The sequence below is a fragment of the Tyto alba genome, unplaced genomic scaffold (genome assembly GCF_018691265.1).
Source record: "Tyto alba isolate M040663 unplaced genomic scaffold, T.alba_DEE_v4.0 Super-Scaffold_2, whole genome shotgun sequence".
In the NCBI taxonomy this organism is placed as follows: domain Eukaryota; kingdom Metazoa; phylum Chordata; class Aves; order Strigiformes; family Tytonidae; genus Tyto; species Tyto alba.
Genome location: NW_024881282.1, coordinates 51459125 through 51530724, shown reverse-complemented (window position 1 = coordinate 51530724; position 71600 = coordinate 51459125). Strand labels below are relative to the sequence as shown.

Sequence of the window (71600 nt, the reverse complement as noted above, 5' to 3'; positions counted from 1 at the left end):
TTAAGGAGCTCCAAGAAGTCCAGCACAGCCGTGGGGGTAACTAGCACATGCAGGATGCACATGCAGCCTAGCTAGCAGTGTGTCAGAAAAGAGCAGGATTATTTTTAGAACCATAGACAGCTGTGTCACATCCAGGAAGTGCAGGGAGGAGATCTCTGGTTGAAGCACAGCATAAGAATGTAATTTTTAATGACCTTGGCACAGAAAACAGTTGTATGTTTTACTTTCTTACAAAGCAGAGGCTGAGAAGCAAACTTGTTTAAAGGAGCTGTGTTCTGATCCGGCAAAGCACATGGAGCAATCATGGCTACTGGGACCACAGAACAGAGTTGGCTGTGATTAAAATGAAAAAAAAGTGAGACAGGGGATTAAAAGACAACTGAGAGGAGTATATAGCACATATACGTCTAGGCAGGATTTTAAATATAAGGTCTAAGTTTAGATGCTTATGTCCACTATTAGGCATCTGAATATCAGGGCCAGATTTGTCAGTGTGAACTTCTTCCCTTTCAATTGTACTTAATGGAGAACGGCATGTGCTCAACATTTCCAGAAATGAAGCTGCATAGAAATTGAGTACTTGTTCTGCTTCTTTACTCTGTCTGTAATGTTTTTAATCCTCCCTACTCTTTGGGGAAAAAGAAACCATTTGCACGCATTTATTTTCTGTTGCATAACTAACTGGAGTGACTGAATAGATTTTGTTTTACATACACTGGAGTTGCCTATTAAAAACTTTGATTAAGATCTTGTAGTTTACCTGCATATGTGCATGTTGATTCCACTCAGGTTTCTGTCTCTGAGATGAATGGAAAAGGCCACTCCTGTTATACAGCATCAACTGTTGTGAAATAAAGTGCTTCTCTTCAAGTAGTGAAGAGGCAACGTTAAGGTCTTCTGGGATCCAAAGTGGTTCAGTTGTTAAATACATTTCTTGTGGTGGTTAGTCAAAAACTGGTTTCCTATCTATTAATCCAGTTGAGAGCAAAAACCGACAGTGGTGGTCATACAGCCTTCAGGCAATTATGATACGTTTCTGAAAATACACTGTCTTGGTTTTCTGAGTGGTAAGATGATTGTTCTGATGAGGATAAACAATGTACCAATGTTTCTTAGCTAATATCATTCCCCAGAAACCCACTTCTACAGCTTTTCTTCAGGTGCAGTTTGCATAAGACTTTGGTCTATAGGTAGAAAAAAAGAGGGACAGAGATGTAGTAGATTTATTTCCCAAGCAAAGCCCAAGCGAAACTTTCCCACAAAGGCTATTTTGATTCATGGATGATTCATTGCCTTTATCACAGGTGGACATGTAAACCTTAATTCTGTAACCCTAAACCTACGGTCTCAGTGAGGTCCAGCTGACAGCAGAGTGGATGGACACATTGGAGGTTGGCACTGAGCTACTTGTTTTTATAGAACTAGATACAAGATTACAGAACCAGCTGCACTTGGGTGTCATTCAAGCCTTATCTTGGATGCCAATGAGAGAAATTAAAATAGCAGTAGTTTGAAAATCAGAAACTCTGGGATACCGGCAGATTGAGTGGAAAACGTGCTCTTAGCACACATCATAGGGGAGAGAGTCAGTGGAACAGCACGTTTACCGCTTAAAGGCACGTGTCCTGCCCCTCCCCACGAACACAGCCCGGGCGCTTGCCCCTGCCCCTTGATCTGCCCGAACTGGGAGATTCGCCTGCCCCGCGGGCGGGCCGGGCAGCCGCGGCCAGCGCAGACGGCGGGGCGGGCGGGGGTCGGTGCTGGGGCGGGGGAGGAGGGTGACACCGCCCGGCCGGAGACGGGACTGACGGCAGCGGGACGGGGCGGGAGGCACCTCGTCTGCTGGCCCAGATGCACCCTCCGCATGCCCAGCCTCAGCAGGAGAAGGTTTCACACATAAATGAAATGCTGAGAAAGCCCTGTTTTCCTGTACAGCTACCAGTGTCTCAGCCAGAAGCCCTCAAAGAGTTTATCGAATCCTCCACAACATATTTAAGTGCTTATAAGTGGTCTTGAAGTTTCTGGGAGACTGGCTGGCTCTGAGACTCAGTGGCTTGTTGCCTGCCTCCACAGCCTCCCATGGGCTGGCAGCTCTCTATTCTCCCTGTCCCCTGTGTAAAGGGAAGATCTTTGGGAGGTCTGTATGTTGGTCCTGTTTTTCAGGGTGCTCTATTTAGCTGAACCAGTCCGTGCTACATCAGCTGTTTTTCCTTCCAGGAAGACAGCTTTACTCATTTGAGAGCCTATAATAATTCACAGGGTGTCAGACAAAACAGAAATTGTTGGGATATTGTTTTTAAAGACTGGTTAATTTTCTAATCACTTACTTTCCCCTAAGCAAGCCAGTGTTTAAATATCTTGTAGTGAAGTGTTCTCAGTGTTTTCATTGAGTGTAAAAGTAAGATAAGCAGTCCCCTGATCTCTGGAGTTTCCTTTAAAAAAATCCATGTAAATCAGTGCATACAAAGATACCTAAAGAAATTATTATAATTATTTTAGGATGTGACATCCTTATTAACTAATGGGTTTTAGCATTTTGGGACTAGGAATGACTGAAATGAAACAAACTTCTGGAAAGACTTTTCTGCAAAAGTGGCTCAACAGGATTGGGTTGTAGCAGAAGAAGCAGCCAGAGACATTGGGCTCCAAAGAGGCACTGCTTGCATTGAAAACTGGAACCAAAACCTAGAAAAAATGGAGAGCTGATATGCATAGATAAAGCCATAAAGTTTCCTTAGTTTTACTGCAGTCATCTTTTTGATCTTGCTTAAAATAATTGTATGGCTGCAGGGACCAAAAGGACTCTTACTCCGTGTGCATGTGCTGACAGTGATGTGAGACAGTACTGCTCCCCAGCTATTTGCGGCTTCTCCTCTTCCAGAGATGACTGTCCTCTCCCATCTGTGTCACCAAAGAGGAATGTGTGCCCATGCTGTCGTCTCCTTTGGATGCAATCATTTGAGTAACAGTTTAACGCCCCAGACTCTGAACTGAACCCACTGAGAGGCAGGTAGCGATCCCTCTCACTTACTCTGTTGCAAAGGCAGTAACTTTTGCTAATGAAGTACTGTCAACAGCAGAGGGAAGTGGTATCTCGAGCTGGAGCAACTTCATTTGCTAGAGCTGCTTGATCTCAGCTGTGATAACAAACGCAAATCGTGCCTGCTCGTAGGCAAAGAAATGTCAAGATCATAATTTTGGAACTGTGTGGGGAAGAAGCTTTGAAACTGATGAAAGAGTGTCTCACTTCTCAGCCTTTTATCAAAAAGTTGCCACAGTAAAATGTGTGTATTTGCTATCACAAAAGAAATTCCTTTAGTATCTTCGCAAGTGGAATGCAAAATACACAGCTCTCTCCAGATGTCCAAGATGTACATTTCCAAAGAACCTTTCACAGAAGAGAACAGGTTCAGCTTGAAGGCAGAGCAAATAAGCTATAAAACAGAGTGGCCTGCAAACTACCATCGGAAGAGTCTTCATGGGTACAATCAACCTAAGTCATCTTGCAAAGAAAGCTTTCAGCGCCTTTGCAACACAGGAAAAGCTGGCTAGGGCTAAAGTAATTATCAGTGGTAACATGTACTCATTACCTCTCCCCAAGTAACACCTGAGGGAAACTTCTGGGAATTTGGACCCAGTTCTATCACAGGAGATACTGCAGGGGCTTATCAACCCAGGACATTCAAGGTGTGGTTAGGTGATAAGGGAGAGACCTCTGAATGGCTCCCCGCCTTCAGAATTTCCCATTTCCACCTCCAATTCTCTGCTTCCAGCTGTGTGTTCCTGCTGCTTTCCTTGTGATGTCTCATATGCTTATTGACTTCATGATAAAGCAAGCTGACATACTAGCAGCAAATAAAAGTAAATATCCTGCTGTTGAATCAGCTAAATCTGTGGTCAAATGAGCGGAAGCCAGCTCTAAGGAATTCTTGTCTGGGAATGCACAGTTCCTGGAAAGGCCATTGTTTCAGTAGGGCATTAGATGGGCTCAGGACATTCTTTCAGTGAGATATTTGATGGGCTCAGCTGCATCACCTAACTGTGCAAGGTGGCTGAGTCAATCCGACACCACACTGCTTCCAAAAGAGGTCACACGGGCAGAGCTTGCGGCCAGCAGCGAGGAGACAAGGAGGAGAACGGGACACCTCCTTCACAGTGGTATGCTCCGAAATCAGCTAAGCGTTCCGTAAGCTTCACTTTCAGTGGTGCTGCTGCCTAAACTAGCTGAAGCAGATCCCACCTTTTCCCCTGCCTACCTGTCTGCTACTATTCCAGTGATGTCCTGGCCCAGCCACTGTGTAGCTACTTAGACCACCCCAGGGAACTGATCTGCAGAAAAAAAATGCATTATTGCTCAGGTGTGACATATCACTTTATGCCACAGAAGCACAAATATCTGTGCCAGTATAACAGAAGTGGCAACAAGAGGACAGAAGAGGTGGATGGGAACAAACAGATCTCTGTGAAGTAGCATGCCAACCAAAGAAATGCATGCTGAATCTTCACTATCTCACCATTAAGCACGGCCATTTTAGAGTGGCTATGCAGCTGAATAAGCCCACAACTGATAGGTTTCTTCAAGCAAAGCAGGTATAGTAGATAATGTGTCTGATTAGGGATCAGGAAGAGGGTAAGACAGGCCCAAGTCACTGATTCTCTGCAGCTTTACCTACATTCCATCCAATTAAGAAAGAGGAAATTAGATATTGTGGCATCTCCTGCAATGAATGAGCTAAAGATCAGGATAGGCAATTATTTGCCAAAAGGGATAAGACTGTGTTCTACCAGACCTTCAGTAGATACTGGGGAAAACGAGTGTTCTCATGAATCTTCTTGAAACTCGGTATTTTGGCACAGAAAGCCAGAAGACCTGTGCTGTCAAACAGCATACTGCAGTACATGTCTGGATATGTTTGTGTGAGGCTTGTTTTGCTTGTGTGGGAAAACTGCGGACTGTCTCCTGACAGCCAAGTCATGATGCAGCAGTATCTTACAGAGCCACAATGGTGGATTTGGGATTTTCCCCTTATGAGTAACACTACCGTGGTGTATTTCCCTTAAGGTGTTCTACCGTGCTGTGTCTCCTCTGGCCTTGGCTCATATCTGAACAACATGGTGTTAAGGTGGGTCAGAAGTCAAAGCCCAGTGCCTACATATCTCTCCAGGTACACAAAGAACAGCAGAAGACACTGACAAGAAAAATGCCCAGACTTAAAGCTACCCCAGCTAAAAACATTATTGCTAAATGATAGGGGTGATCTAAACTCAGATGGACCCTGTGAAACCAGCTGAATGAAAGAATGCCAAAATGTTCATGCATTTGCTTTTTCTGGAGACAAAAGGTAACAGAGATATTAATACTTCAATGGAACCAAACAAAGCACAGAACAGTATTTTGCCTGGCTTCTTCATCTGCAGAGTTTAGTCCATGCCCTGCTTTTCCAGTGGCATCGATGAGTTTGTGCAATTTTCTCCGTTTATTTCCATGAGCCTTCCTTTGCATGCCTCAGATGGAAAAAAAAAAAAAAAAAAAAAAAAAAAGCTTTTCTCCACCAGATGGCACAATGACCAGCAAACCTGCACTGACAAACCTCCTTACAAAGCCAGCGTGGTCTGAGGCTGGAGACTTGTAAACAGAGGTAATGTCTGTCAGCTCAGCTAATGGAGCCAGGGAGGTGGCAGAAAAACAAGCTTCATGGCACACACAGCCTTCAAAATTCATACACCGTCTGGATTAATACTTCCTCTCTCTCTCTCTCTCTCCAAACCTTGCCTTCCTGATAAAGACTGTGGATGTTATCCTCATCTGTACTGCCCACCAGTACTTAGAAGGAGGTTTCAATTTGTAGGGCAGCTGGGGGATTTCCCTTGCTTTTCCTGTTTCATATTTAGTAAAAGAAAAAAAAAAAACAACAAACTATTCTGGTAACAAAACCAAGTCAGAGACAAGAACTCCCTGTCTTGTTCAAGTTTTTCTAGTGCAGCTGGATCCATGAGAGTCCTCCTCAGGCTAAGACATGCCACTTACTGGAAACCAGTACCAGGTGGCTTTCAGGTAGAAGCGATGAAGAACTAAAACTCTACAATAAAAGAAGAAAGGCAGGCTATGAAATATATGGGTATTCGAACTCTTTAAAAAATGAGTAAACCTTCTTGCTATATGCTTTTTTATTGTTCCAATTCTACAAACATCTTCACATTACTAAAAATTAGGACACGTTAAAAGTATTTGCAGAATAGTTTGCAAGCTCTCTGTATGAAACTATTTTTTACACGTCTAGTGAGTATATATATACAGTAAATATCCTGTGGAAATATTAACAAAATTTGAAAAGCAGCAATGACGTGGAAGGGAGGAGACAGAACAAGCAGGTATTGGGAGAAAAACACCGTAAGGGCCAAAGTAGAGGAATTCAGTAGCAAATGTAAAAAAGCAGCTGAAGAGAGTGCTGGTCATCCCAACCAGTGTCAGGTACCTGAACTCCAGAATGTCAAAATCCCACTTTCTTAGTATTTCTCACTGCAGCTTTGAAAGTGGAAAACATGTATGAGGGTTTTTCCCTTGATTCAGAGGGAAAACATGTATGAGAGGTTTTTTCTTGATTTCTGTGACTGTCATGTTCCGGGGCCTCGGCACCCAGCTTGGCGCATGTAGATGAATCATTGAGGATGTTGCAGCAGAACTGCTGCTGCCTGTCTGGGTCACAGAACTCCTCCCAGGAACACCCAGCTGTCATCTTAGCCAGCTCAGTTCCCTAAAGTTGTCTGGGACTTTGGAAGGGCCTATGGCCTATGTTTTACCCCTTGCACATGGTCTTACAGATGTCCCACAGAAGGGTTTTATCTATGGTAGATTGCCATTAAAGGACAAACAATTTTTCCAGAGATCTTTAGATCTCTAAGATCTTAGAGAAATTTTCCTGCTACAGCACAGAATTATTTCCTGCTTTGGTTTCCCTTGACAGTAGTAGTCCATTAATTCTGGGAGATGAGGTTTAGTCCCTGCTTTTCCAGCCCTTTCTTACTAGACATTTGACAAGGAAAAAAAATGAACTGTGAGTAGCTGCAGAGTGGGAAATTGATACAACTGATGGAGCCAAAATACTGAGGCTAATACCTGAGATCAAAGGACAAACCTTGAGGATCAATGGAAGGAACAGGTCAAAGAGGATCATTAAGCTCATCAGTGAATAAACAGCTTTTATCACATCCTTAACATTGATTACATCATATTGATAAGGTACGTTGATAATCCTGTCAGGTTATTGCCAGTGGAGAGCAAGATGTCTAGTTATGTTCTTTGTGGAGATGAGAGTAAAGAAGTGCTATACATGTGGACTGTAGGAAACCAATCACACCATCAGCCATAAATACAAATGAAGGATGCAAGTTCTGAGGTATTTCAGAAATCTAAATGCTCCAACTCCAACTACTGCTAGAAGAAGAAATCTGGGAAAAGATCACTCAAGATGAAAGTATAATGTGTGGCCCACTGCAGCTATATCATAACTAGGCTTTCTGCACATTAGGGCAGGTAAAGAAGAACCTCTGTATATGTCATGTGTACATCTCCCTTCCTTCGCATCTTTTTCAAATCAGAACACTAATATACCATTGGAAACAGAGTAAAGACTTTTAAAAAACAACTTTACTGCATATTTGTTATGCTATGCAAACTTGAAAGATCACAAGGTCACATGCTTCAAGATGACTTCTCCTCCAGTATAGCCTGTTTTCTGTGTAAAGCTCAATATGCTTGAGATGTAAAGCACTGTCTCACAGACTACTTTGCCAGCTAGGTGAAAGGGAAACTTCGTACAAGTTTGTTGCTGTCTGGAATCCATCGGTCAATTTATTTTCTATTCTGCCAGCTTGTCAGTCTTGTACATATACGCACTGGCTCTTGATCTGGAAGACCTGCTTCTTCTGTTTCTTTCCCATTAAAGTCTTTCAGTCAGACCAACCACAGCCACCATTTTGAACTGGAAAGGGCAAGAGGACTGAATAACCACTGTCTGGACATAAAGTTATACAGTGATTTGGATTTGCTTGTTTGCAAGGAAAGCAATGCTGTAGGAGCCCATGGATTCAGTGCTCTTCTTGGTTTGGGTCTCAGGTGGAGTTTGGGTTGATTTGCTGGCTGTGATTCATGATGCTCCAGGCTCTCTGTGAACGTTGGGAGTTCACACGTTTCACCAGATGGACAAAACGTCAGTTTTGTATATTGCTCAGAAAAGCCCATATCACTATAGCCACAGAAAGATGAGAGAACTAGCACAGATACAGCTCCCCTCCTGGTAAAACTACGCCAGTTCCTTCCCATACGTTGTGCTGATGTTACTATTCCCTCAGTCCACAGAGAGAACCTTTCTGTTTTGGTGGTATGAATGTGTTCCTTACTTAGATGCTGTTGTTTCATGTTTGTGTTTAAACAATTCACAGGCAGGCAAGTGGACACTTCTTGCTTAGCAACAAGTAGTTGCATGCCAACTGTTAGGTGGTGAGGCAACATACGACAAGGATCCACCTGAATCAAGAGAGGGCACATAGATAAACACAGATTGGGTAGCCAGGAAAGCAAAGTGGCTCTTCAGAAGGATGATTTAGCAAGGTACCTCAGTATATTTCAGAAGGTATATGGATCCATGCCTGATTTGGGTGAAATTTAATCTGAAGGAAACTCCTCAGCAAATCCACTTCCAAAATGGGCTTTGGAATGAATATACATCCAAGATCGATAACATAGCCCTGTTTGTGACAGCAAGGAACTCTTGGAAGGAAACTACTCAAATTAACCTTCAAGGTTTCAAGTCAAGGCTACCCCAGACACTAGTAATGACTCTAGTAAGTGCTCCAAACTACTTGTCTAGCTATTAGCATTGTTGCTTTACTGTACACACTACCAGCTGTACGTTGCAAGCTGTACTGACAAAGCTAAGCTCGCAAAAGTAGAGCACCACTTGATAGCGCCAGAAAGGTGATTTTGTAATTCATCAGCAAAATCAATCATATTAGCAAAAGGAGAGTGCTGAGGCTTTTCTCAGGAATGGATAGCTCATTCTGCATCAAGTAAAATCATACACCAGTCAGTAAGGCTGCATCGACCAAAGATTACATTGTGAAGCAGACCACAAGAAGGTCTGCGAGGGAGGATGTTATAGAGACTTTGTGGTCCAAAAGTAAGAATATATTCCTTCTGTGACAGGCAGCTAGGAAGCAAGCGTGGAAGCATGTGGGGGAGATGTGGACAAATGGGTTAGTAAGACTGGGACAATTCTAGGACATACACAGTCAGCTGCATACACAGGGTCTGAGTTGTGTAATAAAACACGCCGCTGGGTTTTGTTGTTAGTGACAAACAGTTCAAGTAACAGACTGACAGTTAAAATAATTTTTTTGGCTTCCCATCCTCTAACCCAAACTGCAGCCTGAACTGAATAGTACTTCATGCCTGACCTCATCCCCAGCTGTAGTTCTGTCCATACACAGCACCCCAAACAGACCGGATTTGGATTCCATGCTACATTTGCTCTCAGCCTCTCCTAGATCTAGGTTGTCCCTGAATACATTTCACTGTTTGCTCAAGAGCTTCTGAAAGACATCTCAGCCTTCCAGGTGAGTTCTGTTAGCCTGTGCACACCCCACACCCCCATTCCAGGCTACTCCCTTGAACAGAGACATATTTTGTGCTAGACTGAATAGTACATTTGCATAACAATGAGCATTGAATTAAATGAACAGTTCTAAACTGAACTGGGGTCATCCTAGTTTGCTTAAACAAGATAGATGACCATTGTTAAACTGAGGCTTTCTCTGATTTAATTACATGCAATCAAGTACACCTACAAAAGAAGAGATCACTGGATTATTTAATTTTCACATCTACAGATTAGTAAAGCAGGAAATGGTCACAATCTAGCCACATACTTCACCCCTGCATAACAAGAGTAGGAAAAAAGCGTATTTATTCACTCAGTGATGCTCCTAACCAAAACGACTGAGAGTAAGAAGAGCCTTTTCCTGAGATTTTTCCCGTTCAGTTCTTTAGAATTGCTCCATGAGCTTCTTTCAAAAGCGAAAACTAAACAGAAAACTAGAGGGGGAAAAAGCCACAGAAACCTTTCATTCCATGTTAGAGTACTTCTAAGCAGCAGTTCAAGATAATTGGTTTACATTTTTGCCAGTTGGCCTCCCTTCAGAAGGCATACACTATTGTTTTGTTTAATTTTGCTTGTGGCTGATTGAGCTGCTACCAATTAGGAAGCAGATTTGGGCAGACACACTACCAATGTCTCCCAGATGCACAAATGAATGCCAACAAAACAAAAGCAGGATAACTTCTGTCTTCTGATGTGGGATGGTTCCAGCTCCAGGTGGTGTTGAAGCAGCTTGTATTTGATGCTCGCAGGAGCAGGGCACACCTGAACTGCCTGCCTGTGGGAGGGAGGTGAGAGCTGCTAGAAAAACATTTTGTTTGAGACCAGCCTTGCCAGTCCACCCGAAGTAATTTTTACATTTTTCAAAATAAAAAAGTTTGAATCTGGAGTTATGGGAATGTAGGAAACTGCCGATCTCATATCCAAAGCACCCATCAAATACTGCAGGTAGTCGAGCCCAGGGTGCGCACACAGGCGAAGCAGCAGAACGCTGCCGTGCCACCCAGTCCGCAGGGCAGCTGGGGTTGCTGGGAAGGGCAGTGCAGCCCTGGGCAGCTCAAAGACACAGCTCCTGTGCACCAGAAAAACACAAGTTTAACAGCAAAGTACAGCCTAGCGTTGCCTGTTAAATAGCTGCGACAGCATCGGATGTGGCCTTTACGTTCCCAGTGCTGCTACAAGCCTTGCTCTGGATTCCTGCTTGTCACTGGTATCTGTTCAAAACCACCCCCAGGGAGGCTGCGTCCTCTTTTCATTTGGTAGAATTTGGGTTTCTTTTATAGTAAAAGGTTTCCAGTCGTGGAACTCACAGATCTCTCCACTGAGATTGGTCTTTCCTTCTGAAGTATAGGTTCTCTGAACTGAAAATGCTACTACTGGTTTGAGGCTTTCCTATCAATGTGCTTTTTCTTACACAACAAAAGAGGAATGTCAAGGAAACAACAGAATTCTTTCTCTTGTATTTGTACAGAATTGTACTGACTGGCATGTGGGGTCAGGGCTGGAGCGGGCAGGCCTGGCAGAAAGCCCCGTTAACCCACACATGCCCCAGCTGCATTTTGGCATCCTTTTTCCTCTGTCCTTTTATCTTGCGGCGCCTGACAATCTGCAGCACATGGCTGATCACAGCTTTGTGTCACATTAATAGAGATGCAGTCTAAGGCTTCAGAAGGGGATACATCAGTACAATGTAAGGCCCAAGAGGTTTTGATTTTTATTTTTTTTTCCCCCTGTCTGGGAGCAGTTGATAGCACATGAAGTTAACCTATCTGATAGCCAAGAAGCAGCAAACGGGTTGGAGGTGAGACCTGTCAAACCCTGGCCACCTACACCTCTGATCAGCATCTAGGAACTTTGGGCCATTTCATGTATGTGCTGGATGCTGACTAGGCAGTGGCCAGGAGAGGGTAAGTAAGACATGCTGGGGGAAAAAAAGAAAAATTACTGTGAGCAACAAAAACCTGAAACTGATGTCTTTAACGGTCCACCCATTTCACTTGAGTTGGGTACCCCTGCAGCACAGTGACCCATCTTTCCTCTGGCATATGTGCCTATAAGTAGACTAGATCCATCTCTGAAACTAATTTAGCTTGCAAGCATTAAACAATGAAATGTCCACAATTAGAATCTAAGTTTATATTAAAAGGGGTCTCATACCACATTAGTTAGCCACGATGTAAAGCAGTATCTCCAGTTAAAGCAGTTGGGCTACTTCTGCTCCTGATATTTTCTGTAACATAAATAAAATACACAGGTGGGATCTTGCTGTAGCGATGTCTGCTTTTCTTTTTATGACCTTGAAACACTGGGGAAGTCACTCTTGTAACTATACAAGCTTATTACTCGCCCTTCGAGTAGAACTTTTTAATTATACTTGTCCTGAATGATCAAGCGTAAGAAAATAATTATGCATGTTGATGACATAGCATGTGCTGTATTAGTGACAAACTGGTGACAAACAGGACAGAAGTGGTACAGCTCTGCACGTCAGAAAATATTCCCCTATCTCCTTGAACAAGCACAGACAGCGTATTTTCCTACTCACAGCCTCCCCTTACTTGAGATTAGTCTGTCTAAGAGATAAGATTGTCCTTGAAGACTGGTAAAAATTCTACACAGAAACAGTTTTTTTTTTTTCCTTAGCAGTTAATGAATCTGTAAGGGAAGTTATTATTTAAAAAAAATCCCAATTTAATCTCAAAATCACTGGTCACAAGACGCTTATTGGTTGAGAAGTGGAAAAAGAAAGTCATAGTTACCAGTTTGATAAGTCTTGGAGTGTAGAAAATTTACTGCTTATTTCAAAAAGCACCTTAATTTCCACACAGCCTTAGCAAGATTACACTGTGCTTAAGATGAGGCTCAATAATGTGATATAGTTTTGGGAAAACTATATAAACACTCTGGTTTTGTTTTGCTTCCGTTCAGTAAAATGCATTTTGTGTAGGAACTAAATAGTTTTCACACCACATCAGGACAAGATTGAGCATCGATAGTACTGCTATTCAGCGTTACATCAACTGAATGTAGCTCTTTGGTTCTATCTTCTTGCATTTTTGTATAGACATAATTTTCTCCATATGATGAAGCCAGCTCGCTGAGGATCTCAGGAACTGGGGTGCTGCTTGGAAATGAGCAGATATCTGACTTTGCCTGTGGCAGGACATTCCACTTAAACCAGATTTCGGTTTGCCTTGAAACTCCGGAGCTAACAGGAGGTGAGCATGCTTTGCAAAATTCTGGCAGCTTCTCAGCTGTCCGTCACTAGACCTTGAGCTTTATGCTCTAGAGGGATAACAAGCTCGTCTTGAACATCATCACACAAATATCTAGATTTAAACTATTGCTGGAATTTTTACAAGGTGCCATGGTTGCTGAGTATCTGTATTTGACCAATGAACAAGTCCAGGCAGTTATCCACTGCTTGTTTGGACAAGTTAGTTGTCATGGAAAATTAGCATTATGCTCACTCTGCTCTAGCGTATCTTTAAACACTATCTGCAGCACTCACGTTCCCTAACAAATCTTTTCACTATTCAAATATAATTTTAAAATGTTGCTATGGGCAAAGAAAAAACCTGAGAATTAGAAAAGGGATTCAGACTAAAAACCAGCCAGGTCTAATCGAATGTAGCAATTAATAAGTACCTATCAAAATAACATACTTCAAAAACATACTTCCAAATACCCTACACTTAAAAGATTCTCAAAATTATAGAGTGGGAGATGACAGGAATATAGGAGAGTATGACAGCATCCAATTCTCTTTGGATGTAAAGTTTCTCCTAGTTTGCTCTCCCTAAATATCAGTGAAAAAAATAACTTAAAAGGCACAAATGAGCATTCTAAATCAAACTACTATCCGAAGATGTCATTACCTATTAGACAGGCAAGCAATACTTTTATTATTGTGTCCCTGAATTTACACGGACTATAAGCAAGTCTCTGCTGTTAACCCTGGAATAAATCGGCATGTTTTCTATCACTAACATCTGCTGCAGCTGGTTTTACAGAAGTACAACGCTGCCATCAGAAGTCTTAAAGCTGTTTATCCCCAAAGAAGAAGGTCTGATGTTTCCAAACCGGAGCTCCCAAAGCCGGGGTCCCGCTGGCTGCCACTCGTAGGGACTGCATGGCTTTGGCCTGTGCCTCGAAACTGCCAGATGTGCCTGAGGGGAACTCAGAGAGGTGTTCAACATCAGCACAAGGTTTGTTTAAGTTTTTAGTAAAGTGAGGATCTGTAGGGAACAGTCGCACTCTTGTAGGCTTGCTGTTAGCAATGAGCCTTGTTCTTCCAGCTGTACCTCCCCAATGCTTCACGTCCACAAGTCACAACATGTTTTGTTTACCACAACCCGATTTTTTTTTTTTTTTGGTGTGGCGTAAACACTGATGGGAGGGGATAAAAGCTACGATGGACAAGAAGAGGAGGGACACCAGCAAGGAAAGAAGCCACCAGCAAAGCACTGGCCGAGCGCCCTGCTTCCCTGCTGGTCTCCACAGCGCCTGCTGCTGCCAGGCCTTCGTCCTCTTTGACCCTCACCCCGGGCACCGCTTTTCTGTCCCTTCCGACGCCGCAGGGCCAGGCTGTCTCTTCATTAAACGCCCCGGGGTCGGGAGGTGATGGCAGGGCAGCGGTGGACAGGGCCCCGCCGCCGCCGCCGCTTGTGCGAGCAGCATCTCCTGGGGCCCGCGCGCGGCGCGGCCGTTGCCCCGCGCCCGTTAGGGGGCGCTGGGGAGAGCACCGGGCGCGCGCGGCGCGGCGCTAAAATGGCGGCGCGGGGCACAGGCGGCCCTGCGGCGTGGTAGGGGGGGCTCTCCCCCCCCCCCCCCGCCTGCCCCCCGGTCCTCCGCGGGCCGGGCAGCGGAGCGGGCGCGGCTGGTGGTGCGTGGGGATCCCGGGTCGCTTCGTGGGGCGGGGGGGGGAAGGGCAGCGGCTGTGAGGGGTCGCTCGGGGCTCGCTTCTCGCGTGTGGCGGCCTGGGCGCTGGGGGAGGGCGGGCGGGCGGGCGAGAGAATCGCGGCGGGGCCATCGCTCGGGGCGCGGCGCTGAGGCCGGCGCGGGAGGGAGGGGTGGGGGGGGGCGGTGTGGAGACGGGGCTGTTTCTCGCCGCCGCCCCCCCCGCCTTTCCCCGCTTCAGGCGGCCGCGGTGAGTCAGCGCCGGCCCCCCCGCCGTGACTCGGCAGCGCCGCCGCTCCGGGTCATGCTCAGGCATGTCGGGCCGCAGCCGGCCGGGGAGCTAAGTCCCGACTTGCCTCCTCTTGGCAGCGCTATATATAAGGGTCGGGTCGGCTCGGCCCGGCTACCCGCCGCCGGATCCCGGCCTCTGGGTTGGACCAGGGCACCGAGGTAAGTGGGGGACCGCGGCTGCATCCCCGGGGTGACTCTGGGCGTGAGGGCGGGGGAGCCCGGGTTGTGTGGTTGTGTTCCACGTTTTGAGGTTGTTCTCCTTTTAATTGGCAGGCAAATGTGCAATACCAAGATGTCCTCCCTTACGGATGCATCTTCTGTCACCGCTTCAGAGCAAGAGGCGCTGGTCAGTAGCTCTGCGGGGACTTGTGTGTTTTTCATGGTTTTTTTTTTTTTTTTTTTGCAGAGTTTTTATCTGCTAATTCAGAAGGGCTGCTTTGCTCAGCTGAGCGATGGTTAAAAAAAAGCCAGGAAATCCGGTGAAGATGGTCTCTCTTTGATACTGTAATTGCAAAGCAAATCTTTCGTGGTTGAGAGCTGAGGGTGATGGTTTAGATCTAGACTCTGTTTCCAGGGGACCTGTGATGGTCAGGTTGTTTTCTTTTAATGAGAAGGATCTTACAGTCTGATTTGATCATGGTAAGCATTTCATGGTGGAAGTTGGTAACAGTTCATAACTGAAGAGTTGTGGAAGATCTCTGTTGTGCAAAACATACACTGTTTATGAAATAATCGTGTTGTTACAACTGAAGGTTTTCAGATTTGGCATTTTCACTTTCTCCTCTATTGGAATTCATAAGCAAGTTGGAGTAAGAGTCTTCATTTGTGTTTATGGCTTTGCATATCCAGGCTTTTCCGTGATCCAGTGACAGTTCTGCTATCCTGGCTTTCTGTCTAAGTTTTCCTGAGGATGGAAGCTTGTGTGTTCTACCAGAGATGAGAGTTAAAAATGGCATGTGTACGACTGTTGAAATGGATTGCTTTTTCTAGAAGGGTAAAGCTTAAAAGTGTAGACTGATAGCAGAACTTCAAAAAAGCAAGTAATAGAACAGCAGACAGGTCAAAGTTTTTTGTTTTTTTTTTTTTTTGTTTTTTTTTTTTTTTTGTTTTGTTTTTTTTTTGTTGTTCATTTGTTTTTCATTTAAGTCATCACAATTTGGTACTACCTTCTTCTGTCAGGTCTGCGTGGCAGAAGAACTTCATATTTGCATGAGTCGGGGAAGAGGGAGCCCATGGGTCTAGTTGTGGATCCAGAAACCTGTGCTTTGCCTTCTTATGCTGTCATTAGTAGTTTAATAGGTTACTGTTTGCTTCCTTTATGAAACTCCTATATGCCGAACCCTCTGAATAATTCAGCACTTAGGAAAGCAGGAATAGACATCGAACGTTGTCCACAAGCTCATTTATTCTTTTCATTAGGTGTGATTCTTACAACTAATCTCTTGTTAGTGCACTAAATCTTAACGTTGGTGTTAGCAGGTATTAGAAATAGAAAGTAGGGAGGTTCCCTTCCCACCTCCCCTTAAGCATTTAGTCGTTGTCTTAATGATATTTTATTCACACTTCACTATAAAACGTTTATTTTCTATAATAATTTTGTCTTATTTTAGGGAATGTATTTGGATAGCTGAATATTAGACTGTTCTTAAAATGATTATTCTTTTGTTAAAGTGGCAATACTAGAAGATGCTGCACTGGGAACCATCAGTGGCTCCACAGGCATTTTCTTTGCAGTTGTGGCAGCCCCTGCAGCTTGTTCTCTCCTGCACTGGTACTCTGGTACTGCCACAGCTGTTTGTGTAACAGCACAGTGAATGGGATCAAGACACTGCTCTGGCCAGAATTTTTTTTTAAAAAAAAAAAAACAAAACAAAAACAAAAAACTCCAAGAAACTTCCAAACCAAAAATGGGGGGGGGGAAAAGTAATTTTTTTTTTTTTAATGTTTCCTTTCTCAACCTCAGAAATTGTCATAGACTGCCTGCAGATACAACTCTGCTGGCACAGTGCGTGGGTAAGGGGCTGTTGCAGAGGTAGAAGTGATAGAAATATGATGGAAATCACGGGGTGTGCTTATCCCAGGTGAGAAAAGTCTTCAGAGGAAAAGCAGCCCAGCTGGCAAATGCAAAACCGCAGCCCCCGAAACTGTCACAGGAAGACAGTGGGAAAGAGGTGGACCAGTGTATTGCTTTGTAACTTGCAGTCTGCACCTGGCAGTCAGGAAGGTCCCTTTGCCTTCCTCCCTCCCCTTTGGGAGTCACTGCAGTGACTAAAGGAGTGAAGCCCAACTCCCCATCACCCAGCCCTGTGCTTGGAACTACCAGATGAGTCCTGTAGCTCAAATCAAGGAATCTGTATGTACCAGTGAAAGACTGGGGTTTGAGCTGAGATGTACAGTGTGTAAGTTTAGTATGATTGGGTTTGTGTTGCTTTCTTTTAAGTTTAACTCTGCAAATTAAAAAACTTGGATGTAGGTTTTAATGTAGCTGTGTGTTTGTGTATCAGGTTAATACAGAAAGAGGAAGCCAACCTGCATAAATTGTGTTCTGTGATGCATGCTGTTTTTCTTCCCCACACAGGTTAAACCAAAGCCACTGTTGTTGAAGTTGTTAAAGCTAGCTGGTGCAGAAAAGGACACTTTTACTATGAAGGAGGTGAGAACCTTTAATCACTAAAGGTAGATTACAGTGAGTACAGATAAATTGTTCTTTTGTTTTGAGTGAATGTGGGCCAATGTAGTTCACAGTTTATCTAGAAGATATTGAGGCAAGGGATTGTTTTTATTCTGTGGACTTGTTAGGTGGTGTTTAGCAAGTCTCTCAAAATCTGAACAGAAGCAGAACAGCAGAGTATTTAGGGAATGATAGGCAAAAATCACAGCTCAGAGGGAGTTTTAGGCAATCAAAGCAAGAAGAGCAAATCTCAATTAATGTGTTTTGTCTTAAACTTGAAACAACAGAACCTGGTATTTAATGTCTGTGTATGTCATTTATTTTACAGGTAATATTCTATCTTGGACAATATATTATGTCTAAACAATTATATGATGAAAAACAACAACATATTGTACACTGTGCAAATGATCTCCTGGGGGATTTATTTGGAGTAACAAGCTTTTCAGTAAAAGAACACAGGTAAAATGGGATTCTTTTCTGAGAGTCTGGTTGTGAAATAATGGAGAACCTGATGCGTATGGCCTTTTTTAACTCTTTGCATCTTCAAAGATGGTAAGCTCTCTTTTATAATTAAATGTAGCTAACTTGCAACATCTCTTTCTTTATCCCCATCTAAGGAGACTGTATTCAATGATTTCCAGAAATCTGATAGCAATCAATCAACAAGGTAAGCTAGTTTGGGAATACGTTTTGTTTGGGGAAATAGTAGGAAAAATATAACTTACATTCATGCATCCTGGGTGTAGTGATCAGATAACATCAATCTCTCCATAATTAGCTATTCGGCTTTGCACACACTACTGTCCAGAGCGATCACAAAGAGTGAATCAAAGCAAACACTGTTCCTTCTGGGGGAGAAAAAAAAAAAATCTGAACAGCATTTGGATAATGTTGTTGGACTAGAACCAGAATGAGCACAATCGGAGCTGAGCACAAAGAGGACTAAATTGAAAAATTAGTCGTTTGCTTGTTTTTCTTACAAATAAAGCATTGGACAACATAAAAAGTTTTAATGTGAAAAATTAGTTTCTTGGACTTGTGCCAGCAATGAAGTCAGGGCAAATGTTTTTCATTATTTCTGTTAGTGTTCTGGTTTATTTTTCAAAACTTAATGTGGAGTACCTTTAGAACTGGTCACCCTCAGCTACACTGATTCCTGTTTTAAAAGGTCTGTATACCTAAGAAAGGAACTTTGTGGTAACTTTGTGGATGGCCACTCCATAAATGGAGAATTGTTACATACTGTTATCTTTCCTGCAGTATAAAAATGCTCAATATAGCTGTAATTTTTGATTAATACAAGGAGGGAACCAGAAGTTAAACAATGGAAGCCGTTGTGTAAATTGGCTTCTAAATCCATATTAAGATGCCGTTTGCTTCTGATTCTTCCTAAAGGCAAGTGTTCAGTTCCTGAAGATGGTAAACATGCTCTATTGCCCTTTATTCTTAGGCTTGCAAACTTAAATTACTTCTCAGATGCTTCTATTAAGAGATAATTTATTAATTCAGGGTCTTTCTGGTAGTAAGCATATATAATGAACAGCAGTTATTTTGTTTTGTATATTTAATGTCTTATTCAGAGTTCCCATAAGATGATGGCTAATAAAATATACTTCTTCCTCTCCAAAGTGTAAAATATTTCCTGCCTATATTCTTTCATATCTGCCAAATCCTAGCTAATGAACAGCCTTCATTTGAAGGCATTTTAATAAAATTTTCGGCTACTTTGCTGTTGAGATTTCTTCTTCACCCCACTTTCCCACTTCAATAATGTTACAGGGAAAGTGCTGCACACACCTGAAAAACAACAGAATGGGGTTGTTTTTTCCATTGTTGCAAAATGTCTGGATTGTAAATACTGTGTGCAGTTACTTCTCTCCCTTGCTTTTATTCTAATGTTTTTGAGCCTGAAATGGACTTTTTCTGCTGTGCTCTATTACTGTTGGTTTCAGACTCTGCGCTTGCTGACACACCTGAGGATGATTCCAGATTTCAGCTTGAAGAAAATGTTCTAAAGGTGACTTTTTTTTTTTTTTGGATCTATTTAGTTTTGCATGGTACTGTCAATGGTTTAGATGCAATTAGTTGCTTCTAACCTTTCACTTCATAGTCACGCGCAGGCTTACTCAGTATTTCTGTTAACCAGGAATCTATGCAAGAGTTAGAAGAGAAGCAGACTTCAAACATGACTTCCCAAGCAACTACATCTTCTAGGAGGAGAACACACAGTGAGTCTGGTATGTGCAGATTTATGATGCAGAGCTTTCAGTAGCATGGCCACTTAGGAAAAAAAGTACATTCTATTGCCTTGCTGACCTTGAAAAATACTGACAAATACTATTCATGTTTCTCTGCTTATCTAAAACAAAATGTTCAGTCTGGTAGAAATACACAAGTCCTTGCATTGCTCCAGTGTCATGTTACAGTTTGGATCTCTAGAACTGTTAGTAAGATGATGGAATAACTTGTTCCACAGATCTGTTAAACTTGTTCCCATCAGCAGGACTTAATCGTTGCGTTACCTTAATGATGAGAACACTTTTGTTTGTAATAGACTGATGTAGTCAAGTTAATTCCAGTTCCCTCTGTAGGCCACAAAATTTTACATTTTGTTTGCTCTCTAAAGCCAGTTTTCATTGGATTTCAACTAGTGGCAGACATCAAAGGTCTGGTAGTAGCATGGGATGATTTTGGATGTGTTTTGGTACTTGACCATTCATTAAGGATCTTCTTAAAACATCTGGTGACTTAAGCATTGTATTTGTCTCCTCTCTCTCTTTACTGTGGTTATTCAGTAATCACTGGCAAATACATTTTCAAAATGTGGAATGTTTCTTCCAATAATTAGCAAATAACAAGCTGGTCAGTGTAAACCTGAATAAGTCTCTCAATGGAGGTGTTCTCTGCAGTTCAACTTAAATACTGTTCTGTGGAATTTCTTACGTTAGTTTGTTCCATCACTTAATTTGTTACCTGGCGAGTTGGTGGTTGTAATTACCTGGGCAGCGATAACCTTCTGTTACTGCATAGAACTTCCTTTTCTTCGCTTGCTTGGGAACATTTTTCAGCTCCTCAGCTTTTGTGTGGTATTTTTTTGCGTTCATCATAGGCCACTGTTATTGTTAGTCAGTCCAAAAACTGTGCTGCATTGCTGAGCGGTTTGCACTAAATTAAAAGAACGTTTTAATGTTGTAACAAAAACTGGTGAAAGGATGGAAAGTCTAGGTTAAACATCATAACCTGTAATATTTAGGCATGACCCAGAGCACATAAGGTCCTGTGTTGTGCTTACTTATTGTAGGTTTGATTATTAACTCTTGTCTTTGCATCCATTTATTAGTTTGTTACAACCTTAAAAGTTCTTTTAATATAGTGTTTTTATATACACTTTTTTTCTAATTTATAGGAAATCTTCCTTTTAAACCACTATTCTTGTTAAATTGGGATGGTAGCGGCTCCTTTGGAGCCGCTTATATAGTGTATAGAAACCTTGTGGTGATACAGTATCAGTACAGCATGGAGCCATGACAACTAAATGAGGACAACGATGGACAGGAGCAACCCTTGGGCCTGGGGGCACCAAATTTGGTGGGGCTCTCAGGGCGGAAAAAGAAAAGAGAGGGGCTGAGCCAAGAAGCACCAAGGGAAAGTAAGAGAATTCTCAAAGTATGTACAAGTGTTTTGTTCTCTTTTCTTTTACAATGAAAGATTCAAGACTTGAAGACTCATGGATTGTCAGGGGGTGTTTTGCAAGGAAAGGGAGAAGCTGGGCAATGGAGGGTGGGTGCAAAAGGCACCTCTAAAGGGGCAGGCTCTTACCGAGGTCTGTTGAACCAGGTTGTCAGGCCTCTTGAGGAGTTTTCACTCCGCTGCACTTGCATACTGACTTTACAATGGCTTTTTAAATAAAAATGTTTCTTACCAAACACTTTGAAAGTCAGTGGAGCTGAATTTTGACTTGCCTACCCCTAAAATGCTGTCCCCCTAGTCCTTATGCTGCTGTAGGTGGTTGTTTCAAAACATGATATATTTAAAAAGCATTGTCTTTTTGCCTTCAAACCAAGCATATTTAATAAGCACAGCTTAAAGCAATGCTTTCAGGATTAAATTTTTTACATAGTATGCCTTGAAGATTTTCTTGCTAGTGTGTGGTGAAAGTCATAACCGTTTGTTACAAAAATCCAGTTGAGTAAATACGATTACGTATAGCACAGATATTAACTGATAAATTCATTGAGGTGTCTGAAACTGGAACTTGAACTTCCCTTCCTTAGCATGAGGTCCTTTGTATGCATGTGACCTGGGAGCTAGTTGTTCTGTCTCCCTGCAAATTTCTGGGATGGACTCAGCAGCTTTCTGAAAGTGTCCTTCTGTCTGCTGACTGTAGAGGGTGCTAGGACAGTTAAGAGCCTAACTGTATTTTGTAAAATTAGGAGGGGTTTAACGTGTCATATGTGGAGTAAAAATGCTTCCAAATTTGCAGTTATTTTATTTCCTGCATGTGGAGACTGCCATTTACAAGCTGTACTGATGGGACAAGTGGGGAAAGCCAGCCCCTGAAATACTGGTTTCAGGAATGTTTCACACTTTTCACATTTCTCAGTGTTACTCTGTCCTTTTTAAACAAGTTTCTGGTGCCTTTACTTTTTTTTTTTTTTTTTCCCCCATAAAGTAATACCAAATGACTTTATTTTTCTTAAATTCCTGTATAAGTAAATTATATTTTAAGCTTCTGTTAAGAATATTCAAAACTGCACATTGCATAGATGTTTTTGGAGTAATAAAAATTCTTGAATGTGCCCAGAAGAAAATTCTTCAGATGATCTGCATAGTGACAGAAGAAAACGACACAAGTCAGACAGCATTTCGTTGACGTTTGATGAAAGTCTCTCATGGTGTGTAGTCAGTGGTCTGTGCCGTGAAAGAAGCAATAGCAGTGATTCAACAGATTCTCTTTCAATTCCTGTAAGTCAAAATATATATTTTTGTGGTACAAATTCTGCAGATACCACAAGTGCAAATATGCATCTTAAAACATCATGTTTTTAATTAAAAGCAGCAGTGCCTTCAGTGGTGTCTGAGGAAGGAAGAGGCTGAAAGAAAAGTTGATGTGTGGGTGGAGTGGGGTCTTCCATAGATCTGCTGACAAAGCTGAAGTGAAATTTTGTAAGATACTAACTTTGAATATTCTATAAAAAAACATTCTTACTGCTTGGCACAGTATTGAAAAAATGCCAGATAAATTTTGTGTTTTAAAAATAAGTATTTCTTAGAATGCTAAGAGAAGAAAACCAGTCACGGATGTTCCATAGTTCAGAATAGTTGGTAGTTCTGGTACAGCTTTGGCAACTGAACAGAGTAGAGCCCTGATGATAGGCTGTATTAATTTTTCAAGCCTTTACTGTTTTTTGTTGTTGTTTTCAGCAAACACTGAGGCAAACTATCTGTGGTTAAGTCATGAAGAGCTAAACTTAACAGTATTCCTAGTCATCTACTGTATTCTGGATTGTCAGCACTAATACTGTATCTTCACTCTTGCTATTTTATGATTGTTTAGCCACTGTCTCAAATTGAGGTTAACAGTTGATGAGAATAGAGAATTTAATGACATGCAGCCAAAAGACAGCATCTTCCTGCACATGTTCCTTCATGTTTTAGGGGAGCCTTTGTGAAATAATAGCTGCAGTCTTCATGCTGACTCTGAAGGTTGACTGCAGCCTCTTCTTACAGAGCTGACAAAAGGCTTTTAGATCTAACTTTGTTTTTACCTACCTATAATTCATTCGTGCCATAAAAGATGTTGTAAGAGCAGCTGGTCTTGTTTCTTCCACAGCTGATTAAACTGAGTAGTTCAGTTTTATTTTACAACCTATCTTAACAGTAACAGTTATGGATATGGACTGGTGAGATTGAATGTGTATTTTTTTTTTTTCCTTTCAGGATCTTGATGCCAGTTCATTAAGTGAAAACTCTGATTGGTTTGAGCATAGTTCTGTTTCAGACCAGTTCAGTGTAGAGTTTGAAGTTGAGTCTATTTATTCAGAAGATTATAGCCATAATGAAGAAGGACAGGAGCTCACAGATGAAGATGATGAGGTACACATTTGTTTTTGGTTGTTTTTTGTTTTTTTTTTTTTTTTTTTTGTTTTGTTTTGTTTTGTTTTTTTGTCTGGGGGTGGTGAGAGGGGGAGGAAACTTACGGGAATATGTCATGTTGAGATTCCAACGAGAAGATGTAACTCTCTGGGTTTATTTCAGGACTGCATGTGCTATGTCACACACTGCACCCAGTCATTTGTTAAATCAAATTACGTGCCTGTGCAGTTGGGTCACTGTTACACACCTGCCAGGCAGTAACCAGGATGGTGCTAAGGCTTTCTGCAGGCTCTGAAACAGACTCTTGGCAGTCTGGAAAAGTCTGTCCGTTTAACTTCACTCACCAGCTGTTGGAGTTGATGGCAGCATGTGTACTTGAGTCTGTTTCTACATATTTAATTGCAGACCTCTGTGTTGAGCCTTGACAGCATTTTTGATACCGAATGAAAACTTTTCTGGTAACTCTTTGCAAAGGGCTATTTCTGAATCATTTGCCTCCATGGATATAAATGTTTAATAGAGAAGCTGAAACACAATTTTAGAAATTTTCATTAAGAGGAAAGAAGACAGTAAAATTGTACCATCGTTTTCAAGAGATCTATCTACTTGGAATGTCAGGAAAGAAGTGGGAAATTATTTTTTTTCTGGGTTAGCTTTCTGTTACTTCGAAGAGGTGAATCGGCTCATGGCAGCACTGGGTAAGTACCAGAGGCAGATTTTGCCAGGGACACAGGATTGTGATACTTGAGAGGCTGAATGGGACTGGCTGTGCTGATGTAGGCTGGGTTACAGTGCTGCTGAGCTGCGCCCTGAGGTAAGGCAGTGGTTTGGAGGAAGGAAGGATTGAGGTGTGCCCCTGCTCCCAGCAGCAGTGTTGGGAACTGCCGAACAGTTGAGGTTGGAAGGGGCCTCTGGAGGTCGTATTATCCAACCCCTGGCTCAAGCAGAGCTGATTGCTCTGGGCTGCATCCAGATGACTTTTGAATGTCTCCAGGGATAGAGGCACCACAGCTGCTCAGGGCAACCTGTGCCGGTGCTTGGTCACCCCCACAGTAAAAAAGGTGTCTCCTGACATTCAGACAGGACCTGTTGTGTTTTCAGTTGTGCCACTTGCCTCTTGTCCTGTCGCTGGACACCACTGAGAAGAACCTGGTTTCATTTTCTTTACACCTGCCTTTCATGTATTTGTACACATTGAGAAGCCCCTGCCTGAGCTTTCTCTTCTCCAGGCTGAACAGCCCCAGCTCTCTCAGCCCTTCCTCTTGTGAGAGCTCCTTCAGTCCCTTAATAATCTTAGTGTGGCCCTTCACTGGACTTCATCCAGTAGCTCCATATCTCTCATGTACTGGGGAGCCCAGAGCTGGACACAGTGCTCCGGGCGTGGCCTCACCAGTGCTGAGCAGAGTGGAAGGATCACCTCTATTCTAGAAAGTGGTATCTTCTGTCTGTCTAGTCTACGTTTTTCTTCAAACTGTGTGTTAGATGTGTGACCGAAATTATTCTCCCCCAAGCCTGTCACCAGATTTTGTGGAGTTACTTTCTAACATAAATTAACGTATATACTTGACTACGTTTGCTTAAAAGTCTATCAGATCTAATCAAATCTATCAGATTTTTAATTGAATGCCAAAACCCAGTTAACATCAATACTACTTTTATTTAAACCAGGTATATCAGCTGACTATTTATCAAGGTGAAGATAGTGATGCTGATTCATTTGATGAAGATCCAGAGATTTCTCTAGCTGTGAGTAAAAACTTGACTGGCAAAGCATCATAAGTTGGGAGAACTGACAGACTAGATCAAGGAGTATAGATGAATTCTATTGCTACCAGTGATTTTTTTTTTTTTTTTTTTTAATAATTAAATGGACTTTTTCTTATATGCTTAAAGATTCTAAGATAGTATTTTAATTACTGAACATGTGATTATTAAGGAACTTGTTTTTTGGTGGTGTTTTGTTTTTGTTTTTGTTTTTTTTTATTAGTAAGCTTCCTAATCCATCAAAAGAAAACTCCACACTAACTTACAGTTTCACTGACTTAATGGAAGGAAATTACTTCGAGCCAAAAATACGACTTTTTGCACATACACACAAGACATAGTCATATATATATTTTAAAAAATCTTTCTGTAAATCATATCTAGTTTTATTGCCCAAACCGAATGAATATTTAGCATACAAATGTGAAGGCAAACCTGTTTTCAGAACAGTACTGTAAAGATATTGAGGCTTTTTCTAAATTTTCTGAGAGCTTTCTTGAAGCGTGGGAAGAAGTTCAGGGGTTTGAGGCAAAGTATGTAGACGTATTTTTAAAAAGCACACACTAGAATTAAAACACAGTGTATCTTCATATTTGCTTTTCACAGTTGAAGCTTGAATAAAGCTGTTTTCCAAAACTGTCTGGAGTGTTCCAGTCCCTTGATGGTCTGTAGGACTGAGGGACTTCACTGTGTATGTAAAACAGAGGGCTAGCCACCGTCAGAAAACACAGCACTGCTTATGTATGGAACAATATGTCTGCATGTTATTCTTGGGAATCAAAATTGGCCTTTTAAGCTTTTGATGTCACTGATGTTACTCAGGATTCAAACAAAAAGTGCTTTGAATCTTCTAAAATATGTTTTGTTATTTTAGTCCCCCTATGGCATGTGGTATTTCTAAGAAAGGTCTTTCTCCTTAAAAATTGTCTTTTTAACAAGATAGTAGCTTATTTTCAGCATACTGTATGGAGTAACCTCTGAGATAGTGATGCAGGGCACCCCACCCCTTTTTTTTTTTTTTTTTTTGATGACGGGTGTTTTCTGTTCCCTCTGTGTCAGAGTGCCCTCACCCGGCCGTTTTGCTCACCAGCAGCTTAGCATCCCACAGGTTAAATGTCCCTTCAGCTTTGAATAGTTTCCATTTCAGAAGTCTATTGTTAAAAATAATGGGAAGGGTGACCATTTTATCAGAAAGTTTTTGGTGAGCTTCTCTGAAGACTTTTGTGGTCTGCTTTCTTCCGTTTTGCATAAGAAATAAATCATTAGTATTCTGCCTCTTTCTCACAAATCTACTGCAAAAAGAAATAAAATCAGGGAGTCAGAGAGTCTCTTTAAAATCAAGACTATTTTAATCTAGAACTGTAAAATGGGGCCAAACACCGAATGGAGTTTTCAAATTACAAACAGGTCAGTAGCTCAAGATAAGTATTTTGGTAGTAATAAATTGTTTGTAATCTCTGAATACTTCAGTTGTAAGCATTCCAAGTAGCCTAAGCTGTTCCAACCTTTAATTCACTAAAGGATTATTGGAAGTGTCCCGAATGTAGTGAAATGAATCCTCCGCTTCCACGACATTGCCACAGATGCTGGGCCCTTCGTGAGGACTGGCTTCCAGATGAAAAGAGTGATAAATTGGAAAAGAGCAAGTTAGAAAGTTCCATCCCTCTAGAGGCTGAGGAAGGTTTTGATGTTCCTGACTGCAAGAAAGTGAAAATGACTGAAGAGAAAGAACCAGCTGTGGAGGAGAGTGAGGATAAAGCAGTACAAATTTCTGAGTCCCAGGAAAGTGAAGATTATTCCCAGCCATCCACATCAAGCAGCATGTTTTGTAGCAGTCAGGAGGACTATAAGGAACCTGAGAAGAGAGAAATGCAAGACAAAGAAGAAAGCATGGAATCCAGTCTGCCTGTTACCAGCATAGAGCCCTGTGTTATATGTCAGAGCAGACCTAAAAATGGCTGCATAGTACATGGCAAAACGGGACACCTCATGTCGTGTTTCACCTGCGCAAGAAAACTTAAGAAGAGGAACAAACCCTGTCCAGTGTGCAGACAGCCCATACAAATGATTGTACTAACTTATTTCAGTTAGACGGGTATTGACTGGAGAGCAGCAAAAGGAACTTCATAAACTGGTTCAGAGAGTAAGAAACTATTTTTGTATGCTTATTGGAAAATCGGTATTTTAGGTTTCTTTACATTTGGTATGAAAAGTAATTGCTGAAATAAATGCACTGGAGTTGTTAAGAGGTTAGCCTAGCATTCATAAGTCACCTTGAAGATTTTCAAATCCCTCTCAGTAGAAATAACCAATTCCTGTAAATCACCAGCCTCTCCAAGTGGTTTATGTTCCATACAAGTTAGCGACATTTGTTTTGCTGGATTAAATATATTAAAAACCCAAATTCAATTATTATGAGAGAAGAGACATGTTGAAGAGTTCATGTGAGCTCCTCCTCTTAAGAAGACAGAAGATTCCTCAGATTCCACTCTTTGTTGCCTGGTGAAGACCCCAGGCTTGGTTGGAAACCTCTGAATAAGTCAATAAAATAAATAAATAGAATATTGTCTCCCTCGTTCCCAAAACTTAAATTCCTATAAGTAACAAAATTATGGGGGAGATCTTACCAGAAAGATAAGATAGAAAAAAAAATTGTAAGTTTTTGGAAATAGAGAGTGGTATTGTATGTCTTTTATTTTTATAGTGTGCATTGTAAATTTCAGGGCTGTGTCCGTCCTGAGAGAAGTGATCAATCCAAGTCCTGAGAAGCTAGCTTTTAAGATGCTCTGTGGGTTTGGAGGTCTGTACGATCCTGATTATTATTTTAGCAGCGTGACACAAGACTTCAACAGGCAAGATAAAGGAAGGAGATGCTATGTAATATCAAGTCAGGCAATATCAGGGGACAGTTGTGTTCTTTTTCTGCACTTGTTTTTGACCTTAGTTCAGCATGCAGCTCAATCACTACATTTGCTTGGACAAAAATAGTAAGAAAAAAATGTTCAACTCCATCCAACAGCAACAAATAAGCTGTGTAGTTCTAGTTGACATAGACTTTATTTAAATTCCTTAAATTTAAGTCTTTCCAACTTGCACTCTATTGCAAGAATTCTGAAAATCTGTTGCAAGGTGTTTGGCCAACTCAAAATTGGTCTCATGGAACCTGTCCTTTATTGATTTTTAGCTCTTGTCTCCTCGCTCTGCTTTGTCAAAAACTTTGTGAAACTTAACAGTTCCTTTATTATGGAGTCTAGTCACTGACTCCGGTCTGTGGTGTGTTCATGAGTGTGTTTTTGTAAGCTCAGGTACCTTCAGGATACAGCTGGATTACTCACCTGAGCTGTTTTTCAGATGGAGAGTTTCTGTACCAGTGAGTTGTATTTATTCCACTGGAAAACGAGATTACAAGTGGATGTTTTTAGCACCTTTTAATTTTACAGGTAGTTGCTGATCATCTGCCCAGTAGCAAATGGTAAAAAAGTGGTCAGGGAATGCCGAGAGCGGGGATGTGGCCTCAGGGCAGGATTTGTGCTGTGTTACTGTCCCGCCGGCCAAGGCTAAGCAGCTTCCTTACCACCACCAGTGTAAAACTGATGCTGCCTGTGTGTTAGCACAAAGACTCTCACTGCTAGAATTACCTCCATGTTAGAGCTGAAATAGTTCTGTAAACCAGGGCTGCAGATGTCTGGAATACAAGGAAGTACGTAGGGAAGGGCCGTGACACCGTACGGGAGAGACTCGGTAAACCCTTGGTTGTTACTGGCCCGTAAAAAAATATCTTCATAGGTAAAGACTGAATTACTGGCATCAGCCACCTTTTGTTTGTACATTTGAGCCAATGTTTGAAAAATACTACTAAAAGATCCTGGTATTGCTGAAGTTTTACCATAATTGATGGTAACTAAACAAAGCCCTGGCTGTATGTGTTTCAACTCCTGGCTTGCAAATTTCCTGGCCCTTGCGGTTTGTGAAGTGACAGTAGGTACCTGGAAGTTCTTGAAGTTCTTTGGTCAGGAGGAACCTTTCATGGGATTTGAGAATCCTTCAGCCTGAGGTAGAGAAGTCCTTTGGGCAGATAGAAGCATCCCTACTTGAAAAAATTAACTAACAAGATGGCTACCTGCCTTAATTCACACTGCTTCCTATTTATTTTTTTTAATTTTTGACTTGGTAAGTGCAGTGAAGCTTGTGGAGGCTCTTCCATTGCACCTGCAGGTCGGAACCAAACAGCGCTCATATCTGCAGCTGAGAGAGAACTGTAGATGTGTGTGTGCAGGAGAAGCACTGATAACCCAGGGACCCTCCTTAAGAAGCTCTGTCCGTTGCATTGTCTCCTGTGTCTCACCCTTTTTCAGTGTGATGCTTTTCGCTCCAGTCCCCGGGGGTGGCTGTGGAACTGCAGTTGGGGGGGGGGGAGCAGCTGTTCCTGCTGGGACAGATTGTGCCATCCCACTCCTGGCATTCTCTTCCAGTCAGTACCCTTAAGTGATCTGCTCATTTAAAAAGGAGAAAAAAAAAAAAAACAAAAAAAAAACAAACCAGCAACAGAAACATTTCAGCTCTCAAAAAGGCACATATGGTCAGAGCGATGATCCTTGATCCTTGCTGTTCACAAACACTCAGCTTTGGGATTTCATCTCCCAGTAACACTTCCTGTTTTAGCAAAAGATGAACTGAGAGCGTACAGCATAATGAATTTTCTCTTTTATGATCTGAAGTTGTACTTCCCTAGCCCGTCTTCCGCTGTGGAGAACAGCCCTGGGGCTGCCCCCCACCCCACAGGGTGCTGAGGACGTGGGTAACTTTCATTTCTGCCTCTGCGGCCAAAGTGCTTGTGTCAGCCTGAATCTTTATTTTGAATGACGTTTTTCTGGCTTAACATTATTCTTAATAACTTCCAGTAAAACCTGAGGGTTGGGGTTATTTGTTTGGGGGGTTTTCTGCAACACCCCCCCCCCCCCCCCAAGCCCACCTTTCTACCAGGAGCGATGAGCACCGCTGTCCTGTCCGCTCCGGCTCCCCTGGGGGCGGCTGGCAGGCCAGGACGGCTCTGCAGCCCAAAAAAGCTGAAAGCTCCGGGTCTGCCTCGGCCCTGGGGGGCCCAGGCAGGTGTCTGTCACCACCCCGTTCCTTCCGGCTTTGGGCAGCGGCACTGAAGGCGGCAGCATTTTAGCCCAGAAGCTGACGATTGTTCTTACTTGGGGAGGCGTTTGAAATCCACATGCGGCACCCTACATACCTTAGTCTTTAATTTATTGCAGTTTGTAAATATTCTGGTGCTTACAGGTAGTGTTTTGAGATTTAATTTATTGAGTTAGTCTGTTGGTACGTGTGTAGATAAATAAATATGCGTAATTAGTAAATCACGGTCACAACAATAGTATTTAAGAAGTTGTAGCATTAAATGCTCAGACTATATGCAGATTAAGAGGGGTATAGGAAGATTTATGGCTTTGTTCTCTTTTTCCTTCCCTTAAAACAACTTCTACGTTGAACCTGAACAGCGTTTATTAACCGGAGGTAGAGGCTGGGGTAACATTAGCAGAGTGAAAATATTGTGATGGTGGTTGTTCTCCTTTGGAATGCTTCTGCATCTCCCAGTGCAACAGGCAAGCAGCTGAGGGACGGCTTCGTTTTCAATAATGGCCTCAGTCTGTTCCTTTGTGCACTTCAGGTAGACAGTAGTTACGTACAAATGCTACGAGAAGTCGCGTTTATTCTTTATGAAAAAGTACAATAAACCCACTTTTTGATTAAGTGAGGCTTTTTCACTATGTAGCTGCTTATTAGTATTGAAATTCAACTCTTTACCCTAGGAAGTGAAAGTGCAAAGTGAAGCCCTTGAGGCAGATGGCAAAATTGCTTCATTTTGGTGTCTGACATCTCTCAAAAAGTCTACAAGCCTTAAAATATTTGAGAAGCTTTAATGCTGAGTCTTCATTTAAGATGTATTAGTTATGAAGTCTGCTGCTTTTGTCCTTTAAAAAACTTGCACAGCTGAAACAGAAGTAGCTGCCTCACTGATTATATCGAACAAAAGCGAGGCTTTTTGTGGAGCAGCACCCCGTGAATGTTGTTTTAGTGGTACTAACGAGCTCACGGGAGGAGGCGGGTGCTGGGCCGTGGCTGCCGCTTCAGTTAGGGGGTTGATTTAGAAAGGGTAAAAGCGCTACAAAATTTTAGGTGATGAAAAGGAATACACTTATTCTGGCAGCGCGGCCCAGGTTTTATCGTTGAGTTCTGTTTGCCGTAAATTTGTTGAAATGTCACTGTCTCTGAAATGTCTGTGTGGGTATAAAGTCACATGCAAGACTTGAGGCTGATCTTTTCCCCTTAAAGCCTGGTATGGGGAAAAACAATTCCACATCAACAAGAGTAATTGTCTCAGAAAATGGTGTTCTCACAAAAGCGAGATTAAATTATTAAAAGCATAATGAATCTAAATAGACCAAAATGAATAAACAGGATTAATAGAATTATATTATTAATAATTCTTCATCTAAAGCTGCTCTTGTGTCAGGGTGTAACTTGAGAAGTAGCATTGATGGTTGTAAAGCAGTTGATTTATTCAGCCCACGAACTTGCCCCCCACACGGCACGGCGGGGGCAGCAGTTACCCCGGGGGGGCCGACGTTTTGTGTGCAGCCCTGGGCCTGGGCAGGGCCGGGCACTGTGGCGGCGCCCGGCCCCCCTGCGCCCGCTGCTCGGGGGGCATTACCCACCCCCCTGCCTGGCCCTGCCCTGCTCATCCCCACCCCGGTCCGAGTCTCCTCCGGAGATGTTTGTCATTTAAAGGGTTACACAAGCAATGTAAAGCAAAAAATGTACACGGACACACCCCCCCACCCAAAACCCCCGCTTACGGTATCTTTTAACAACGGAGTGCACTTATTAAACATGAAAAAATGTTGCTTTTAACTAATGTGTGCTTTTTTTTTTTTTGTAATTTAGCACAGCTGCACTGAAAGCTTCAAGTGAATGCCTCAGTAGTGTATGTGTGTATATGTATATATTCTATGTGTAAAATTTGTTGGTGATACTGAAAAGGTGTTGTGGTCCCTTAAGAGCGTGGTTTTGAAGTTCAGTTCTTGTTCTTGAGCTAAATTAATGGCCTCCAACATGACCATTACGTAATACCTAAAACACCAGAGAGCTTTTCTAAAAGCAGAGTCTTACCTTGTTGTATGGCTACACGTAGCTGGAATGACTACTGCACGGACTGGTTTATGGTGAACTTTAACTATGCAATTTTGCCACTGCTCCTAGATGAAGAACTTGTCATGGGGTATACCGCCTAGGTACCTAGCACACCTGCTACCACATGTCTGCTCAAATTGCACAGAGATTCTACTTAAAATAATTTTCACACATACTGCATTTGTCTTTTGGTTTTCAGTTTTTCCTTTTCTGAGGAAACTAAATCCTATGTTGCATTTAAAAGCTTTAAATAAAGATTTGTTTTTATACTCTCTGGTGCTCTTTTTTTCACATCAATTACTTGATTGTTAGCAATTCTGCTACTTGTTTTTTTTTCCTACACCATCTTAATCCCATGAGCCGGTGCCGGGCCTCTTGCTGCCCTCACTCAACTGCTGGGCTGCTGGCTTCTCACAGATTTCATGCCTTTGGGGGATTTTCAACTCGAGGGGGCTCTGGATTTTCCTGCTGTGACAGATTCAGAACCGAGGATCAGTGGTGGGAGCAGCAAATAATGATTTACTCCTCTGACTGGTAAACAACCCGCAGCAGTTAAGAGGGGGAGAAAAGGTAGAAAATACAAACTGATGTGATGCAAACATTGAAAAAACAGTATCTTGCCCACACAGCCCTCCTTCCAAATCAGCATCGCTGTTTCAGTTTTTAAAGTGTATTTTACAACTTCATCTGCTGCACAGAGCCTAACAGCTAACGCCCGGGCTCCCCAGCCCAGCCGGCGGGGCTCGGTGGGACGGGCACGAGAACCCTTCCAGTAAAGGTGGTATGTTTAAAGACATCAAAAGCTTAACTGCGTTCCTGCACTTTTTTTTATTTACAGGAAGGGATTGCTGTTTCCCAAGATAATCCCTTCTGGTTACTTTTGAAATTGCTTAAGAAAGTTACTGGCAGCTAGAGCTTTAAAATAAACACAGGAGAGAGCTAGCTAGTACTAACCGGCTCTTCTTGACAAATGTTGTGTTTATCGGGCGGCTTCAAAGGGCCCTGAAGATGACTTGCAGTGGGCCAAGCAAAAGGAATCTGCTCATCCTGCCTGCCCTGCAGCCTCGCCAGGGCCTCGGCACCAGGATCGGGTTTGGGCCTCGCCGAGCGCACCCGCCAGCTCCCGGCACGGGCGCAGACAGCGAGGCCCGGGGCTGTGGCACAAACACCCGAAAGCCACTGCTGAAGCTCGTCAGGGGATAGAAAAGTCTGAGGGGGCCGAGGCTCTGCTCCGTACCGAATGCAGCAGAAAATGGACAGTAACAGCAGCGTAAAGCTGTCAGTGACCCTTTCCACACTGTTTTCAACAGCTCTGTCTGGGGGAACACCAGGGATCGGAGTTTCTCTCGTGCCTGGAGGCACAGATGACCATCCGGCTTCCAGCGCCGGGGCCCTTCAGCACATACTGACGCTTCATTGCCATCTTCTTGCCTGACAACGGGTCTCTCTTACTCCTCTTTATTTCAGCCCGAAGCAGCCTCGACTGTCCAGGTAAGAACAAACATGTAAAAATGCCGTTCCTCATTTACAGCAGTGGTTTTATTATGAGAAATTAGGTTTGAGCTAATTGCAGTTGTGTGGCACGTGAGCTGTTGGTTCAACACGAAACATCTGCAATACAATCCTAGACTTTTTTTTGGAACTTCGACAAATTCTTCAGAATCTATTTGGACTTTCTGCATCGAAATTCTACAGTTGTTTCCACATAATTTCTTTAGACTAAAATACTTGCTTAGAAAAATATGATAGTCTTTTATAATTAAAGTAAAACATTTGATTGTCAAGCCAGTATTTTACAAAATACAATAAACGTCATTGTAAATCTGAGAATTTGGTTGATAAACACATACATTCTTTTGCATATACAACTCCTTGTCTGAACAGCCACATTTGTGGAAGAAGGTTTTGCCTTGCCACATCATGTCATTCCTGACTTTATTTGAAAATTACAAGCATAACAGTCATTAAAGCCAAGATATGTAGAGTTGGCTTTACTGCAGCTGAAGCCTGTTCAAGGTCTTGGTAAAGGGGAGTTTTGGGACATGAAGCAGCTTTTGATCTGATCGAGACCTCTGAGAAAGAAAAGTCGTGTTTCAAAGCACTGAAGTTACCAGTATTGTCAGGTATTTCCACTGTCTTCAGCACCGATTTAAATCCCGGTACAGTAGCCTAGGAGCAAACAGGAAAGTTTTCTGACTGGGTTTGAGATGTTGAGTTTAGACAAGGATTGTTTCGCAGCTGATGTGCTTATTTACCCTTTCAGTGTATAGGAAACGGCGTTCTAAACTTGTTTGAGAAAATGAGAAAAGAGTAGTTTTCATGTTCTAGCAATAAGACTAACCCTCCCCCCCCCCCCCCCCAAATGCAACAGAAACAGTAATAGAATATTTATTTATAATGAGGGGGCACCACAGGCTCTACAGGAGATGGAATCCTACCGTTGGGCTGAAGCAGAAGCCCTTGGCTGGCAGGGGGCAGAGCCTGGGCTGCACAGCTGCTCTGACCCCAGCTCCTGACAACCTCTGCCGAGAGGCCGTTCCCACCCGAGGAGCTAACTGTCCCCCATGGGCTGTCAGCCCGTCGCTTCCCCGGGCGACGGGTATCCCAGCCGACGCCTCCTCACCCTTCCAGGGCGCTGCGCTTGGTTTCAAACCCCTCAAGCTACTGTCACCGTGGTCCAGACACTCACCCCAGCTGGCTCCACCACCCAGGTCAGATGAATGGCTTATCTCTAGATGTCCTGGGGACTCAAGGTCTTACTCTATGAAAAAGTTTCCTTTCTGCTGACTCGTCTTTTAAGATATTTTCTTTTAAATACGCTAAAGAGCCTTTACAGCTCCCGCAGATGACTCGAGCAAGTTCACCTCATTGGTCTATAAGGATGCAGTCGCACTGCGCTCAGGAACTCAATGCAATTTGAAACAGTAGCTCGGTACGGCCGCGCACTTACATTGATCACATACGTCCCAGGCAAGAGGAGAAGAAAGTACTCCCCGTGTTCATTTGTCCTGTAGGGGCAGATGTGGGGCCGTCCTTTGGCTTCCACAATGGCGTTGGGAATCGGATTCCCCTTCTTATCAGTAACCTGACCCTTGACACCTATGAAGAGGGGAGGGGAGAGGAGGATCAGCACCTGTAACTGTGGGGAGCTTCCGCTGGGGAAGTCAGACTACTTGTTGCTGGATGCACTCAAAGGCTATTTCACTGATTTCAAGTAAATCTAATACCATCACTAGTCACTTCGATCTTACTGAAGGGAATTAAAATATAAAATCCTTTGATGTTGTTAATAGTTTACCCTCGCATTAAGTTAGAAAGCAGCACCTGCAATCTCTGCTTCTAAATCTCATTTGATGAAAACATCATATATACTTATTGTACGTGTCTTTTACTGAAGGGCTTCAATCTTCAGTACTGCTTTGGGAGGGTTTTTGCCTTTTTTTTTTTTTTTTTTTTTTTTGTAAATAAGTCAGCCTCTTACCTAGTACTTCCCAATGGCAGAATGCCAACAATGTCTGCTTATCACGTAGTTGCCCTAAATTCTCACACACCACCTTCAAGGCAGCACTGACATTAAGCAAAGATAAAACAGCAGTCAGACATTCTGGCCAACAAAACACAAGATAAGCAACAGATTCGTGCAAACCCTTTAACTCATTGTAAAGTACCACTGCTTCACTCAGCAGCAGCTCTCTTCCAGCTGTGAAGTCAAGATGACACTGGGAAAAGCCTTACAAAAATCCAAGCAGGAAAGAGCCATGAAGCATTGCGTGCACGCGTTTAGAGACCTCTGATACAAGCGACCACCCCGGGGCTGCTCGGGAAAGCAGACTCCCTGAGGGGGGGACACGTTTCTCCTCCCTTACTCATCCCTGCCCTTGTAGCACTTGCTATTCAGAAGCGACAGCTCCCACCTTCACTCCAGAGCTCCTCACCTGTGAGCTTTGGCACTGACCCAGGCTCCCGAAAAGTTCTGACTTTGCCCACCCACCTGGCCTCAGCTTTAGCTCCTTTCCCCACTCGGATACCCACCCAGGTGCACTTGTTTTATGTATTCGATCAGAGCAGCCTTGTTGTCTCTCCAGAACTTTTCCAGCTGGTCTGCTGGAGGGTATTTACAGCATGACAGCTCCAATGTAATTTCAAAACATTGTCCCCAGACATAGTTGTAATCTTGCATTCCACCTTAAAAGTGAAATAAAACAAACTGTTCAGCTGCAAGAAGCATCAAGTTCAAGCTAGAAGAAAAACAGGAGAGTTAAAATCCTTGGTACTTGCATCACACCTCTAAGAAAAGTAAATTGGATAAATTATTTCTCAATGCCACACCTGTATTTACTGCCTCCTGTGGAAAACCAACATCGTTGCTCTAAGTTACATGTAGAGCGTTGTTTCCTAAAGCACAGTGCCATTTCAGGAATGATGACTATTATGGCTGAGGAATGGTGGGTCTTTGACTTAAATTCATTTAAGCACTCCCAACTAAATAGGGGCAGATAAATTCACAAGCTGGCATAGGAGTTTGCCAGGCCCAAAGCCATCCTGAGAGCCTTAAAAGGTTCTGGATTCAGACTGTGAAAGCAACACGTGGTGCCACAGTACACAGGACCCTTATTCTATTTGGCTACACAAGCAGTAATGAAAAAATTTATTTCTGTGAGCAAGCATTAAGAAAAAGGGTGATATATGAACAAAAGACCAGTTTTCTTTCAGAAAGGACAAGACTTTGGTGCCACGCCAGTGCGTGCATGTGTGTGTAACACCCAGGTCCTGTTCAGAGAATCCGCGTAAAGGCTTTACTCCCCTCAGCGACCCTCTACTCTGAGCAAAATCACAGCCCTCTCATCATCAAAGATGGCAGGAGAAAGTGAAAACATATCATCTGAAGCAGCCGAAAAAAAAAAAGTGACATTCTTACCTTCTAACTGGTACCAAGAATACCCATTGGTAATGCCTTCCGGAAAGGTTTGTCTGCTGTCACACCCAGTCCCTTTGTACATGCTGGCATGGTTGAAAGAGTAAGTTTTTGCCAGATGAATAAAGACATCATCATCTGGAGACTTGCTGTAGCCTTTCAGAGAGCCAGTAACTGCAGAATAAAGACAGCCATCAGGTAACTCTCATTATTGGTAAAATGGACAGTGCTGGCTTACCGACAGGATAAACACCTCCCAGACAGCCGCAGCAGGCAGTGAATTCTGATAGGGCATACCAAAGTCTGCCCATCCCAGCTCAGAAGCTGCAAAATCCTTGCAGAAATTCTTCTAAATTTTGCTTTGGTACAGCTAACGTTCCTAAATCAAATCAGCTGTGGAGAGGAGAGTTTGTTACGAGCTTACCTGAGTTACCATTATCAAAGGTGTAACTGGCAACCAGCGCACCCCCATGCAAGTTTGCTGAAAGAACAAACGTTTCGTTTTTTATCCAGTTCATTATCGCTTGAGTCTCTGGCTGAATGCTGGCATTGTTATTTTCAAAGGCATCAGGAAAATTCCTGTTCAGATCTTCTCCATTCTTATTGAACCTTAGAAAGAGAGAAGACATTCCCATTACTGTTTTGCCTACGGTCACTTCCACGTCGCCAGCCTCCCAGTACTTTGGATCTGCTGCATGCTATTGTCTTCAGGAAACAGGCAAGGTGACCATTGCAAATACCGTCAAGCATTAAGGTGATGGACTTTAGTTTGCTTTCTGGCAGCACTGGAATTTTCATAGGACATAATAAAACAACTCTATTGTATTTCAGGAGGAATCAGTGAATAATATTTAACGTGCCTATAGCATGCGCGCACCCACACACATGTGAACTAGAAAAGCCTAAGCCAGATAAGGGAGATGTTGTCCTTCTGAATGTGTTCTTCCCACTTGTGTAGAAGACCAAGGTAACTACTGGGTGCCCAGGTCCCTTGCACCGCTGTCACTCTGGATGTAGAGCAAAAAAATCTGACTCAAACACAAGATGTGTTATCTTCTCCCTGTACCTGCAGGTCCAGCCCGTGCAAATGCTTTCTTCCTTTTTCACTCAGACAGGTCGGTACAGCAGTCGAAGGGGCATTTAGAGTCAGCTGTATTAATTTTTAAACTCAGTTAGTTAAACTCTGTGTATTTAACAGAGAGGGGATAAAATAATACCACCCTCCATGGAAGTCCTGCTGGGGAATGAATTTCTTTCCTAATAAAAAGGAGTGCCTACACCAGTCACCTAGTGGACCAAACTACCTTTTTGCTTGTGTCCAATGTTGCCGTGGCCAGTGATCCAGGAGAACTTCCAGCTCATGAGTTTGCTTTTACTACACCTCCCAACTTTGTCCCTTTGGCATTTCTTCCCATTCTCTCACTCCCTCCTCCTCTTCCCTCTTCTAGCTTGTTAAAGTCTTCCTCCCCTTTCTGGTCTGTGCAATAGTTACAGCACAGGATGTAACCTTAGGTTAGATCTCCTTCTGCATAAGTTTTCTTCCTAGCACTACTATTCGTACAGCACCTGGTACAGCCAGCCCTGCTTGCGTAACTCCTCCCTCTTACTAGATCATCGTTCAACATGATCTTTAAACACACTTCTAGAAGTCCATTCAACAAGCTTAGACACACCTTTTTCTCATGAAGAAGGGTTACGGAGTTCTCCAACTGAAATAGATCCCTATGGGCAGAGTTTTCCTTCTTTTTTTTGTAGCACCCTAAAGGTCTAAATAGGTAATTGTGCTTCTATTTGCAATCTGGGTCTCCTGCCTAAAAGGTTAGGTCATTACACCCTTCTGACCAATTTTCTCTAGCCGCACCACATATAAACACCAGTCTGACTCAGACTTCCAAAAACTCTGTGCTGTAACAGTGTGTCTTTAGAGCAGCACGGGCCAAAATTAGCCCTAACACATCCTCTAGGCTATCCTCACCATCAAGTATGATTCAGTCTCTTGGCTATCTCCGATTATTACTCCCCACCCATTTCCTTTACCTACTCCCACCCTCCTAAGCCACCCTTACCTTCCTCGTGTGTAATAACAATCAGGCACTTTTGTAGCTTCAAATCCATCGGGATTCATTGTTGGCATGATATGAATCCGGGTGTTATTGAGTAAGCGGGTAATAACTGGGTCACGTCTGTAGCTGGTCACCAGGAAGTCTATCAAATGGAGCAGGACTTCTCGCCCGACAGTCTGTATAAAGAAGCACAGATTTTATTTTAAGTCTGCTATGGAAGGAAGAAAAATAAATAAATAAATCAAAGACCCAGCACTTTGCACTTTCAGGTTTTTCTTACTGGATTACACAGACATACAAAAGCGTTCTGGTTAACGCTGTTTTGTTTTATGCTCTCCCTTAAATATATTTAAAGTCATCTAATAGATGAGTCACTGGAAGGTTTTCACAAGGGTTTTAAACCCAGATCAACCAGAGCTTTCTCTGTAATGGGAAACTGACTGTGTCAGCTGCATTGCTTAAATCCTGCATGGCTAAGGCATAACCTTATCAAAAACTAAAACTGCGGAGGCTGCCTGGTACAGATCACGTGGGCTTGGAAAGGCACCGCTGCGTTATCTCAGTTGTGCTGCAGAGCCAGCTCTGTGCTGATGCCTCAGGGCCCCTGGGCCCTGCATGTCAGCCTCGGTGCTCTGCATCACCGCGTGGCAGCCATGGCTCAGAAAAAAAGGAAGGAGACACCTTCCACGTTTTCCAGGGTGCTACAGAGCAGGATTTGATCTTGTTGTTCCCCTTCTATGGGAAGTCAACTTTAATACAGGATCAAGAAAGGCCCTGTAGACACCTCTGTTATAATCTGTCACACTGCTTTATTTTAATGCCGTGAACACAGGCACTGGGGAAACCAAACAGGTATATATATAAATCCCTACAAAAAGAGATGGAAGGACATTTCGATGCAGGCTTTAGATCAAGGCAAGGGAGTGGTAGAGAAAAAGTTAAATACGTATTTTTGTTCATGAAGGTCGTGAAAGCTGGCAGGACATCTCCCCTCAGTCTACTTTGTCAGATTTCAGGCAAAACAGTGGTAAGTTCCAGCTCCAATCCCCTTCTACCGCAGAAACCACTAGTACAGTGTTCACCAGACCATACTTTCCAGGAGCACCGTCTATAGCACTGTCACCCACACCTCAGGGGTGCTGTATGGCTCCTAAGCCCTGGCTGAGATAGGAACAAAGCAAGACTTGCAAGTAGATGTGCTCTGGAGATAATTTATCTCTACTTCATCTCCAAGAACAAAGCCTGGTAAATCACCACAGGCTCTAATTCAGACCTACAGCATCTCAGTATCTTTTAGAATGAGTCTTACATCACCAAAGTGGAAATATTGCAGAGAATTAATTTTTTTTTTTTTTAAGTGAGGAACGTGGAGTGGCATTACTGGATGAACCTGGTGTTGCAGATAAACATCTCCTTGCTTTCAGAGTGGTACAGGCTGAGGTGAAAGGTAGGTGAAATCAGGCAGGGGAAAAGGAGTATTTCTTCACAGCTATTTGCTGAGATCTTGTTGCTGCACTAAGATCTTGTTGAATTTTCACACTGGTGCATTTTAAGTGGCAAATCTTGCTCTGGGTGTTAAGGTAAACAAACACAAACACCATCCAGCAGGATCTGGGTTGGTACACGATGGGACAAGGAGGGCTGAGTGTAACTGCTGTTCAGGTTAGAAGCAAACCATGTCTTGCTGGTTAGCTGGCAATTGCAGGAGAAGCAAACAATCAATGTAGCACTAAACAGGACTCCGCTAAGTTGCGGATCATACCGTTTTAAGTGTCATTCTTGAAGGCAGCCATGGTCTCTAAGCTGATACTAAAGCAGTTTTGCCATGCTGTCGGTACAGGGAGAAGGGAGGATCTCTTCCCACCCTGTCCCCCAGCAAATTTGTTCCTAAATTTTCTATCCCTTGCCTGTCAGCTCATGCTGGTCTCCTGCAGACCACCATCAGTCATCTGCTAGGGGAAGCTGCATTACACAAATGCACATACTGTGCCAGTAAGTGGCTCTTTTTCAAGACACTATAGCAAGTGGGCTTTGATGACGGGGGGAAAGGGCTACCCAATTTCCTTCATTACCAATAGCTTCTAAAACAGCACCTGAGAACATGAAAAAAAGACTGGTCTGTGGGTTTGATACATTTACTCTGTGAAATTTAAGAAGGGATGCAACAGAACCTGTCTTGCACAGGCAACTCAGCTCCAGCTCTGGGTGATAGACCTCTTGGGAAGCAAGGGGAGCAGGAGAAAAAGGAGGAGAGAGAAGTCAGCCAAATCATGGCCCTGGGCATGAGAGATAAGGCTAACAGCCTCACAAGCAGCAAGAACAGCCCTACCACAGAGAGAGCTGAACTACAGACAAGACTGGACTGCTCTCTGGAAAAGCTGGGAAAGTGCCTCCGCTCCTACCATACTTTTCTTGAGAGCCTGACAAAAAGACAGCCAGAAAAGAAAGGCTAGAAAAGCAGGAACAGGAAGGGGAAAAAGATAAAGAAAATCAACAAGAGAAGGTGGTGGAAAAGGACAGTATTTATAAAGAATGGAAGATGACCAGTTTTTCAGAGATTACATTCTTTGCGCTTAAAAGTCAGAGTTACTTACATATACAGTATTTCATAAAAACTAACCCTATTTTATAGGATACCTTGTATAGATAGTGTTGTACCTGAGTACTTAGTACATTAAACAATTCAGCTAATTTCTATCACAAAATTGGTACTTTGATCATTTCCCAGTGGAAGAAGAGTGCATTTATTACCACTCTGTTTTGGTGGGGTGAGAAAGGTGATTTTGTCTTTTTTGTCTTGGTCCAGAGTACCCTACATTTCTTGAAAAAGCACATCTGGAGGTGTTTGAGGTGAGGGAAAGGGAAAGTTTTTGTTTCTGGGAAAGCATAGCTCAAGTTTTGATCAAGCCCTTGGAAGGCATCTGCTGCCTAGCCAAGTTTTGCCCTGTTACTAGAGGTCAGCTGTACCTTTGGAGAAAAGTTACAACACATTTATTTTTACTTTAGAGCTTCAAATAAAGGATCTAGACACAGTGGAAGTAGGTTGCTGGCAGCAAAGTCAAGGACAGACACCTTAACCTGCCTCTAGTCCAACGTGAAGGTATAGAGGGCAGGGGACAGCCTTTATGTGTTCTGGGGCTTTGAGAAGACATGACAAATATTTAGTTTTGATTGCAATATCCCAGGGCTGATGCCCAGGTGCATTGTTTTGCTGTAGCTCAGATGAGGGGTAAAAAAAAAAAAAAAGGCAAAGGAAACCCCTTTCTCCCATGTCTAGGGATACAGTTAGACATTAAGTTTCCCCGTACACTTTCAGCTGTCTGTTTCCTTGTGTGCCCCAAAGGGAGTCTGCAGGAAAGGCTTTCTGTGATCCTCGGGGGAAGCCCCAAGTGAAACAGCATGCATGTGTCAGGGCACGGATCAGCACCATAGAAAGGGGTGTGACTGCTGGTTCTGTAGACATACCCCTTAAGTTTGCTGACTATTGCTTCTGGCATGGCTGGGTCAGCACCCTGCTCAGCTGCTGAAGGGCTTACTCAAGAAGCCCCAGCAGCAGCCAGTTAAAAGATTAAGGTTAGCTCCAACTGCACCTGCACCATAACACTTTACTGCAGCACCCCTGTTTTTAAAACATTTTTCTAACCACATGATAGAGATCTAATATCAGGGGACTATGGGTGGATAGACTCTACCCATTTTTATGATTAAAATTCTTTCCTTAAAGGTGGCTTGTTTTTTAAGTTGAACTATGTTGAAAGAAAGATCCAAACCGTCAGGTAGGACCTGTTTCAGAGCAACATGGTCTTGCCAGTCTCCTTGCTCCAGCCCCAACTGCTCTACAGACTACGCAGCATACCAGGCACAGCCCCGCCTAAGGAAGCAGAGAAACCCATAGTCCATCCTGGTTTACCACTGAAATGCCACACTTACAAACCATTATTTTTTAACACTTTTACAGCACTAATTATTATGCATGGCTGCGACACACCCCAGTGTGTTTGTCCTCCTTGACTAAAATACACCAGTGTTAAAGCAACTGTTCGTGCACATGCAGTTTGGTACATACCCATTTATTTCTATAGCAGCAATCACTGAAGGAATATGAGAACCACCACATGTACGACAGGGAATTGCAGTTCCTTGGTTTATTACTGAAGGAAATGGCAACATAAATCCTGCTTTTGAACTAGGAACTGGCAGAAGATGTTACCACCTGGACAAATCCCCCAGGCTTCAGGTGTCTCAGCACAGGCTTCACCTGCCTGAGAAATGGATCGCTGCTTTTCCCACTCTGAAGAGTGGGAGTAATGATAAGGAAAAAGGTAACTGGGGCAAGGCAGCAACCCTACCTGTGTTGAAAGAGATCCCAGCAGCATCCAACTTTTAAAAAAGTCTGTTGTTAGCAAATAGATTTGGTTGCTTTGAATTTTGAAATCTCTGGTGCTTCTGATATTCTTTACATCATACCAGCTAATACTGAAACCAGGTGGAAAATAATTCACCTTAGAAGACATACTATTTTTAAATTCTTTTCTAGAGCACATATTTGTTTTCTTGCCACGCCACTTCCATACTATACTGCACAGTTAAGAATGACACAGGAATATGTGCTTAAAATTCCTTACAGCACATTGTATAGTACATGGACACAACTTTTTGCCCAACCTGGTGATTAAAAAAGCCCCTCTTTTTTTATAATGGCATTTTAATAGTGTAGGTAGAGCTTCCATTCATTTTCTGGGAGTGAGAGTGACAAATTCTACAGAAGACTCATTAGTTTTTTGGTTCTTTTGAGCCCAAATTATATTGATCACAAATAAATCTACCCTAGTCCTCAGTCACCCAAGCCCTAGTAAGTCACCAAATCTCAAGAAATTCTTTTATGGATAGGACTGTCTATGATGACATGGAAAATATGGTCTAGCTGCTTTAACTTAAATCACAAGATAAGCCAGCAAGATAAATACATCCTTTCATGTAGGCTAGCTCAGGCTTACCAGTATGGGCTCAGCTTCACATAATGGAAGAGGCAAAACACCGTTACACTAAGAAAGTGATCAGCAGTGGATGATTTAGGAAAAAAGGGTTGGTATCAGCATTATCATTATGGGAAAGAGTTTACTTCATGATAGCCCAGTTACACTACAGCTGCAGAAAGCTAAAGAATCCATATACTTAATACATCAAAGGGAACAAGCAGAAATGCACAGATAGTTTACACTTTTTTCAGACATGCTTTTCCTTAAAGGGTTTTCCTGCTGCAATATACATGGTTTAGGCACAGCATTCAGATTAGATCCTATGGTTCAGTTGTGCAGATTGGACTCAAGACACTGGGACAGCTGGTCAAAAGGTGATCACTCTGCTCCATTTATGACTTAGGAGTGTTTGGGGTTTGGCTGTAGTGAATGTTAAGTGGAATGAGTTCTTCCCCAGAGAGGAACGTACATACCCATACCGAGGAAGATAAGATCTTTCAAGTAAGAGTACAAGCCTGGGACAAGAGAGGCTGCTGCCAATTTCAGAATGACAGTGACCCCTGAACAGCCAGCAACCTCCTCTTCATCTTCCTCAGTGCAGATTTTATTGAAGTTTCACAGGTTTATGCATTTTGTGCAGTCTATTAGTGCCATTTTGACTAAAGTCTCATGTAGCTGCACGTGACTAAATGACCTCTAATTACCAGTCTTAATCTGGGTTGGGTTAAACAAAAAGTACTCCTTAAAACAGCATTCAACTTCATACAGGCACACAAAGAATGGGAGGAGTCTTTTGTTCCATCTCTGGGGCAAAAGTTCACTATTTGGCTATGGTGATCACAAAATAAAATCACAGTACTAAGATTTACATACGACATGACCAGCCAAGAAAAATTAACCTACTTTAAAAAATAATTCTTTCTAGTTCTGAAAAAAAAAAAGACTCTTCCTAATATTGTGTACTCACGTTATTTTATCAGAACTTCCCTGTTGGGCAGCTCTCCAAAGAACCTAGGTTTTCTTCCAGCAGCACATGCAAACAGCCTGTGCATGTGCAATTCAGGCTTCTCCCCAGCTTTTAGGTTTCAAGGGCAGCCAGCCAGCTGAGTCAAAAAAAGTGTCATTTGTGTGATCATGACAGGTTAGAAGGGCAGCATCACCAAACAACACTTGAGAACAAAACTTTTCTCACTTTGTACCATTTTTGAAAAGCATCACTGAACCACAAGAGACCTAACTAAATCAATGAAGCCATAATCCTGCAGTTTTACATTATGAAAAACAAGTTGAAGTGTGTCATACAGTCAGTGCAAAACTTATCTGCTTAATATATTATAGGGATAGTTGAATCCTTCCCCAGTGACTAGTCCAGCAGAATCTTTGATTCTGGGGAAAAATATTCAAGTTCTTCAACACTTCTCTATATGAGAATTCATTTCCTGTCATCTGAAATACACTTATGGTCAGATAGGAAAAACAAACACCAACTGTGCGTTATATCCATACACAAAAAAAAAAAAAATATGATCATGAAGGCCTGAAAAGGAAGAATGGCTCTATTTCCAGTACCTCCCCCAGCTGCATTCTTGGTCTAATGAAAAAGTTAGAATGTAGCATGGCACTTGGTGCTATAGGCAGCTCAAGGATCATCCCTGCTCAGACTCAGACATAGTGCCAGATACTGCAAAAAAAAGCCCTGTCTCATTTCCTCACAAAGTCAACATAAAGATCTAGATCTTAGGCAGTGAGCCTGGTTGCCTGATCTCCAGAAATTCCTGACCCTGTGGATATGCAAAGTAGTGCATGTCTCTGTGGTCAAAACTCCTTGTGCATATCCAGCTGGGCAGCAGTAATGGCAGGAGTGCTTCACTGTGGAGGTTTCAATAGGAGGAATGGCCTTCTGTAGTCCAGCAATACTGGATTTGAGAGCCGGGCCATTCTGGGTGAGTCCATTCATAGCCTGCCCTCCATCCCTTTCCCACCAAACCTGGGTCACCTGTAGCCATAGGTTTGCAATTCCCTTCAGCAGTCTGCAGGGACTGTCATATGGATCCTCAGTTCCTAGGCACCCTGGACTAACACACACCAGGTTTTAGGAGTCGCAAACCCTTTCTTGGGCATCCAGTAATGTGTGCCCATTTGAAACCATGAATCAGCTTCCTCCCACACAGAGTTAAAATTCCAAAGCAGCCAGACTCCCAGCAGCACTTAGAGCATAGACACTGTCAAACAAGGTGAAACTAGTCTAACTTGGGGGAAATTCTTGGCATGTAATGTCACAAGGGCCTGTAGGCGTGCAAGTGCTCGCACACAGTATCGGTAATAGCAATAGCTTGTGATATGTTACTTTTTACACTGGATACACTTCCTACTACATCTATTTTTTTTCTTCATTTTGGGAATTCAGTCTAGCATACATACATAAATTTTGCCATTTCTGTTGAATTATTTACCCTTCACATTAAAGACTGCATAGATATATATTGTGTAGTTTAAACCTGAACATGACTAATATAAGCAGGTAAAGCTAAAGAATAAGGGAGATAGAAAGCAAAAAAAGACTACAGAAAAGAGTGAAGCTTTGAGTCTTTTTTTTCCAGATTCATGTACTACACCAGGAAGGCTCATAATCACCATTTTTTTCCTTTATCATTAAGAAGTGGGCATTCTTTCCAGAGCAAGTTAATCCTGAAATTGCTTTTTGTTTCGTACTCACTGTGTTATCTCAAATGAATCTCAGTATCCCTAGCTTAAGGTTCTCAAAAGAAATCTTCCCAAAATAAATCATTTGGTGCTTCACAGCAATTATTATTCAATCTTAGGATTTATTTGAAGAGCTCTATCAGTCATACTTCATGCCTAGGCAATAATAATGTACAAGCAAACTATTACATCTGACTCATTGCCAGGAAAGTTAAAGCCTCTGGGTTTATTCATGTGGAGAAGACAAAGCTCTCTACTTAAGAGAAGTGTTAGGTGTAGGATTCTTCAGTGATGTAAGGTTTCTTAAAGCCCTTCCGCTAAAACAAGGGAACTTTATTCTTGAAATTCCTCAAGAAATACACACATACTAGGTCCTCTGAGGTATGACATACCTCAAGAATAAGTAGCACACACCTGAGAAGTTCACTCTAAACCTCTGGTAAGTGTATTTGGTATAAATGACATTGCAAAAGTTGAAACGTACCTCATCCCCATGCATATTAGCAACATACTTGAACTCTGGAATGCCAATCTTATGATGGGTTGGAAACCTTCCCAGAACAAGAACCCACAGGTCTCTACCTTTAAGAGGGGAAGGGGAAAAGACATTTTTTTAAACAAGTGCAAAATTATACAAACCTTAGAGAAAAAAAAAAAAAAAAGAAAATAGTTGGTCATTAAGACCACCATACAAAGTCTCATATTTCATTGCTGCCCAGACAGTCCTAGGCATAGCACATCAAAGTAGACTGTGGGGTTTTTATTCTGTGAGTACTTGCTACATCAGAGGAATATATTTTGCCTTCTGACCAAAAGTGCCTAGTGAACCATGCGATTTTAAAAGCATTTAATCAGTGCTAGAAAATAGTTTGGGTCTTTTTCGTAATAAGCATTTTTCAAATCAAGTTCAGCAAGCAAGATCTTCTCAAGCAAAGTCACCAAGCAACTAAAGAGTATTTAAAATAAGACCGTCTTCCCCAAAAAATATTAGATAATAAGGATTTTCTGAAGTACATACAGAAGTTTTCATTACCACAAAGAGCGTATTTTTTTGTATTAAAGACAACACAGAAAAGCTAAACACATTAATGAGTTACTGCTCAGAAAACAGGAGATACTAGGCAGAGCTGTATCAGAGACAAAAGTCAGCAGGGAAAGATTTAACAGCTACAGAAGGAGTATTAGTTAGGGCCACTGAAGCTGCATAGGAAGCTGAATATTAAGTAATAAAACAAATATACATACATTTTGGAAGTCCTCATTTAAGGGAGGGGGGGCATTTTTTGTTATAATTTGTAGTGATATTGTGGCATTTCATATCTCATCTGCAAAACTATGCTTCCCACTAGTCTGCTCAATGATGTGGAAAGCTCTAGTTTCAATAGATGGCAGCAATGAAACTGGACCAGTTCCTTGGTAACAGCAGCCACAGCCTATAGATTGCTAACGCCCAGACCTTGCATGCATGCTACCTGTCCCCAGCTCTCACACAAGGCTTTTTTGGGACCCACAAGCTGTCTCAGACAAGTCCAGCTGCCGTTGTTACTTACAGGAAAGAAGAATGTAGGTGCTGCTATATGCAGTACTAGGAAAAGCATTATTTCCTAAATCTTTGTGGGTCATCAAATCTGTAGTAAATAAACTCTAAAGCATAACAGTTTCTCGGAGTTGGAAGCCATGACCCTCATGGTATCGCTGCAGTGAACCGGTCACATAGCTAGAAAGGAAAACACTGCAGGACAGGTAAAATCGAAGACAGTCTCGGGCTTAGGATCAAGAAGCAACAAGACAGCACTGAGAGCTGACAGGTTCAACAAGGAGTGGCCTCAGGATGCCCTACTGGTTTTACACAGTCACTCTAGAAGACATCAGTAACATTGGTGTTCAACTCTTATATCCACATCTCACATATTTCAAAGCTGTGAGATGCTGCTAGTGACTCTTACATTAAAGGACAGTGTGAGCAAGCAATCCATAGTTTTAAAAGTAAGTTCACAGTAAGTGCTATGGTGAGGAAGCTAGTTATTTGCTTTATTGCAGGCAGAGCCACTGTTTCATTAAAAAAAATAAATTAGTTTGATTTCTGTAAGTCTAGACAAGTTATAGAGAGGAGAAACCAGAGATGCTAGCTTTTAAGCACATCCTTCTTCAAAAAGGAAAGAAAAAGAAGCACCAATCCCTAAAACTCCTCTAGCCCTTCTCTCATCCAAAACCTCCAGAGGTCCCTTCTAATCTCAATCATCCCACAGTTCTGTGAAAACAGATGACAAGTCTTGCTGCAGTAGTATACATTTGGAACTGAAAAAAATCCTAGTCATGAAAAAAGCATGCTACTTTTATTCATAAACAAGTGTGGACAACCATCTCAATTTCTATCTCTGCAACATGTCATCCTCTCTGTGGTTATATCCAGGGGCAACCTGCAAGGAAGTACCAAGGAAGTCCCTCTAGAGTATTCCTATCATTCTTTATCCTTACACCCTCTAAGCCATTCTGCCCAGCTCTCCTCTCTACTGGAAGGGAATTTCAGACATTCTTCCTTGGTTCACAACTTATCAGCTGCCATATGGACTGCTGCACCAAGAGCAACATACCTGCTTACAGTCACGATTGCAGCCTTTCTGCCACAGCCCAAACTTAAGATGACTACTGTGAGCCTACAATGTGCAGGTTCCCTAGCTAGGGATTCATCAGATCAAGCTGCAGCACCAAAGAGCACATCCAACATCTAAAAGACAGTGGTGAAATTAGAAGATGAAAGTAGCAAAGGACCTATATTGGAGACCTGATGGTGTCCCAGCTCTCTCTTAGATGGAGGTGGCTACAGCTGCATTGTAAAACACACTCCTCTACAGGAGACATATGCCTTCTATAAGGTTATAAATTCATTCAGACCTGGACCTGCCCATTATCAGTGTGAGTACCAAGCACACAGACAGGGCCTCAAAATACGTCAGAGCCAACACGTTCAGTGAATTACATGTTAAAAGTCCTTTCAGAGCAAGTGAAATAAGTGCCAACTAAGAGCATTAGCTTCCTTAAATCCTTGATGACTTCCAGAAGCACAAAGCAGTGACCTAGAAGGCAAGATGGTTTAATGTCCTGATCCTGCACTAAGCTAACCAATATATTTACTACATTTATGTTACCTCTCTGTACATAATTACTCTCTAATAACTAAAACAACCAACCAAGCACAGCAGCCAAACAATACGGTAGTCCCTAGAACATGAAGCATGTTATCTCATCAATAACCAGACATTAAGATTAGCTCCAGGTTTTATTTGAAAGGAAGCAGATCACAAGGGCTATTTCAAAGCCAGCTACTAGCAATGATGACATCCACATCCATTGCACAGACTTTGTGGAGCATCTCATAAACCAATGTAGAACAGTGCCATATGTTTTATCTACTTCCTCACAGCAGCACTAGCACTGATTCAGTACTATATATACAGTGAAGCAACAAGAGACCAAGTGCAGCTAAAATGCTATAGTTACTTCTGTAATTTAAGACTCTACAAATAATATTGTATTCTGTTTCAAACGGAAAAAAAAAAAAAAAAAAAAAAGTATTTCCAGTGCCTTGCTATCAGCAGTGCTCATTCCTGCTGCTATCACTGCGAAACTACACTCATGGGAAACACAAGGAAGAGCTAAGTATAGACTAGTATTAAGTACTGATTTAAATTGGTCTTTCCAGCTTTAGTGTTTAGACTGTTTATGTGAGGGCCATCTAAATGATAAACACTCCCATGAACTGAGACACCAATTATTTCCTGGCATTTCCAGCTTGTGAGAAGTATTAAACCTACCATTAACAATTAAAATAAATTCCTGGGTCTGCTCAGCCTGCAGTACTGGATAGTGTACCTATGAGGGATGATGTAAGATTTCTTTCCATATAGCAGTAACTTACTGCATATAAAAAGATTCAGCATATAGATAAAGTTTCCTTTCATCAGCTAAGCCTCGATAACTCTGGTTTTTGTACCTGAAGTGAACAGCTAAGCTACCTCCCATGCTTTGAATCAACTGAACGTATACCCAAGCGCCATTTCTCACTGCCAAACCAGAACTGACTTCAACTAAATAGTGAACTATATTTCAAAAAATCAAGACAAACTGTGTGTGTCAGGACAAGTAACAAGACTTGTCCTGGAACAGAGCCAGACCACATAGCTTCTAGTGGAAGGAACAGCCCTTTTAAAAATTTTCTAGTACTGTCACAGTTCACGGTGCAGTATCAGTATTCTAAACACATCTATGAAAACAGGGAATTAAGATGGAGAATTGAATTTGATCTCCAGATCTAGTGGGAAAGAAACCCAATCATTTGTAAATGTTGCCATCTGGATTGCACTCCCTGGTTTGCTTTGTTCTGAAATTTATTTCTACTCTTCTCCACCTTGTTCTTTACAGCTTAATTTATGAAAAATAACTGTTGTCATGTCAAAGAAAGTTATGGCTAGGAAACAAGTGAAGTGACTGGGCAACATACCAGACCCACTGTCAGTACCACTCAGGCTAGGCTACTGATTCAGAAGTTTACGTGGAGGTCAACTTTGACCCAGAAAAAGCATCAGTGACTCCAGTCCTCCTGGGCTGGCCATGTCTTGCAGACTGACTTCATGGGTAGGAACTGGAGTAATGCTGATCTGCGTTGAGGCAGTCCCTGCCTAGAAAGGCATGGGACAGGGAGAATAGGAAGACTGGCTCTCATTAGAATGCAAGGCCCAAGAACAATTCAATCACAGAAACAATCAGAATCATAGAACAGCCCAGGTTGGAAGGAACCTCAAAAGATCATCTGGTCCAACCTTTCATGGGAAAGCAAGCCTAGATGAGATTATCGAGCACTCTGTCCAATTGTATCTTTGAAACCTCCAGTGATAGGGACTCTACCACATCCCCAGAGATGCTGTTCCAGTGAATGACTGTTCTCACTGTAAAGAGTTTCTTATATTGAGATGAAACCTCTTCCGGTACAAATTGTACCTTTTGCCCCTTGTCTTCTTTCAACATGGCTCTTTGTGAAGAGAGGTCTTCTGTCCTCTTTGTAGCCACGCTAAGTACTGTAAGTCCTGGAATTCTGCGATGAGGTTCCCCCCTGACTGTTCTATTCTCCAGGGAGAAGAGCCTGAACTCCTTTCGTCTTTCCTCATAGGCCATCTTTGTGCCCCACCCCCAGTCAAAATCAGTTTACTCTGGCTCCACATCTGACTGAATGCCTATTTGAACGGTACAGTACTGAACATAGCTCATACAAAACTAGCTCTGATACATGCTAGAAAATTGAGTTTTTAGATGTCTAAATCCAAGCCTCAGATATGAATCTGCTTGGATCCATCTGTTACCTATAAATGCATAAAGCTAGATTATAAAAAAAAGACAACATGACATTATACCAAATCAAAGTAATTACCTCAGAAAATGTACTCCTGAGATTTGATACCAGCCACAAAAATTTACTTCTCTTTGTATTTCATATCCTCTTCCTTAAAATTTACTAATTTTTACTCTTACTTAACCCCATGTTTGGCAACAAACTCGACAGGCCAAGTAGCATATTATCAGGGTAGTTTGCATATTACCCAGAAAGATGGGGCCCTAAATTGTAGGGAAGGCCACCTTACTAGTAAGAAAAGAAGACAGAGAAGTTAAATATGAAGTGCAAACAACTTAAAAGCTTTATAATTATTCTTCAGATTGTTATTGACTACTGATATTTCAGCAGTCCTGAGAACTGTCCCTATCATGCCTTCATCCACACAAACTTTTAAAATATCCGTTTCTGACCCCCAAAGCATACAATCAAAAGAGTGCAAAATAAGGAGGGGGACTGGACAGACAAGGTTTTGTTCAATGAGAACATAAGAGGGTGGTGGCTATGCCTTAGGCATAGCTTGTGTCAATCCTGCTCAATTCCAGTACAAGCAGAAGAGCTTCAGCTTAGATTCTATGATGAGAACACCAAGTAACAGTAGCGAAACAAACATACAGCTGGTTTTTCTAACAGCTTCCACTGCAAGAGCAACCATTACTTAATTATGGTTTGACAGAAGAAAGAGAAATGATGCAAATAACTAGCATCTGCATTACTTATACAAAATATTGCGGGGAGACAGGATAGCATGAGAGTCGCGCCTTGATAAATTCTTCGGTAGACAGACCACAATTCCCACATAATCTCTCATACACTCTTTAATCCACTTTAACTACGCATACTAATATTGGAAATATTTCCCTAACTGCATTTGGCAACATTCTGCAATGTCTTGGGACACTTCATCCTTACTGGGTATTTGTAATACTAGCGTAAATCTAGGTTAATTAAGGTATCTTTACAGTTTTCTTGTAATTGCAGAACTATGTCGGGGTATCTACCCAGCTGCATCTGACAGCTATTTTCTGAGACCAAGTCAAACTGTGCTTATGACTACATAAAGTTCCTTATTGTGCAGGAAGAGAGAGATGAATAAATCAGTCCTGGCTTTATCAATTCTAACTTTTCAATCGCATTCATGGTAAATCTGTTTACATACCAACATAAACCATTCTTTGGGTTTTAAGTTTTCTGATCTGTACTTGGATTCCCTGCAAAGTTCAGTACTGTCAGTGTGTAACACAGGAGTACCGTTGCTGCCTATATGCACTCACATAGGCAAGAAGATGGGCATACAAAGACATTAAATGCTTATGTAACTTAGTATTGTACTTCCAAGCTTCAATATGAAGACAAAGTGTTAGTTTCTCCATGATAACAGTGCAGCAACACTGTCTTCTGGCAAAACAGTACCACAGCTAATGAAGGACTTCATGAGCCATTCCCTTTTGCTCAACAAGCACCAGCAGCGTCCTTGCCCTGTGGTACTCTGATTTGCCATCACCAATTCAAGCTGGAAGATCTAAAATTATTTTGCAACTTGTCTTCTGCAAGTGGACTGCCCAACCACACGCACAGCTCTACTCAGTTTCTAACAGAATTTGAGTTACCAGCACATTATTTATGTAACCAGGAATGTTTAATTAGAATGACTGATGTAGTAGTATTGCAGAAGTAGATTTACAATCATGAACAAATATGTGAGTTTAATCTAGCCAGGCTGTCGAATAAAGCACCCTCCAGATTATAGTAATACAAACATATCCTTTGGGCATATGAATTTCATAAATTATCAGCCAAAAGAGGCAGCTGTCCAGAAAACAGACATTCTAAATGTCTAGTTTATACTCAGAATAACATGTGTACCTGAAGCTGGGATCAGACATACATCTGTATGAACAAATGTACTACATCAGATTCTTCTGTGAGAGTTTATCCTCACTTTCAGTATACCATGTTCTCATGGCCCACTGAGACAGGAAGGATTACCTAGAGACAGAAAGGATTACCTAAAGACTCTGCCTGGATTAGTGTTAGTAACGAACAAAGTTGCTATCCTAAGAAGAGCTAGGACACTTTAAACATAAGACAGTCTTCAAGGTATTTTGAAGGATTAAAAAGATACAGATCAATCACATATGTTAACCAGGCATACCTGGCAACGTTCAGCATGGTGCATGGGTAAGCAGAACAAACCCAAAAGAGCCCAAGGTAACATTAGACTGCATGTCCACCATGGCCACCTCCTCACCCCACCCCAAACTGATAGCTCTTCTTATTCGGGGAAGGGAGAAAAGGTTTTACTACTTGTTTTGTTTCCCCAAGTATCCTGCCTAATGGAGAGACTGTGAAAGAGATCACACTTAGCAAGAACTACTCTAACCACACTGTTCTTAAGCTTTTACTCCTTCTTGGATTGATGAGGAAGCAAATGTTTATTTGAGGATAACAGCAAGAGAGACTAATTGGTACAGTATCTGTGCAGGGTTTTTAAATTTTATCTCAGTGTTAGGAGTACCTTGAGCTCTATATTTCCACTTGTCAACTTTCTGAGTGCTAATACAGACGGTCCCATCTCAGCCAATTTGTGTATTTCTTGAGAGACAAAGGACCAAAATGTTTCACCACCAGATGCACTACCACTGACACAGTTACTATGCTGGGGCCACTACTTAAGGCAACACTTCTTGTCTCTTCCCTTGTATCCCTTCTTACAGTCATAAGGCTACCTCTCTCTCTCTCTCTCTAAAGAGAAAAAAGAAAAGTAACAATTTCCCACTGTTTAATAAGTATCCATCTACTTCTAGAGATTATACCAGACAATCCAGTCAGTACCCTATAAGCAGAACTGGGGGAATGACCAACAACTCTCTAAAAAGAAAATAAATGTAGATACTGTTTATTTGTAATCAAAGCACTTGAGAGGGGAAGTCAAACAACTCATGGTTCACGTGAGTGATTATCTACCTAATGGTTTACAAACCTTTGTTTGATTGGGACATCCATAGCTGTTTTAGACATTTTCACAGGACTTCTATCTTAGGAGAAAAACAACTCTTTCTTTCCTACGTATATGTGGCTCACACTGTACCATTTTTAGTTCTCATAATGACTCTTTATATACAAAAACATGAAAAATTGCCAATCCAAAGCACAGCCTCTACAATAACATCTTAGAGGTTTTTTGAAGACAAATAAAGAAATAAAAACAATTTTTAAAAATCCAAACAAAAGCAACCCGGAAGGGAATACTGTTCTTAAATTAATATACACTAACCTTATTCAGTATTGCTCACTGAGAGCACTACAGACACATAGATTTAGCCTGAAGAGGCTTTCCCCATTATTTACACTAACTGGTCTCGTACTCCCAGAAATCAGGCTATTTTTCCCTTTCACCAAGCAATAGCTTTATTTTCTGAGAGGTATGAAACTGCATCTAGTACTTTTCAGAAAAGCTATTGTATACATAGAAAAGTAACATTACTTATTCACAGTAGTACCCTTGGATCATCATGAGCAGAGTGATTGCTTCTAACACAAGGCAGGCACAAGGAAGGGGATGGTTTGTTTTTAAGTATAATTTGTCCAGATTCAACAGTTTTATTTGGCCTACCCTTTTAGTACCAGAAGCTGAGGTGGGCAAAACTATTCCTGCCACCTGAAAGCAGGAGAGGAAGTACAAAACCAGTAGGAGACAACAGGTTGTTGCTCCTACATGGCTGAGAAATTACTGGTGCACTTTGAGTGTTTCAGTGCACTGAAGTGACTCATCAGGAGACTTGCTACGCAGATCCTGTAAACACCCTTGGCAGATCCGAGACATTATACTTGCTCCAAGAATAGGTAGCTCCAAACAATACACGTCTCAACACCGGCAGGCAGAGTCCTGCAAATTCAGGTAGTGAGCACCTTCCCCTCACCACCTTAAAAAAAAAAAAAGGCTGGAGGCACAAAGAATAGAAGATAGGTTAACTTTTTAAAAACAATCCAATCCTTATCATCACCACTTCTGTCTGGTTTAGTTAACAAGCTACATTAGTTTGACCAGTTGCTTCCAGATTCTCCCTCAAAATGGGTAACAAAATGTCTCCTTAGAAACACCAGTGACTACCTTTTAGGAAAGGCAACAGACACTACAAAGAACTAAAATTCAGGCAGCGTTACCATCTACAGAGTAACTCATTCCTTTGTTTCTTCAAGAAACATGTTCTGATGGCCTTTGTTTCTTCTTGGATTTTGAGATCAGCCTAAAACATTGTATATCAAAGCAAGCTTTGTACTTTAACCTACTTTAGATTCACCACAATTAGGAGATACACTTTGTCAGAAACAACCAGGTTGCACATTGCTAGAAGTGTATATTGGGGAGGTATCATTCTGTGCCTACCCTCTTGCTAGAAATTTTTTTTTTTTGGAAAAATAGCTGGACCAGACTGGATTTTCAAACTGACACAGTAGGAGTACATTTCTTATTGAGAGTAGTTTGCTTTTATTTTAGCATTAGGATAAATGTTACTTTTGCACACCTGCCCAAACTCTGCTTAAACGCCCCAGCTAACTGCAAGACCCATGGATGTAGAACACATTGGCTATGAAGAAACAGGAAATATAACTCAACTGTCCTAAATCCACTGTGAGCTCAGTATGTTACCAGCAGCTACAGACATTTAATGAAATAAACTAACTGCCATGAACTGACCTTTCCCGTAACAAGTAAGCTCTAGACATCAAGCTGCAGAATCATCTGCTTAGAAGCATCTCCTAACCTTTTCCTCACATCTGAACCACTATACAGATTAAGAGTTGCTGTGCCAAAAGTAGAGCAGTTTACAGGGAGGGTAGTATCTCAGCTGGGAGGGAAAGAGAGCTACAAGCCAGTCCTATGCAATATTTGTTTCTATCTCCAGTAGCTACCTAATTCATAAAAAGTTCTGAAAGAAGAATTAGCAATCACGTGCACATCCAGCTTTCATTCAAAGAAAAAATCCAGCTTTAGGAATCTAGATCTCTCCTCTATGCAAAATAAGCATGGAACAACTGCCTAAGGAACAAACACTTGGGTAAGAAGGCACATCTTGCCTATCAATTAATGTATTATGAGTAGGTGTCCATTTGCACTCCTGTGAACTATCTGAACACAATATGCCATACCATAGCTACATACAGTAAAGATTCAATTAGGCAGCCCTGAGAATCAGTAATGTTGGTACCTTCAATGATCTACAGCCAGAGGTCCTAGGCAAAAAGGCCATCCAGAAGGGATGCAAGGTGCACTGCTCTTCCCTTTTTGTAGGATGTGATTAAAAGCTACTAGAAACACTCTTCTATTAAAAAGCCTCATCCTCTGAAGTGAGGTAGGAGGGATGTGTTACTGTGCCCTCCTCAAGTAAGAGGAAAACGCAGACAGATTGACCACCAGGTTAAAACACAGGCACAGGATGAGAGTTTGTTTTCTTTTTAAGTAAGTCTGCAATTAGAATTTGTTTAAAAAATAACAGCATTGTACTGAAAGGACAATTCAACCCACATCACTCACCAATATTCACCTGATTTTCCCTATTCTTAAGGAAATATACGCCCTGTAGCACAACCCAAAGACCAGCACATATAGGCTGTGACCAGCTAAGGAGGCCTAATCTGGTGGTAGAAGACCCTTAACTGAAGGCCATCTCTTGATTAATGGTTATGTATTATTTTTTTTCATTATTGGATAATCTCTTCCGCTTCTTGTGCTACTCTACAGCATCCAAAAAACAGCAGTCCGAAGAAGTGAATACTTACTTAGGACCAGTGTAAGTCAACACTGAGTTACATATAAAAAGTAACTTGAAGTAAGAATACAGGTTTAATTCATCCCTTGCAATCAGCAGACCATAAATTAAATTAAGAGTTAAATTATTAGTGTAGTTGAGCTACACAAAGGATCATAAGTCATGTTTCAATTTCACACCTCTTATTTACATGGCTAAACGTTTACATACAATACCCCAAAAAGCAGAATCCTACAAGAAGTGAGGGGGAAAAGCCCCAGTACTTTATCTGTCCATTGTGCACAGTTCTTAGTATCCTGAGCTCTGTGTTTTTTGTAATTGTTTGGTTGTTTTTTTTATTTAAATCTTCTACTATCTTCTAGGTACTTACTTTCTCAACACCAGATAAAGGATATGGATATTAACAGGAGTCAAACTGCACCCACCAGCTACAATTGCCGATTCTAAGTTACACAAGCTCCCCAGCATTGCTAACTTCACTGGTGTGAATTACCATGGCCGGTTGTCAATTCTGTCTACATCTAAACAAAGACAGAAAGCTGTAAAGTCCTGCTGAGGGAAAAGAGGATTGCTATAGGCTTAAGACCTTTACTGCTCTGAAAAAATGTTTGACAAATACATGCTGCAACTACACAACTACAAAGCAAGGGGTAGAGAGGAGGGAGGAGAGCAGAGATTCTTCCCACGACACTGGTCTTAAATAAATGCTGCTCACAGGAACAGAGGACTATTTCTAAACAGATCAGATCTTCCCATTTCCAAGTTACAACATAAAGATTCCAGCACTAGACAACAGTTTTTATATGAGAAGTGTTTGATCTACGTTGCTAGGACAGGCCCCCTTCAAAAAATGGTTGTTTGTTTTTTTTTTTTTTTAGGCTGGGACAGGAATCTCTGATATGGCAGATTTCACAGAAAAAAAGCCTTTCCACAAGATTTTCTGCAAGAACTGTATTTAAGTTTAATTTGTGTGTGTGCATGTATGCAAAACTGTACAACACGTACCATTACATGTATGCAATTTCATTATTATTTTTAGGTGTAGGAGACAGCATAGAAGGCAAGACAAAGATGATCAACCAATTCACAGCAAGCAGAAAGAAAAAAATACTTTGGCAAATTATTTTACTTTCATTGCAAGAGAACAGAACTGTGCTGAAAGTCAGTGACTGCATCTCTAAGAGTAACTTCTTAACTTACCAAACTTTTAAACATCTGACACTGAGCAGGCTACATATTTTTATAAATTGTGTAAAAAGCATAGCTGTACTGACGGGAAAGCAATGTTAAATCACGTTATCACCAGACAAAATCTTAGTACTTGGCTATCAGAAGACTGACTGCACACAAACTACCAGTGTCACATTACAGTAGTCGCACTACTGTTGCAGAAGTGCTATGGCTTTTCTCCTGTAAGTAGACATACACAGTATTCACACTTAAACTAATTCTGGTATCTAGAGGAGATGCAGTCAGATGAAACACGAAACAACTTTCAACAATCAAAGACTTTGTAACTTCAGTTAGGACAAGTGGAATTTGAAGTTAAAGCTAATGAAGTAACATTGAGTTCTATTTAAGCACACGGTTTAGAGCACAGCCCAGTTGGAAGCTGAAGATTTTTAAAAATACAGGCTGATACTTCTTGGTTTTACGGCTTGGTGGGTTTTTTCCTTCCATGGTTTAGCTTTCACTAGATAAATCCTGAAGGAGCCAGTCCTCCTCCTCCTCTGTTGTTTTTTACCTTCCATCAGAGTGACTCACATAATACACTGCAAGTAGTTTACAAGGCTGTTAAGATCAAGCCCATCCATGAACTAAACAGCCTTTCAACAATAAAATGAACATATAAACCTACCTAGAATCTTGTTAACATACATTTATATGCCACAAGTACTGACAAAGACTGGAAGAAAGATGGTTATGAAAAAAAAGACCAAAGAGAGCAAGTGGCATATAAGGGGAAAAAAATTCAGAAGATAAGCAGGCAAGAACGGGTAAAAGTCTAACTGTCATGCCCGTTTTTAAATAAAACTCTGGACTTGAGCCAAGTGCCTTTAGTGTGCTTTACATGAGGCCCTCAGAGTGGAAAATGTCTCATTCATTCTTGTTTCTAAAATTGAACGCTGAAAATCTCAATGCTTATATTATCTACACACACCATGCTTGCACAATGAGCCTGTAATTTATAGTACTAAGGAAGTTTGTGGGGTGGGAGATGAGGAGGAGGGAAGGGAAGGGGAGACATTATCAAGGACTGGAGACAGGAGCAAAGCCTTCTGCAGCTGTCATTCAAAAGGAACAAACAGAAGGTAATACTCTTCAACACAAACATACTTCATATGATGTAACCACAGAAAAAAGTAATTGCAATACTCTTTTTAAAGACATCACATTCCCTGTGGATTTTCCTCCAGAAAATTTGTTTATTTTAAAGACAAAGAGTCTCATCACCTTTTTTTCTTCCTTCTTTTTAAATACACTGGTACTCACATTTAGTTTGTACAAACGTTTATAATAATGGGTGACACCGAGAAATTTACCTCAAAGTACACTGGGCTACCTACAACCTTCTCATTCTATTTTTGTACAGTGACAGGCCTCCTGAAACTAACTTGCCAAGAACTGTTCCACTAGAGTACAAACATTGTATGGATACATATTTCAGTTTTGTTTTCTCCAGTAGTAAAATTTGTTTTCTAGTAGTTTAAACAGAGTAAAAGCATCTAGATAAGTGTTTCTAATGTAAATTTAATAAAATTTAAAAATGTATTTTACTACTGATGGTAGTAACCCAGGCTCTTTCCATACTGTACCACACGAAATGTCTGAAAATAAGTTTCTGTTTTTCCCCAGATAAACATAATTTTCCAGCTACATACATAGACTATCAATATATAGACTAGACAAGTACAATACCTGGTCTTTTATTATTAACTATTTTCACTGGCATGCAATGAACCTGAAGTTAGCACTCCCCTGTTCAATAGCCTCCTGTAAACACCTGAAAGTACCAATCACACTGTATCAGAACAGTCAGGAGATTTAAACTGATCCCTAGCATATCCTGGACACATGATCCAGTGGTGTTTGTGCAGAACAATGTCAGGGACAGGTTAATTGCCTAGGTTCTCCATTAACCCTATTACCAGGCAAGCACACACTTCTCACTAAACTACTGAATCCTAACACCTATCAAACACTTTTCCCGGAGTCACAGCTGCTTATCAGATGGAAACCTGAGCATGTGTCATTCCCTTCTGTTTCCCAAGGAGGGAAACCCATGAATGCAGGCAGGAAGGAGACATAAGGAGCTCCAACAGGCACCTTGTCTGAGCGGCTGAGAAGCCTGGCCTGCTGGGAGCCCTGCCGAGTACACCTTCCCTGTAGTACATAGTATCCTCTATGAACACAGCCATGTGGAAGTTTAAAAAAGAAGTCAAACACACACACCCCCCTTGCATGCTTCAGTCTCTCTGTTTATAGAGCAGGGATAGCAGAATGCTAGCAAGTGAGATTTTTTTTTTTTTTTTATAGACTAGTGAAAGCTAGAGGAATGCTTAAGATTGATGGATCAAATGTGCCAGTTCAAAGGCAACAGAGAGCAACTGAATAGTAAGTAGCAGAATAGTGTTATTAAATCACATAGTTCTCACCTAAAAAAAGCTTTCAGGACAGCTCTTTTGTAAGAAGATATTTCTGAAAATTTCTAATGAAACCACAATAACATCTGGTCAGTTTCTTTTGATTTGCTTTTTGTCTCTCCAATGATTGAATCTGCCAAGGAGATTTTAATCTATTAAGTCAACTTTGAAGCTCTTCACTATGTAAATACAGAGGTACTTTAACTGTACACAACTTTCTGCTCAGTGAGCAGGATCTGATTTAAGGATTATGTTTACAACTGTTTCAATTTGATTAGAATTCTAAAAATGCAGACTGAGCTCCAGAAAAGCTAGATCTAAAACAAGCTCTAATTGGCATGCTATCACTTTATCTGAAAAGAATTTTTTTAAAAGAGTGTGGATCTACTACAAAAGTCACTCAGCACTTCTTGTTCTCCTAATATGGTCATCAGGGAATCCCTTAAGTCTGCTTCCCACCACTCATTTTCTAAGAATAATGGCACAGTATCTTGAACAATGAAAAGCATCAGAACATACACATACATCAAATATCTTCTTTTTGATAATGCACACCTCAAGATTTGCTTGCTTAAGAGTCAGTCTGTTTTCCACTGGGGTGGCATTAGGCAGGACAGGTTAATACACTTACACCAGGTCCCATTCTCCAGACTGACTCAGCTCTGCAGCCTCCTCTACTATTATAGAGTGCACATACTGTACTGAGGTTGGATATTGTGCATATTAGAAAACAGAGCTCCTGCCAAAGATCTTTTACGAGCTTATTCAACTAGACATCTGACACAGTATTAAATAATCAAGGTATATTCTGGGCCATAACACACCTCTGCCTACCTGCTTATATCACGTCTCTCACAAACATACAAATCACTTACAAATCTTGACGGATTTGAGGTTACCTACTAAATTAAGCCAAACAGATAACACTCAGTTTTATCAGTCAATGGGCTATATTTTTTTAAGCTCCCTTTTCCACTCATTTAGGGACAACAGTTTAGCAGATGAGATGCATTATATATCATAGCTTCTAAATGTACAGACCTGGAGACTGAATAGGCCATTGCCAGTCTAGAACACATTCTTCCCAATAATCTAGCAGAGATGTTCCCAGTAATCTGGCAGAGGGGTGGTGAATTTCCATATGGCGATGTAAACTACCACAAAGCACATTAAGAATCTTTTAGTTTGTTTTCCAGTGAGGCTCTTGGTACTGGTTCTGTTGTGTACATTGCTGTTATTGTCTATGTACATCAAATAAACACACCTTGTAAGTCTCACCTAAAATTTATCCATGACAAATCATATTTGACTGCCTACCTTTTATGCACAAATGACTGGCTTAGTGGGAGAGAGGAAAGCACTGTATTTCTTTAGCCTTGACCTTAGAAAGGCTTTAACAGAATCACAGAACCTGTTCGAAGGGACCTCCAGAAGTCACCTGGTCCAACCCCCCCTTGCTCAAGCAGTGACACCTCCAGCCAGTTGCCCCGGACTGTGTCCAGATGGCTTTTGAATATCTCCATGGATGAAGACTCCACAACCTCCGTGAGCAACCTGTTTCAGCACCCAGTCACCCTCACAGTATTTCTGTAAACAAGCTGGGAACATAAGAATTAGAGGAGTTGACTACAGTAAGGTCAGAAGCTGGCTGGATTGAGCAATTGGTGGTTCAAGTGACAGGAAATTATTAGCAGCATTCCTCAAGGGTCAATACTGAAGCTGATATGTTTAACATATTCATCAGGGCTAGGGCTGCCATTCAGAGGGGCCCTGACAAGCTGAAGGAATTTCTCAGTCAAAAGCTCATGCAATTTGATAAAGACGAATGCAAAGTCCTGCATCTGGAATGGAAGAACCCCACATTATTAACCCAAAAAGACAATCCCATGCTTGTACAGGTTGCGGCTCTGCCACCTAGGGGTTGCAGGGTGTGGGAGGAATGTCCAAGTAGACAAGATAAATGTGAGTCAGTAGTGTGCTCTTGCAGCAGAAAAGGCAATCTGTATGCTGGGCTGCATCAAGAACATAAACCAGCAGGAAAATTACTACTCCCCTCCACTCAGCATTAGTGAAGCTACATCTGGAGTACCATGTCCAGCTATGGGTTCCCTAGCGCAAGAGAAACCTCCACACTGGAAGAAGTCCAGCAGAGGACCACTGAGATGATCACACACACTACATCTGAGGAGAGGCTGGGGGAAGTCGGTTTGTTAAGGCTGTAGGATGATACAGCTACAACCTCCCAGTACCTAAAGGGACAATGTAGAGAAGACAGAGTCAGACCCTTCTTAGAGGCGCACAGCAAGAGGGCAGATAACTCACAGCAAGGGAAAATCTAACCGGATGCAGGAAAACACATTTTCACAACAGAGGTAGCTGAGTACTGGATCAGGCACCCAGAGACCCTGTAGAATCTCTACCCTTGCAGATATTCAAAACTTGGGTGGAGAGGGCCCTGAGCATCATAATCTAACTTTCAAGTTAACCCTGCTTTGAAGAGGAGCTCAAACTTAGATGGCCTCCAGACCTGAATTACTTTATTATCTGCCTGGAGCATGTGCGGCTTCTGACATGAAGAGTGTTTAGATATTTCTGATAAAGAGCTACATGCAATCACTTTCTTAACTGGTGATACGGGGTCCCTATCACCCTTCCACATTTGGGCTTCTAAGAGTGGATTTTACATGCTCACAGAGCTTCTGGTCTACACATGCCAACCAAAAATCAAGCTTTTACTTCACATTCTTCATAATTCAAGTCTAGATGACAGTATATAATACTAGATTATTAAATAAAATTACAGTATAACCTAGATGAGATTTAAGAATAACATGGGAACAACAGCTATTCTTGATAACAGTAAAATTATGTCTGGTGACCTCAGAGCCACAACTCATTCACAGAATTTTGTATTCATTATCAACAAGTTCTGTATCAGGAATGTCAACACCTTAGTAGAGAAGTTACTACATCACACTGACCTCCATTTTACAGTATTTAAATTAATTTCTCTTTCTCATAATCAATAAATACACGTTACTATCACAGTTTAGCTAATTGTATGGGTTTACTACTGTTGTCCCACTAACAAGTGCACAGGCATACATACATTCTTGTTTTTATCAGCTTATCTGAGAAAAGAAGGATGGAACTTCAGTCCATTGATCAAAATTGAAATTTAATTTTCCACAAAAATTATATAACCACTGTTTTCACAAAACTTTCTTTTAGTATGAGGAAAAAATAGATGACCCTAATTCAGTTCCATCTTCTACCATACTTCCAGGGTCTCTAAAGGCACATCTCTTAACAGAAGTAATCTCTTAACATTTTAAAAATAAATAAATAAAAGAACAGAGAAGCACTGAACATTTTTCACTGCCATTCTGCCTTGTACGGCACTGACAAAGTTTCCACTGCCCACCTATTCCATTCAGAGGAATACTGCAGGCACACAGAACATGCAAAAAGCGTAACTGATCACTTTTTTGTGAATCATGATGTGTAGGCTGGCAGAACAAGGGAGAGCCCACGAAATTCTCTTATCACACAGTTTGGCAAACAGAAGGCAATATACCAAAATCTGAATAAAGTTTCAGTGTGTTGCTCCATCACAATCAAGAGATGATGCATTTCCAGTTTTCAAACTAATGGAATCAGACAAGTTGAGCACTTCATGTTACCAACTCCCAGATGTCTAGATATGCAAAAGCCAAACTTTCAATCTCTCAGGTTGGATGAAAGGTTTTGCCCTAGCTGCACAAAGATAAGCCAGCAGAGTTAATGCCAGAGAAGTCAGAATCTAGTCCTGTCATTAAAATGTTAGCTAAGTCCCCTCAAGGTAGGAAAATGAAGATGTGGATAATAGGTAGCTTATACTGGAGGGAACTGTACTTAAAGGGACTAGCCTTCTCTTGTGTGGATGAATAACACAATCCAATATGATTCTGCCTTTGATGAAACCAAGAACGCAACTTAAGTAACTTTAAGATTCCTTGTCTATGAGACTTTCTGAAAAAAAAAAAAAAAAAAAGAGTGCAGACATGCAACATGCACAGAGACAAGATCACATATCCATAGCAACATGACAGCTGTTTGATACCTCACTGAAACAGACCCCTCTTTTCAACTAAAGGTTATGTCCCAGACAAATGCAAGTATATTAAAAAAAAAAACAGAGGACCCATACGGTAACACAAGGAAGTATGAAAAGAAACTACTAGTGTTCTTTGTGATTATCTACCCTGAAGGTTGCATATTATTTTTTTCAAAGACAAGCCTAGTTTTGATAATAGATGCTAGAACTGTCTCCTTCAAGTGGTATGAAATGGGATTAGAAGAACAGATGATGTTTCTGAAGAATAAAATTCTCTGTCTAGTTTTATACCTCTTAGCAAAAGTAATTTAATTTTCTGAATTAAAATCCTCTTATGCTTTTTTTTTTTTTTGCTTAAAACTAGACATCTATACATTATTTATATACTAATAAACACTAAACTCTCTAATCCCTCTAAACAAATTTAAAAGTTCTATTTTTTTCTATAAGTTTTATGAGTTTGTTTATGATTGGTACTTTCTTACAAGTATCTATAAGGACAGGAAAGTGATTATTGAGTATATTTTCAAGACTGAAATCCCCTTCATTTAAAACACAAGACCTTGTATCAATATGGAATCTGAAATCTGTTTTCTAGTCATTCCAGATTTACTGGAATAATAGGTAGAGCCAAAAGAGAAGATATTTTTGACATTCCCACAAGTTAGAAAACACACACTCTTATTACAGCCACACGTAGAATGGGCACTTAGCGAACGGGTTACCAAACATTTTAAGTTCTTTTAAAAACAGCCCTGTTTCTGAAATTGCCACTCAGGACGTTTCCAATTCTCAAAAAAAAAAAAAAAAAAAAAGTGTTGGGAGAACTTCTACCCTAGCCGAAGCGTCATACGTGTCATCAGAGCTTGTTATTTATGCTTAAGCAAGAGGAAGAGGAAATTTCACAGAGATTGAAGCAGAGGCACCCTGCACTTGCGATTAGAGCAGCCCCGCCGCCAGCAAGCGCGCACGAAGCGCCGCCACAGCCACCTTCACCCACGCCTGTCCCCACTGAAGTAAAACCGAGAGCCTCCGCTTCCCTCGCCTGCCTCCAACCCCCCCCCCCCGCCCTCCCCTACCTTCCACCGAGCGCCCGATGCTGTGCAAGTGGGTGATGGAGGGGTACGCGGCGTGAACCCCCTTCAGGTACGCCTCCAGCTCCTCGGCGTGGTGGTACCTGAAATCCAGCGCGGCCGCCACAGACACCAGGCAGAGGATGCCCGCCACCTCCTAGAAACAAACAGATGAACCCAACAGCCGCGAGGGCCGGCGGGCTGGTCGCTGCCCCGGCGAGCGGCAGCGATCAGCCCGCGGAGGGAGGGAGGGAGGGAGGGAGGGAGCCCGCCCGCCTCAGCCCGCTCGCCCTCACAGCCAGCAGGTGCCTTCCCCCCCCCCCCCCCGCCCCTACCCCGGCGGCCGCCCTCATGGTGCCGCTGCTCCTCCGCAACTGCAGCCCCGCTGCCGGGCGGGGGCCACCACCCCCCGGCACGCCGGCCTCGCCCTGCCCCTGACTGACGCGGGCTCCATCCACTCAGGTCCCCCCGGCCCGCCCAAGGGACAGGAGGCGCGGCGGGGGGGGGTGGGAGGGGGCCTTCTCCCCTCCCTCCTTCCCGCCTCGCCAACGGCTCTCACCTGTGCGCGGCGCGGCTCCCGTCGGGGCGGCGGCGGAGCGTTCCCCGCTGCCCTCGGCAGCCCCTTGGGGTGAAACCGACCCTTCCTCTTCCCCCGCCTGTCCCTCGGAGGTTGAAGGGAGGGAAGCGGCCTGAGCCTGGGGGCCGCCGGCCGGCTTCGTGCCCCCGCGGGCCCGCTGGCTGCCCCCGCTGCGGGGCGGTGGTGTCCTGAGGAAACAGCGCGGCCGCGTTTTGGCGAGTCCCTGTCGGTTTTGCCTCATTTTTCTTCCCGGAGGGGTATCTCAATTAAAAAAAAAAAAAAAAAAAAAAAAAAAAAGGGGCGGGGAGGAGGCGCAAAAGTTCGCGTTTTGACTTTTGGTGATTGTTTTGATTCACAAGAAGGGTTTAAAAAATGCAGCTTTTTTTTTTTTTTTTTATGGGAGGTGTGACAGCTGACCAGCTCCGGGCGTCATGTACCGTCACAGCCCTGCCCTTCCTCAGCACCTGTGCGGGCTTGGGGTGTAATCAGGGTGTCAGCACCTGGGGCCCAGAGACAAAACCTGCTGCATGCAGAGGGACTCTTGAGACAATTTATCTGCCCAAATCTAACAAAAATCTCTGCCTACTGTTTTTATAAGATTAGTTTTTAATAAGCTTGTATTCACTTACTGAAAGGACAGGATTCCATCTACAGAATTAAATGGTTTTCTTAGTTTCGCACTAACCACATTGCCTTGGGGATATCCTAGTCTTGGGATTCACCACAAAGACTTTTTCATCACCTTTTATTGTCTTTAAGATTGAGAAGGGCTAAGAGAAAAAAGCAAAGCTCGCCTCCAGCAACAAAAATTCGGATAGCATCTAAATTTCTTTTAAAATATGATGTGGATATAGCTGAGTGTTAGAATACAACTATTTATGAATTCTGCATAATTTATCTGGGAAAGAAAAATGACAGTTTTCGTTATAACCAGCAGCAGGATTTAATCTGCTTTCTTCCGAAGTTTGCTATGCTGGTCAATGTCAGAAAAAGGATAATGAAGGAAATGAACATATGAGCCAATCCTAAATGACAAGTCCTGCCTTCCGAATAGAAAACTCTGTATTTAATAAAAAGTTCTTATTAAATAAAAAGTTGCCATTAAATTAAAAGTTTGGGTTTTTTTTTACCCCAAAGCTTTAAGAAAAAACAATAATTCGAACTATACTTTAACACAAGTGTCTGTAGTATCCCAATGTATCAGAAGCATATGCATCCAAAAATGGTGGTAAAATGCCTACATTCAGACCCTTCAAGTATTCTTAGTTCATGGGAGGGACTTCCATTTCAGATATGACAAGGGGTGTGTGCAATGTACAGGGCTACTTGGTTAAAAGAGATATATTAGGCTTCTGTTGAATAGTGTTCTTCCAAGCATGGCATTTTGGGGGAGGGGACAGCCCCAGATCCTTTCTCCCATACTCTGACTCTACCATATTTTAACTCTTATAACTTGAGAAGACCTTCTGTCACCTATCACAAAAGAAAATTCTTGCAAGACATAAATATGGTTGTGTTTTACCTTCTTCCTGAAAAAAAAAAAAAAAAAAAAAAAAAAGTGGCACACTAATAGTTGATTAGAGTTATCTGCATCTGCTACATGGAATGGGAGAGAAACTGTGGGGTTACATTGCAAATGTGTCTGCAGGAGTCAACTATGTGAGCTTCGCATTTGAACTTGTGAGGCTTGAATATATATATCTATATATTTATAGGCCCCATGAAAGATGATCTGGAGACACCACTTGAGTAAGCAGGGAAGAAAATACGTGGTAATTCAACATATACATACTTGGAAGCTGTCCCAAGATAATCACATGAAATCAGAGAACTCTGACTCCAAGACAGGGTAGGGTGTTGGCAACATGGTAAACATCACAGGGGGCTGTAAAAATTTAATCTTCGTGAAATTACTAAAATCACCTTTGATACTAGGTAATCACACAGTGTTATCTCCTTTGGAAATTACACCACCCTTTAATGTAGCCAACATAGTCATGGTTAAATGAGAGCATTACTGTATTTAGGAATGTTCAAAATGATAGATTGTTTCCATGCCAGGTGCTTGCAAGTTAAGACAAGTCAGCCTGTTTGGCAATATTTGAATTACATGTGACAGAATCAAGCTTCGCTGCCACCCCCAGCCTGCACAAAACTCAAAGATACCTGATGCTCCTCAATCCCTGTTCAAAAGGTCAGCGTAATCCAACCTGGGCAAATAATATTGTGGTATATGCAGTTGTGAGTAAAAGTCAGTACCAAAGACCAAATCCCGTGTGAAATTAAGTCAGCGATAAGTCTCCCATTGGCATCAGTAGTTCAAAATCAGGGACTACGTGTCTGATTCTGATTGCAGTTATTGTTCTTGTCACTGCAGTGGACAATGACCCCTATGAGGAAGTGAGATAAATAGAGAAGTCCTATTGCTGTAACCAGCATTAATCGTTCTCCTCTCAGTGTCATTCCGGATTGTCCATTCAAAAGTACTCCACAAGATACTGTTAAAGCCAGCACCTGAGCATGGGTTTTGTAGGGGGAAAAAAACAAAACAAAACAAAACAAAATAAACAACAACAACCAAACAAACAAACAAAACACACACCAAAACCAACCCAAAACAAATCGCAAATTTTGACGTCAAATTCGCACCGATGGATCTCAGCAGACTGTTGCTTGGGAGTGTATCAGGTGGTGTAATGATGTGAGTAGCTGTGTTGCCCTCTAGTGACAAGTACAGAAAGTTATATTACAAGCAACAGGTACGACAAATTATTCTTCACCCAATAGTTAAGTAGCCACGGAAGACTGACACTTCACAGACACACAGTTAAGATAGGTATCAGCAGTAAAAAGATCTTCTGGAAGCTTCTGTGACTTTGGAGAGCCATTCACAGAGGCGATCTTGGAATCTGAAATCTTAGTGTTTTGTCATCTTTCATGCAGGATTTCTTCACTTTCCAAAGATTAGTGAGAAAAACGAGTGCCCCACATTATTATAACTGAAACTTCAAAATATTTTTGGCAAGAAATACAAAAAGGTCACTAACAAGGATTACACTTTTAAGGATCACTGCTGCTATTAAAACCTTCTAATTTGAAATCATGTCCTAGGCATATATGCTACAGCTTCACGTTCTTTGCACTGATGGATGTAACACCAAGGACCTGACAATCAGATTTCTGGTGTGGGAAAAACACCAGGTGAGATGGATCAGACAAGTGAGTTCAGTACAAGTGACAACACGGATACATGAATTTGTTAGGTCAGCACAGTCCTGGATTAGTGTAAACCCAGATACCAGTCACCTGAATGAACCGCAGTGATGCCATTCTGGTGTATAATACCCACACTGATGAATAAACAGGCTGATATTAGTATGGCGAAAGATAGATTCCCTGCATGAAAGAGCACAAAAGCACCAGAAATTGCTCAAGCATTCACCAGCTTGTTATTGTCTCTACCACGCAGACAATTCTCAGCTGAGACTTGTGTACTTGCTTCATAAATCTCCTCGCCTCCATCCCAGCACAAGGATTACCCCTGGAGAAGAAAGGATGCCCTGCTATGTCTGGTAATCTGCAATTAGAAAATGATCCCGAAGGGGGACTGTTAGCAACTGATACAGTTTAGAGATGCCCAGACAAGCACTGAGTTAGCTGGAGAATCTGGAACCACAGCTAGCTGCCTGACAAGCCTCTCGCTCATCCCATCTTGCAAACAGCAAAATCTGCATACAGCGGAGATTTTGAGCTACCGTATGACAACATGTTATCATGTGCTATGGTGGAACAGGTCAGTTTGGCTCCACAAGG

The 71600-nt window shown here is 42.0% G+C and overlaps 2 protein-coding genes across 5 annotated transcripts; one reads left to right on the top strand and one right to left on the bottom strand.

The window, feature by feature from the left end:
* Positions 1-14183: 14183 nt before the first annotated feature.
* Positions 14184-27942, top strand: MDM2 (MDM2 proto-oncogene). Of its 4 annotated transcripts, XM_042792336.1 has the most exons (12): positions 14184-14541; positions 14925-15005; positions 15120-15192; positions 17425-17499; positions 17846-17979; positions 18138-18187; positions 19473-19537; positions 19667-19757; positions 22325-22485; positions 23461-23616; positions 25285-25362; positions 26902-27942. In XM_042792336.1, the coding sequence occupies exons 3-12, from the start codon at positions 15124-15126 to the stop codon at positions 27469-27471; spliced, it is 1449 nt and encodes a 482-aa protein (XP_042648270.1). In that variant the 5' UTR covers positions 14184-14541; positions 14925-15005; positions 15120-15123; the 3' UTR covers positions 27472-27942. The 4 variants fall into 4 exon arrangements, with proteins under 4 accessions (XP_042648270.1, XP_042648271.1, XP_032855652.1 ...); XM_042792337.1 differs by lacking the exon at positions 14925-15005; XM_032999761.2 differs by lacking the exon at positions 14184-14541 and having other exon boundaries at positions 14729-15005.
* A 6156-nt stretch (positions 27943-34098) lies between these two features.
* CPM (carboxypeptidase M) lies at positions 34099-67632 on the bottom strand. The gene is made up of 9 exons (XM_042793384.1): positions 67546-67632; positions 67217-67367; positions 47722-47819; positions 39559-39731; positions 37917-38101; positions 37496-37666; positions 36610-36762; positions 35528-35676; positions 34099-34746 (listed from the first exon to the last, which is right to left on the bottom strand). Exons 1-9 carry the CDS (start codon positions 67561-67563, stop codon positions 34513-34515), a joined length of 1332 nt encoding a protein of 443 aa, XP_042649318.1. The 5' UTR covers positions 67564-67632; the 3' UTR covers positions 34099-34512.
* Positions 67633-71600: the final 3968 nt, after the last annotated feature.

What these genes read in the sequence shown, in the direction of transcription:
- MDM2 (XM_032999761.2), top strand. Translation starts at nt 14,860, where the DNA reads ATGCTCAGGCATGTCGGGCCGCAGCCGGCCGGGGAGCTAAGTCCCGAC. An exon ending in GAGAACACACAGTGAGTCTG is followed by an intron (nt 19,758 to 22,324) that starts GTATGTGCAGAT and finishes GAATGTGCCCAG; the next exon opens with AAGAAAATTCTTCAGATGAT. An exon ending in ATCCAGAGATTTCTCTAGCT is followed by an intron (nt 25,363 to 26,901) that starts GTGAGTAAAAAC and finishes AATTCACTAAAG; the next exon opens with GATTATTGGAAGTGTCCCGA.
- CPM (XM_042793384.1), bottom strand. An exon ending in CATCGGGCGCTCGGTGGAAG is followed by an intron (nt 47,820 to 67,216) that starts GTAGGGGAGGGC and finishes CCCCTCTTAAAG; the next exon opens with GTAGAGACCTGTGGGTTCTT. An exon ending in CTTTGATAATGGTAACTCAG is followed by an intron (nt 37,667 to 37,916) that starts GTAAGCTCGTAA and finishes TTTATTCTGCAG; the next exon opens with TTACTGGCTCTCTGAAAGGC.